Source organism: Solanum dulcamara, chromosome 12, assembly GCF_947179165.1.
Source record: "Solanum dulcamara chromosome 12, daSolDulc1.2, whole genome shotgun sequence".
In the NCBI taxonomy this organism is placed as follows: Eukaryota; Viridiplantae; Streptophyta; class Magnoliopsida; order Solanales; family Solanaceae; genus Solanum; species Solanum dulcamara.
In genome coordinates this window covers 11,212,542-11,284,372 of record NC_077248.1, presented here as the reverse complement: position 1 = coordinate 11,284,372, position 71,831 = coordinate 11,212,542, and the positions used below count along the sequence as shown (strand labels likewise).

The 71,831-nt window shown below is 34.0% G+C and overlaps 5 protein-coding genes and 1 long non-coding RNA gene across 8 annotated transcripts; 5 read left to right on the top strand and 1 right to left on the bottom strand.

Annotated features, from left to right (window-relative positions):
• The first annotated feature begins 13,762 nt into the window (after positions 1 to 13,762).
• LOC129876948 (F-box/LRR-repeat protein 3) lies at positions 13,763 to 19,793 on the top strand. Its single transcript, XM_055952426.1, has 8 exons — positions 13,763 to 14,673; positions 16,706 to 16,831; positions 17,499 to 17,603; positions 17,684 to 18,077; positions 18,163 to 18,292; positions 18,461 to 18,755; positions 18,838 to 19,089; positions 19,379 to 19,793. Exons 1-8 carry the CDS (start codon positions 13,999 to 14,001, stop codon positions 19,427 to 19,429), a joined length of 2,028 nt encoding a protein of 675 aa, XP_055808401.1. The 5' UTR covers positions 13,763 to 13,998; the 3' UTR covers positions 19,430 to 19,793.
• An 818-nt stretch (positions 19,794 to 20,611) lies between these two features.
• Positions 20,612 to 22,513, bottom strand: LOC129876526 (CASP-like protein 4B1). The gene is made up of 3 exons (XM_055951978.1): positions 22,096 to 22,513; positions 21,666 to 21,801; positions 20,612 to 21,038 (listed from the first exon to the last, which is right to left on the bottom strand). Exons 1-3 carry the CDS (start codon positions 22,359 to 22,361, stop codon positions 20,847 to 20,849), a joined length of 594 nt encoding a protein of 197 aa, XP_055807953.1. The 5' UTR covers positions 22,362 to 22,513; the 3' UTR covers positions 20,612 to 20,846.
• Positions 22,514 to 27,008: 4,495 nt separating this feature from the next.
• Positions 27,009 to 30,638, top strand: LOC129876946 (probable protein phosphatase 2C 65). Its single transcript, XM_055952425.1, has 5 exons — positions 27,009 to 27,548; positions 28,269 to 28,571; positions 28,683 to 28,800; positions 29,182 to 29,405; positions 30,011 to 30,638. Exons 1-5 carry the CDS (start codon positions 27,252 to 27,254, stop codon positions 30,422 to 30,424), a joined length of 1,356 nt encoding a protein of 451 aa, XP_055808400.1. The 5' UTR covers positions 27,009 to 27,251; the 3' UTR covers positions 30,425 to 30,638.
• A 5,149-nt stretch (positions 30,639 to 35,787) lies between these two features.
• LOC129877024 (uncharacterized) lies at positions 35,788 to 41,580 on the top strand. 2 transcript variants are annotated; one of them, XM_055952501.1, is made up of 11 exons: positions 35,788 to 35,914; positions 36,785 to 36,933; positions 37,029 to 37,210; positions 37,323 to 37,853; positions 37,943 to 38,020; positions 39,200 to 39,512; positions 39,599 to 39,798; positions 40,368 to 40,444; positions 40,749 to 40,850; positions 41,040 to 41,226; positions 41,320 to 41,580. In XM_055952501.1, exons 2-11 carry the CDS (start codon positions 36,786 to 36,788, stop codon positions 41,416 to 41,418), a joined length of 1,917 nt encoding a protein of 638 aa, XP_055808476.1. In that variant the 5' UTR covers positions 35,788 to 35,914; position 36,785; the 3' UTR covers positions 41,419 to 41,580. The 2 variants fall into 2 exon arrangements, with proteins under 2 accessions (XP_055808476.1, XP_055808477.1); XM_055952502.1 differs by lacking the exon at positions 35,788 to 35,914 and adding an exon at positions 36,497 to 36,544.
• A 1,260-nt stretch (positions 41,581 to 42,840) lies between these two features.
• Positions 42,841 to 45,191, top strand: LOC129877189 (uncharacterized). Its single transcript, XR_008763491.1, has 3 exons — positions 42,841 to 43,040; positions 43,910 to 43,960; positions 45,048 to 45,191. It is a non-coding gene; the product is annotated as an uncharacterized LOC129877189 (long non-coding RNA).
• Positions 45,192 to 65,741: 20,550 nt separating this feature from the next.
• On the top strand, positions 65,742 to 71,007 carry LOC129876572 (uncharacterized). 2 transcript variants are annotated; one of them, XM_055952038.1, is made up of 3 exons: positions 65,742 to 65,982; positions 70,202 to 70,402; positions 70,703 to 71,007. In XM_055952038.1, exons 1-3 carry the CDS (start codon positions 65,872 to 65,874, stop codon positions 70,736 to 70,738), a joined length of 348 nt encoding a protein of 115 aa, XP_055808013.1. In that variant the 5' UTR covers positions 65,742 to 65,871; the 3' UTR covers positions 70,739 to 71,007. The 2 variants fall into 2 exon arrangements, with proteins under 2 accessions (XP_055808013.1, XP_055808012.1); XM_055952037.1 differs by lacking the exon at positions 70,703 to 71,007 and adding an exon at positions 70,483 to 70,551 and having other exon boundaries at positions 65,762 to 65,982.
• The last annotated feature ends 824 nt before the right edge of the window (positions 71,008 to 71,831 follow it).

Below are 71,831 nucleotides of genomic sequence, written 5' to 3'. Positions count from 1 at the left end.
GTTCCCTTAACCTTATAATTTGAGCTAACAATCTCGTAAAAGTCATGTTACGAATTGATAATAAGCACACATGTGACCATCTTGTAGATGCATCTACCAAAATCATAAAATATTTAAATGATCCACATGAAGGGTGAATTGGCCCACATATATCACCCTATATACGTTCCAGAAATGCAAGGGATTCAATCCCAACCTTAGTTGCTGATGGTTTAATAATCTATTTTCATTGAGAACAAACAATACAAGAGAATTCTTTAGATTGAAGAATTTTTTGATTCTTCAAAGTTTGCCCATATGATTTTTCAATAATTCTGTGCATCATATTATAATTAGGACGGCCCAACCGGTCATGCTAAATGATAAAATTATTAGAATTAGTAAACTTTTTGTTTACTATGGCATGTGATTCAACCGTACCAATATTGTATGGTACAAGTACAACCCAGAAGAAACTGCAGGTAATTTTTAGTGCACAATTTTTTTTTCTGCATTTATTATAGTAATATAAAGATATTCAACTTTTCCTTCATTCACAGTTTCAATATGATAGCCATTTTGGCGATTAACTTTGAAACATAATAAGTTTCTTTGATACTTACTATAATACAATATATTATCAATTACCAATATAGTTCCTCCAAGGCCTCTCTTCCAGAGCCCTCAATCAATTTGTACTATCGGATATTGTATTGACATAGGCATTTTTCATAATCAAATGAGAGAAATATTTCTTTTCTTTTACTATCGTATGAGTTATGGCATTGTCCAGAAGGCACATATCTCCATTACTCATCTTGAATTCAACTGAAAACTGAAATTTTGTTTATCTTCATAAAATAAAAATTCATAATAAGGAGTACGAAAAATTAACAAAAGAAAAATTTAAGTACTTCAACTTTAAGTAAAACACATAAAAATAACAACATTATTTATTTTTATTTCAATGATAAATCTTCAATTTCAATCCTCAAAGAAGTCTCCAGCTTCTAGATGAGTAATATCATGGAGACCATCAAAAATATCATCTTTAAGAGTCAAATATGACTCCACCCGGGCATTAGAATTGGAGGCACCACCTCGACGATTATTATATCATTTCTTGCCCTTGTCACGCCCACGCACAATATTTTGACCCCAATTATTTTGTTTTATTTCAGACTGGCCTTGTGTGTCGACCATATTTGCTTCCGGTAAGGTAGCATTTCCAATGGAATGGATTTCATGATTTTTTATTAAAAGGACATTATGTTACTCATTGTTATGCCTTTGAAACTTATCATATTTTCATGACACACCTCAACATCAATTTGAAAGAGCAAGTGTACCACCACTTTATCTTTATTTTTTTTGATGGAGGATTTATAAATATATCAAATTATTATGTCGCATAACAACCACGGATCCAATCACCTTTCATGCCATTGTGATGAGGGAGAAGGCTGTGAAGAGAAAAACTGATTGTGTGCAGATGGTTCATGTGATGGTGAGGAAGTAGGCTGAAAAGGTGAATGCTGGTGATTTATAGATGAAGGAGGAATAGGTAAGAAGACAGGAGAAGGATTGAGAAAGGAAGAAGTGGGAGGAGAGGACTCCCCTGGACAGGATTAGCATCAAGATTAGTGAGAAGAGGTTATATAGGAATAACAGGTTTGTCTAAGAAAGGAAAGAGAGAAGAAACAGAAGACTTGACATGAAGAAATGAAAATATAAATTCTTTAAAGACAATATTTCTACGGGTAAAGAAGCTCTTGGAGTGGATATCATAGATTTTGTAACATTTATGAGTCAGGGAGTACCCCATAAAGACTCCAGGTATGGCTCTAGGTGTAAACTTATCTGAGAATCTGGTGGTGAAAGCATAACTGAGACATCCAAATACTCTGATATGAGAGAGAGAGAGAAGTATGGTGGTTAAACAGGAGTTCAAAAGGAGATTTGAAGTTTAGAAGTTTAGAAGGTGTTCTATTTAGAATGTACATAGCTGTAGTAACAAATTCACCCCAAAACCTCAGGAGAATAGCAGCTTGAAATCTAAGTGATCTGCTATTCCTAGAATAATTTTATGTTTTCTCTCTACTATTCCATTCTGTTGTGGAGTGTAAACACACGAGCTTTGATGTAGGATGCCAAAAGTGAATAGAAGGGACTGGAATTCAGTACTGAAGAACTCATAACCGTTGTATATTCTCAGCACTTTAACAAAAGTAGAAAATAAGTTTAGGATTCTTGTAAGAAAATTTCTCATTACAATAATGACTTCAGACTTACATTGTATTAGAAACACCCAAGTAAACCTAGTAAAGTCATCTACTAGTGTGACAAAGTACCTCTTATTATTGTAAGTGGGAACTCTATATGGACCCTATATATCACAATGCAACAAAGAAAATGCAAACTTAGAGTTAGAGCTACTAACAGTAAAAGGTAACTTTGTGTGTTTTGATAAGGAAATACAATGCATACATAATTTTCCAACTTCAGATATTTAAGACTTTTATGTTTCTTGATAATATCCAGAGGAGCCTGTTCTAACCTTCTATGCCAAACAATATCAGAATCAGGTACCTACTTAGCTATGTTGACACACTTAGTTATTGAACATTGTGAAGACTGACTCACAAAACTTTCCTTCAGAATGTATAGTCCATGATCCTCCCTAGCTACCAATCCCCTTCACCATGCCAGTGTAGAAATCCCGAAAGATGTAGAAGTCAGGAAAGAATCCTACTAAGCATTGTAACTCATTAGTCAATTTTGCTACTGAGAGCAAATTAAACTTAAAATCTGGTAAGTATAGGATATCAGAGATAAGGTAATTAGTGAGAACTTTGAAACTTCCTTTATAAGATACATGTACTAAACTACCTGTACGAAGATGAATTGCATTCTTATAAGATTTTGGAAGCTCATGATAGCTATGTAATAACTTAGGTCAGAAGTCATATGGTTTGTTGCACCTGAGTCCACTATCCAACTAGTACTTATAGTGTTAGTATTTAGAGTAGTCATGATACCTGTATTGGTAGCTGAACTGGAGGTCTGTTCTTCATTACCTTTGCTCAACATTAGCAAGATCTATTGATAATGTTCCCAAGTGAAGTAGGAAGGAAGTTGTGGTGAGGATTGAGATGTGCTAGCATTAGAAGTACTTTGATTGTATTGAGCAGAGTTGTCATAGTTATTAAAATGACTCATATCAGGCTCATGATCTCCTAAATTGCTGCCTGATTTGCATATTGACCTATCCCTTTTTTTTCTTAGATCTAGTCCAATCAGGAGAGTATCTAATTAGTTTGTAGCAATTCTCCTTAGTATGGCCATTGTAGCTACAGTATTCACACACTACGGAGCTTTTCTTCTGTGGTCTGAAAGTGCTGATGGATAGCATCCTATTTATATAGTTACTGTAACACCCCCCAAAATTGTTTGCTAAGATTTGAGTATTTCTTCACGTGAGTGTAGACTTGGACTGGAGGACTTGTAATTTTACACATGAGTTAGGATTAATTCCTAAGTATTTGAAGTGTATTAGATGTGTTTAGGGGTCATGAGGGATCTCTAACACCAAGTCGAATCCAAAGAACTCCAATCGATTAAGTTTTCGGATGAGTTAGTATAAGGGTCAACTTCAAACGACCATATCTCCTAGAATATAAAGAATTGGGTAGCCCACAACCTACCACATTAAAGGTATTTGAGTCTTCTTTCCAACGCCAGCTATTTTGCTATGAACTAGCACAACAGAGATTTTCAGGCCTGGGTTGCAATTGCTGGGAAAACTGGGCTTGGCGCTGCAGTGGCGCGATGCGCCACTATCGCGCCAGAAACATGCCTCAGTAGTTTGGTCCCTGGCGCGGCGCACCACTGCAAGGTGTGCAGGTTTTAGGCGTAATTGGCCTGGCGCTTCAATGGCGCGACGCGCCACTATCGCGCCAGGTGCATTTTTAGCCTATTTTCAGAACTTTTGAAGAGGGGCAATTTGGGAACTTACCCAAATTATATATATGTTACCCTTGGTCTTTTGGGAATACATTTTGCAGCCTCACCCTCTCTCTAAAAAGCCCTAGCTTCTTTCTCTTTTCTTCTTCTTCTCCATTTCCAACAAAAGGAGCCCAAGAGCTTCAAGATTTAAGTCCTCCATTGAAGACCCAACCACAAGGTTTTCTTCAAAGTCTTCAAACAAGGTATGTAAGACTAACCTAAAATATGGATTTAGTTCTTCCATATGCCCATAAATGTGTTGAATAGGAGTTGTGAAAGAGTTGAACCTTCTAAGAAGGTTTTCTTGAAAATTTTCCTAAACTATAGAGTGTTTTTTTTATTCTATTGGTTGATTGATGTTTTTAATAATTTGAGTTACTAAATAGTTATCTTTCATATTATTGATTATAAATATATCTTTGTATATAGATGTTGACGATATTATTGAGTTGAGTTTTGTTGAGAGTATGAATTCATGTTTCATTCACATGAACCCAAGATGAGATTTCTTTGGTCATAATTTATGTTGAGTTGAGGTGGATGGTTTTGTGTATATATGTAGTGATTGAAATGAAAAGGATGAATTGGATAGTTAAGAATGTCCCTTTGTTTCTATAATTTGAACATATGACTAAAATGAAGATTTGCGGAGTAGATGTTTGATAATGATGTGATGATAATAGTTGACAATAATGTGATGATAATATTTGATGGTGACGTGAATGACGATGTTTTGATGATGGTGTGAGTGATGATGTGAATAGTGATTATTTAATATGTGTAGAATGATTGATGAAGAGGTATGTTGATGAGGATGTTGTGTGATGAAGTGGATTGGAGTCTAATGTGATTTTGTGGTATATGATGTGCATAATTTGAGTTGATCGGATGTCTTAGGAATATTTTGAAAATAAACGATCCTTTGAGGATGAGCTTTAAATAAATTATTTGTGAACCTTTTGCATAAACTATTTATACATTATTTTGAGTCTAAAGAATTATTAGTTTCATCTTTGATTTAGAAAGGAGTTTAAGTATGAGTTGAGTATGATGAGCCTTTAAATGAGTTGAATATTTTTACATTAAAGTATTTATTTTGAGTTTGAGTTGAGGAGTTGAAATTATATTTTATGTACATAATATTTTCTGCAATCATTGAGTTGAGATTGTATAAATTTTTTAAAGAGAAGAGTTTGATGATTTGAGATGAGTCGATTTGAAAGAAGGTCCAATTAGACTTGTCATTATGAGTTAATTGAGTAGAAATGAGAACAGAGTTGATGAGGTGGCAATGTTCCACATGAAACTAGCCGTGAGGGCTTGTTTGAGATGATTGGAGGAGTTTTATAAGTATGGAGTCATGGGAGGAGTATCGAGCACCGAATTGGGCAAGAGTATAGTCCGTACTAAAACCCAATACTTGTGTTTCCAAATATAGGGGGGATTGAACCGTTAAGTCGGATGCTTCCCCGAGAGTTTTGTCCTGACATTATAGGACTTGGTTGGATTAGATCCATGAGTGTTTGATTCGTTCGTACCCTGGCAAGGTATGAACGGGCGCGGCAACAACGTTGTTTTGTTGTACCTTTACTGCCTCATAAGTGATGGTTGTCGGTTAAGAGAAACTCCCATTTAGGTCTTGATAGTACTCTGAGTCAGTTGAGTTGAGTGAGTTGCTATATGCTTATGAGTTAGTCCTGTCTACACTATTTCTTGTTAGACTTAAGACGCTTGAGTGAGTTATTACATATTTATTGAGTTGAGTTCTTTGAGTTGAATTTTAAAATATTACATAATTTAAATTTGCATATTTATTGAGTTAAGTCTCGCTGATTGTTGAGTTGAATGTTGAGTTGATTGTATATGGTTGGATTGGATTAGATGAATTGTGATAGGATTGAATAGAATGGTATGTGACTAGATTGGATTTGATTATTGAGTTGATTGTTGAGTTGAGTGTATATAATCGGATTGTATATGATTGAAAAGGATCGAATTGTAAATGGTTTGATTGAACTGTATTATACATAATTGAATTGGATTGTATGGTATATGATTGGTCTCTGTCTAAACTATATCCTTACTTTAGACTTATGACGCCTTATTTGAGTCCCTCTTATCTTTTATGAGTTGAGATATTTGAACCAGCGTTACTCTTCCTTGAGGTATGTTTCATTCTGCCATTTTACATACCAGTACATTCCACGTACTGACGCCATTTGGCCTGCATCGTTTCATGATGCAGAGACAGGTTTAAGAGATCGACAATAGGAGCATCACTGGGGATCTATTTGCACTCAGCGTATTGGTGAGTCCTCCCCTACATTCAGAGGACACCGTTTGTGTATTCTTGCGTCGAGTTAGCCCTTTTCATTTTGAGTTGAGGTAGCCATGAACATGTTACTGGCACCAATTAGATAATAGTGATAGAGGCTTCATAGACTAGATAGTGATGCGTCAATTGAGTATTTTCTTTCCTTCAATTATTCTTGTAAAACTATTTATAATGACAAATATTAGAGTTGATTTGTTATCCCATGGCCTTTATCCCTTGAGTTAGACTAATGTTTGAGTTGCCCACCAAAGATTCTCTTTATTCTTTTGTCTTCTGTTGATTGAATGAATGAACGGATGTGTGATCAGGCTATGTGGTTCGCTTGGGAGCCAGAAATGGTTTCTGAGTGCCGGTTACGTCTAGGGTACCCTCTCGGGGCGTGACAGTTACCTCCAAAGCTTGAGTTTCCACTTAAAGACATGTTTCCTCCATCATAGGTATTTCTAGATCCCATGACAACTCCTTTAGTAGTTGTTCCTTTGAATCCAGAGCTAGAACTTCCTTTGTGACTAAAGAATGTTGTTCTTTCTAAGGATTCAGTGACTTGACTAACAGATGAAGAGCTTCCTAAAGACCTTTGGCTCTCATGATCTATAATCATGGAATATGCTTTGTTTAGTATTGGAATTAGAGACATCATCAGGATATGGCTTCTGCATTGAGCATAGGTCTCATTGAGTCCCATTAGGAACTGCAAAATCCTTTGATACCCATGGTGTTAAGAGTAATTACGAGATTCAGGACAACTACAACTTGGACAAGGCATGATTGCATCAAACTCGTCCTACAAATTTCTTATTCTAGAAAAATAATCTGAAATAGATAGAGTTTCTTGTGTTAAAGTGACAATTTCTCTGTGTAGATAGAACACCCTAGAGCCATTTAATGTATCGAAACTCTCCTTTAAGTCAAGCCAAACTTTGTGAGCATTTGAGGCATAGATTATTCTACTCAACAATTCTTTCTTTACCACATTCATGATCCATGGCAGTACTACTGCATTCACTTTCTCCCACTAATCATGTAGGGACTCATCAAACTTGTCTTTGGTATGTCTACTATCAACAACGCCTAATTTTCTCTTTCCTAACAAACTTAAAGTCATAGACCTAAAAGTGCATAATTGTTATATTGTTATATCCAGTTAACTGAAGAGAGATGAGAGAACTAACTGGAGTGTCATTTGGTTGAAGGTGTAACAAATGATTGTGATCTATCTCAATGCTGCCTGTGCTACGAGCTGTGAATGAATTAGGAGTCGTAGTTTCTTCTTCTATCGCCATTGATAACTCTTCTTTGATCTAGTACTTTTCTTCTGTTGAATCGAAGCTCTATCTACGATTGCAACCTTCAATCAACTGTGTATTTCTGACAGAAGCTCTGATGCCATGTTAGCTTCCATAGATGAAGCTTTACTAAGAACTAAACGAAGAAGAAGAAGCTTAGAGAGAATGCCAAACAGAAAATATCTAGATTGTTTTCATCTGATTCAATTATAGAGAATTCTCATGATTGGGATATTTATACTATCAGTTAGAAATGATCTACAACTCTAACAAACTTAGTTGTCAATCTAACAACCTAACTAACTCCTAACTACTTTCTAACTGCTCGAGTTAGTTGTTAACCATAGTGAGTCATCAGCTTGTATCTTGGCTTCAATAATGTCTTTGGCCTATAAGTCATAAGTCAAAAAGTCTCAAAACATAAAAACAACATGTTCAAGGCATCAAAACATAACTCAAAGTGTAACTACTGAAAATAAGGGATTGAATTGTTACATCATCTAATAAAAATAAAATTTGGTACAATATTAATTAATTCAAGTACTTTGACCTCAATTTTAGCAAAACAAAAGAGAGAAAAAATGGAGAAATGATAAAAGAATATTCCAGTATCTAGCTTCTAGATAGAGGAATCACTATTAGAAACATGTAGATTTTTTTTCCATCGTGAATTAATTAAAAAATATATGTTATATATATCGAGCTCATTGAAAAATATATGATGGGTACAGATTTTTATTAAAATACTGGAAAACTTTCTATTTTTTTCGTGTAAAAATGCTACTATTTTTTCGTTTCTCAAATTAAAAAATTTATGAAAATTATCAACATTGAATATTTTTCAATGAAAAAATAATGATTTTTTAGCGGCTTGCTCCATTTTGAACATCCATGCATGGACTATGACCTAATAAATTCTCTTGCTTTATTAGTTGTGACATATAAAGTCAAGCCAAGATTAGTAGGGAGGAATAATAATCCTAACGTACGGAAACTAAATCATCATTTTTCTTTGAGCTTATTATTCCTATCAATTACGTGTTTATAATACTCTTTCCAGCCTTGACTATATATAGATCCCTCTCAAAAAATTAATTTTAATAATTGTTTCAATTTTTATTATGAATTAATGTCAACATGGACCAACGTAACTATAGGATGATCATCTTAATTACATGGTCAATGTAATAGAGAGCTCGTTGGTACTGCAAAAATATATTCCATTAGAGTACACTTTGTTCCACTCTATGTGACTGCCGTAAAATGTGACAATTAACTTGAGACGAAAAAAGTATTTAGTTACAAACGTGAGAGTAATAACGTTCCATAAAATAAGAATTTGTGAAATGAAAAGGAGCCTCGTTCAAGTATAAGGTAAACACAGACACAAAAAATTTAGTTAGTTGCCTGCTGGAACTCGGGGGTCATAATTGACCCTTAACACTAAGATAGGATCATATGCAAACCTTGATAATTAAATATACTTGCAGCTTTTGAATGAAATTTATCATTTCTATTAGCTCTATGTATTCACAAATAAAAGATTAAAAGGGGTCAAATTTGCTCTTTTATTATGAAAAAAGTATTAATTTTTACTCTTCATTGTATTTTCGATTCAATACTAAATCAAAATGGTGGTAGTCATGGTGGCACTAGTTGTGGAAGGATTGGAGGTGATGGTCATGGAAGAAGAAGTGGCAATGAGAAGTTAAATGGATTGGGAGGGGTATGCCACTTATGTTGGTATTAGGGATGCCAAATGAGTTGGTTGGATTCAAATAGGAAATATTAAAAGAGAAAAGAAGACTTGTAACCCCAAAAGAGAAAGTATTTATCTTTAGATGTCTCATTACTTTCATATCCTTTTTTTATTTTAAAATGACATAACTTTATTTTAAAATCCGCGCGTTGACGTCAACCCTATTTGATATCGATAGGGTATCAATATACCATCGATGGAACATCACAGAGGATTAAGTTTAGTTCTATATGATACCGATATGGTATCAATATACTGACGAAGTATCACAAAAAATATATATTTTATTAATTTAGAGTTTAATAAATAAGATTGTGACTTTAATAATTTTTCTTAATTATTTTATTTTTATTTTTTAAAAAAAGAGTCCAATCCTATATGATACTGATAGGATATCTATATACCGACGGAGTATCATAGAGAATTAAGCTCAATCCTATATGGTATCAATATACCGATAGAGTATCACAGAGGATTAATTTATAGCAGTGATGCTGATATTATGTTGGCGTCATGCGCGAAATAAGAAAGGAGAAAGCGGGGTAAGAAGGTAAATAATTTGGGTAATGGGTCCATTTTGAGAAAATAGCTTGGGTTGAGTTCAATTTGGGTAAATAGTTTCACAATTAGGTATATTTTGTGTAGTTTTTCCATATTAAAATGGGTTGAAATAAAAAGAGAAAATTACCCAAATAAGCAAACATATACTAGTTAATTAGTTAATATAACTATAGTTTAGCTAATTTACGATTCACCACTAACATTTAGCGTTAATTACAGTTCATGTCTATATAATTCACACGTTTGTATAATTCAAAATTTGTATAATATAATTTGGATAACTTTTATATAATGTAATTTTGTCTAGTATAATTTGTATAATTATTTAAAGTTCAGATGTTTGTGTTTGTATAAATTCATTATTTCAAATTTGTACAAAAATAGTTCAATTATCTGCAAATTATAGAAATCCGCGAATTATACAAACTCGCGAATTATACAAACGAGACAACTTAAATTATAGTTACAAGTCATAGATATGCAAACTATAGTTAATGAGTCTAATTAAGTTTATTGTAGTGGTTATTTGTGAATTTTCTCCAAATAAACATCTGATTGGATCATAACCCGGTCAAATTTACTTTGTGGGCTCAAATGGGTTGGTCTCTAATGGGCTAAAAATCAGGTTTGATCATGACCCTCCCAATTTGATCTGCTTAATCTCAATAATTGTAACATATTTTTATTTAGCTTTTATAACTACAATTTGAATTTCATTTCAAGAAAATTTTTAAAAAGTTATAAATAAATAGATAAATCCTAGAAGATATGAAATCAATAGTAACTCATATCTTCAATTGGGAATAAACATTACACCAATGCACATAAAAATTTTTAAAACGAATTGAAATTGGAGATTGCATTGGGTCCAATTGAAGATTTTTTAAAAATAAACTAAGGCTTGAATGAGTTGAAATTGGTTCAGTTCAAATTATCTTGAGCCCAATCCATAAAATTTTGGACGGATTGGATGAATTAGACGAATTGTCTATATTTGGGCTCATCTTGACACTCCTAGTCCGCACCATCAAAATATAAGTTGGGAAATTTTTTAGAAATAACAAACATATTAAACTTAATAATTTCTTATGTGTATAGTTTCCCTAATTACTCTCCATAGCTATATTTATATTTGATATTGTTTTTAATGTTTGTATATCTCCCTGCATTATACAAATTAGGCTTTCTAGTTTGTATACATATTAGGTTTTCAAAGAGATTGTATATATTCGCTTCCAGATTTGCTTTAGATATTTGTATATTCACTTTCATATTTGTATATTCGCTTCCAATTTTATTAAACTATAGCTAATTCGTATAATTAATTGAAACTATACCCTTATTGCATAATTATTGTAGCAATGTTTGCCAATCCGCGTAATTTTTTCATATAAGTTAGATAATAACAAAAGTATATATTTAGGTAAAAAACAAATTCGAGAAAATCTTAATAAATCAGTTGATTAGCTATCCAAAATATTATTTTATTGATGAGCATTTAATTTTTTATCTTATAATTCTCTCTCTTATTTCCCCCTAGCCACCTAATTTAAAAGGTGCGGGGAGGGGGGGGGGGGGAGGTTGTAGCCTTTTTTTTTATCATCATAAAAATAAAGGGGACTATATTGTGGATGAGTTAGAAATATCTTGTGAGGAAGGTTGTATATATGAGCTGCAAGAGATATAACCTCATTGTGTGGTGGACTATTTATTGGTCGTATCACTTTACGTATTCCATGTGGGGTACTCATTTTCTCTATCTATCATATTTCAAATTAACTTGCTAGATACAAATTACAAGGAAATTAACTTTTGTTATTGAGACTCAAACTATGTAATTTTTTTATTAATATTAAAAATATGTTTTTATATTATTAATAATATGAGAGGAATTTTAATTTAAAATATTTTTTTATTTAGTTTTTGAATATCTAAAATTAATTTAAACTATTAACTTAATCTAATTCAATTTAACTTAAAATATTAGTTAATTTAATTTTCAAAAAGCAAAATGTGTTAAAATAAAATAAATAATGACTACAATATTAAAATTTTAAAAACCTTCAAATTATTATATATGTATCGTATTGTAGATGTTCATTACAAAATATCCTACTAGATAAACTTGAACTCAAACAGACAGTTTGAAAGGAGTTTTCTGAAAAGCTTTGCACCAGATTTCTCAAACTTGCAATCAAAAGGACAGGGTGCAAATTCTTCAAATTGGTAGCTTCTGAAAAGTTTTATATCTATTTTTTTGAAAAACCTCGCATTAACTCCTTTTTCTTCCATAAATATAACATCAATCAATTTATTTGTACATCATTACAACTATTTCTTGAAAAGTTAGACTCGTATCGACTTTTTTTTTTTGTAATAAATGAGAAATCAATTTAATAATACATCAGTTTGAAATAAATAAAATATCTCTCCCCCCCTCCCTCCTTCCTCCACCCTCCACAATTTCTTTGGCTTTTTCTTTTGTTGTCATAATATTTTATTATTATTTCATGACACAAATATATTTGAGAATCCAATAAAAGTAAAAGAGATTATTATGGGTTTATACTAAATTGGATGAGTTAAGGCCTCCATGAGAAAGAACCTCCCCAAGTTCTCAACTAGTTTGGTATGAGCCCCAAACTATGAAAGCTTATCAGGGAAAGTTAGGTACGTACTTTGTTGACAATCCACCACATAAGTACGGCCATTACAAATTGCAATAAATTAAAAGTGACTACTGGTATTTCTTTAACTTCCATTTGGGTCAACACCAAATCATTATCTTTTCATCCCAAAGTGCTAGTATTTATTTCTGCCCCTTACCCACTTTTATTATTGTAAATGTAATAATATATTTATTTAAATAAAATTACAATATATATTATTATATAATTAATTAAATAAAAAAATATGTGTTTTTCTACATAAAATGTAAAGATAAATATTTTTTAGATAAGTAAATCAATCTTTTTTTTTAAAATAAAAATAATAATAGGCTCTAGATGATGATGAAAGGTTATGTCATTTTATTTTATTTTACAGAAAAATGAAAAAAGGTATCGTACCGTCCGTCTGCACTTGAATATGTCCTTCCTCACATATTTTCTCCACCGAATGAAATACTTTTCTCTTTCTTTCTATGTGTGGGACCCATTAGTGACTCTACCTAAAATGCCTTCGTCAATGCTCCCATCCTTTTTTCCTGTCCTTTCCCGTACGGCACTCACTACTACCTTATTTGACCTTTTTACCCTTTTATTTTAATATATATATATATATATATATGTATAAAATGTAAGTTTCGTTTTTGTCCTTTTTAATTTACAATAACAAATCTTCAGTAATATGTGGAGAATGAGATTAAAAAATAGTAGAGTATATGTAAATTTTGGTTCTACCACAAAGGTCAAGATGTTGATTCTGATAGACACTCGACTTCAGAAAAAATAGTCCCAAAATAATGTAATGATAGTATAAAAAATAATAAATGATGATAAAAATAACCGATAGCAACATAATCAAAATTATAATAAAACAATATGATAATTACGATATAAAAATATTAGAAAAGAATAGAAATCGAATGCCATTAAACTATAAGCACAATATACTATAACTATTTCTACTAATATAAACGGAACAATAAGACAATGCAAGTGAGAAATAGAATATTATTATTAAGTTTGGTTTAATTTTCTAGGGCAGGTATTATTATCCATGAAAGTCTCCATTCTCCAAACTAAGAGGGTACTTAGGTCTTTCAACAATTCTTTTTTTTTTTTTGGATGCTTCAAGTCTTTCTAGAAAATGGAAAATACCAACAAGGACAATAAAGTAATTGAGACATTCTTCTTCTTCTTTCTCACTTGGTTTCTTCTCAACTAGGCCAGTGTTTTTCTGTTAAACGGTTGCTTCTCAATTTTCCATCTTCTTTATGTGATCAAATTCACAAATGAACTACTAATTACATCTACCTACACCTGCAAATTTTCCCCTAAAGAATCCCACCATTACCAAGAATATCCAAATCTAAGCTGCAATTAACCATAAAGCTCCAATCTTTGTCCCAAATGATCCCTAAAGTTTCAATCTTGGGAACAATGAAGAAGCAAAAGCCCATTTCAGAATCCCATTTCAATCCCTTTGAGCTTCTCACTGAAGAAATTGTCTTTTCAGTTCTTGATTGTCTTAATGACAACCCATTTGACAAGAAATCATTTTCTCTTGTTTGCAAATCCTTTTATGCTATTGAATCTCACCATAGGAAAATCTTGAAACCCTTTAGGTCAGAATACTTGACAAAGATTCTTAGTAGATACCCACAAGTTACCCATCTGGATCTTTCCCTTTGTCCTAGAATTACAGATGGTTCACTAACAGTTATAGCTAATTTTTGCAAGGAAATGTTGAGGTCAATCAATCTTTCTAGGTCTAAATTTTTTACCCATGTGGGGTTGTCGAATTTGGTGATGAATTGTGGGAATTTGGTTGAAATTGATTTGTCAAATGCTACTGAGTTGAAGGATGTGGGTGCTGCTGCATTAGCTGAGGCAAAGAACTTGGAGAGGTTGTGGTTGGTGAGGTGTAAGTCAATAACAGATATTGGACTTGGGTGTATTGCTGTTGGCTGCAGGAAGCTGAGGTTACTTAGCCTGAGATGGTGTTTGGGTGTTGGTGATCTTGGTGTGGGTTTGATTGCTGTTAAATGCAAGGAGATTCGTAGTTTGGATCTTTCTTACTTGCCGGTAATGGAGCTTTTCCTCCCTTGTAACTTTTGTGTTGTATCTTCTTTGTGATTGTGAGTTTGCTCAGGGATGCTGTGGTTGCTATGTGGTTATGTTTCTGTTTCTGTTTATCATGGTAAGTTAGTTTGTTTGTCTAATATACTTCATTTGAACATGTTTAGACAGTATGCCTGTCGATTGGTTGGTGTTCAGTTTACTATAATGTTCAGGGTCAAATGATGTGTGTGTTCATGTTGTGAATCAATAATCACTAGATGTGGTGTGTGATTCTTTTTGAGTACTGATATTTGATTTCTCATTGTCATAATCTGCCAAGTTAGTTAGCCAATTGATGGCTTATCAGATATAGTCTTTCATGAATCCTTGCTTGTGTTAGTACAATTGAATGAGATCTCTATCTTTATAGTTACCAAAATGGTCATGGACTCGGTTTATTTTGAAATTTGATGTATCATGAATTCTAAATATGCATTGTATGATATAGAACAAATGTAGCTTGCTCATGATAATTTATGCAGCTTTGGGAGTGTTAACCAATGATTTAGTAGGTAATGTGCAGATTTAGCTGGACAAGAAAGCATCATTATAAATAAAATGCTAAGCCGTGTATAAATTTCTCCCTGATATCCTTAATGAAGTCTATGAGAATTGTGACATCCATGACGGAGGGCGCGCCGACAAGGGTGGGTCAAGACATGGATGACAGGCTTTTAGCTTGACAAGCTTCCGAAGAAGGGGTGCACATGACACCTTAAGCTAATTCACATCAGAATGGGTGAGAAGAACTTCGTGAAGATATTTGCACAAGATTATTTTCATTCTCTATCCTCCATAAGGGAGGAAAACTTCATGAGTTTGCACTGGTCAACAAATGCAGATATGTCTCAGGTTCAAAACTAGACGATTTCTTCCCATCTGTATAAGCTTTAGTAGGCAAAGCTAGTTATCTGGTACATGTGCTGGTGGGAGGTAGCAGGTGCTTGGTGGGTATACACAAGCTGGCCCGATCACCAATGTCATAAAAAGGAAAAAGCAAGTGCTGACGTGTCACTTGAACTCAATGCTTATTTTTTTGAAATTGAACGGAAAATGACATTTCACAGAACATTAAATATTTAAGATTATTAAACATTTGCTAATATTCTTACATTGTCTTAGTTAAATTTATCCCGTGTATTGTGCTTTTTCTACTTGGGAGATATACAAGTACTTAAAAAAGAGTCTGCTTATGCACTTTGCACATCTCTTGCACTTGGTATGCTTCTAGCCTTGAGTTTGTCGAAAAGAAAACATAGTGCAGAGTCCAGCTTTTGAATCCTAATGAACACCTCTGCTCTACTTCCAATGCATCTTCAGATGAATAATTGAATGCTTTCTTATTATACTCATCCTTGATGACTTTAAATTATTGGAGGTTTTATGCTGTAGAGAATCTATCCATATTCTCTCGATATCTTCGCACCGCTTAAGGATAGCGTGAGACCTAGCAAAATTTCTTTGTGCTTTTTAGTACCTTGGTGATTTGTCTGATTTCCAGGTCTTAATTACATTTCGTTTCCATCACAACATGCTCCTTTTTTCATCACTTAATATGGGAAAGTTCTTTTTCATGTGATTTCGAAGACCTTTCTTGATTTATGAAGTTACCACGACTTGGATATGAGCTTAAATGGAGGGACGTAGACAGTGAAAATTCATATAGCTGGCCCCAACTTGCTTGAGATTAAGGCGTGGTAGTAATTGTTGGTGTTGTAGTTTCTCACAGCTTTGGTTCAGAACTTAAATTCCAGATGTACCAAGTTTCCAGTGACTGGCTGTATTTATGAAGTTGTTACATGTAATTTGTTTTTGTGTTCTGTTATTACATCCCATCTCTTTTCCTTTCTTCATTTTTTTTGTTTTGTCTAGGCTTTCTTCTGTTTCTGTGTTCTGTTATTACATCCCATCTCTTTTTCTTTCTTCATTTTTTTTTGTTTTGTCTAGGCTTTCTTTAATGATCATACGATAATGTGTTGATCTTCTTATTATACAGATCACTAATGAATGCTTATCATCGATCTCGAAACTGCAATATCTTGAAGATTTGGTTCTAGAAGGCTGTTATGGAATTGATGATGACAGCCTTGCATCCCTCGAGCAAGGCTGCAAGTCACTGGAGGTATGTACTTTGGAAGACTCTGTTTAACAAACTTTGATTCTCATATTTGTCTCTCCTTGATAAAAAATGATGATATTGTCTCAAAAAATAAAAATATAAAATGGAGATGATATTGATGTATGAAATTGCCAAAAGCCCAGGGGCTTAGCTCAATTGGCAAAGGTTGAAGGACTTGTGACTTAGGTCACAAGTTCGAGCCCCGTGTCAAGTGAACTAAGTTTGATATTTAAATGGAGAAGGGCGGAGGAAGCCCATCATCCCCGCGTTTTGAAGGCTGCGGTTGGTCCTAAGGGTTGGCTCCTAATGGATTTCTCGGTCATCAAAAAGAAATTGCCCAACAAATTGTCAAATTGTCCTAGCTTCAAGCACTACTTTTAGATGTACAGATGTATGGCTTTTTTTTCCTAATTGCCTAGTCAATAATTGGTGGCCTACTGTGCCAATGCCACTATAAGTACTCTGAGATAGTTAAAGAATGAGGTAACTTTGATTTTACGTACCCAGAATTCTACCTAATTGTCAGATGTCCCAAAGAAGTGGACTATTGTGCAAGTCAAGTGTTGCCTTGCATGTATCATGCCTTTTCCTTTTTTTTTCCTCTTAAATAACTTTTTCTTTACAAGATACTATTGACTAATGTCAGCCTATGTATGTGGTCTCTTTTCAGAAACTTGATATGTCGAGCTGTCAGAATGTTAGTCATGTGGGTTTGTCATCTCTCACCAGCTGCGCTGGATGTCTGCGGCAACTTATATTATCATATGGTTCTCCTGTAAGGCTTAACGGACTTGACCATCTTTCAGTAGTATGAGTTTTAATTTGATTGTTGATATAAGATTACTGGTATTTCAGATTACACCAGCTGTCGCAGATAGCTTGCAGAAGCTTTCCAGGTTGCAGTCCGTCAAACTAGATGGTTGCCAAGTTACATGCTCTGGACTGAAGGCTATTGGAAATTGGTGTGTTTCACTTAAAGAACTGAGCTTAAGTAAATGTTTGGGAGTGACAGATGAAGGTCTCTGCTCCCTCGTAACAAAGCACAAAGACTTGAGGAAGCTTGACATTACTTGTTGCCGCAAGATAACTCATGTATCGATTTCCCATATAACGAATTCCTGTGCCTCGCTTACTTCTCTCAGGATGGAGTCTTGTACTCTAGTCCCAAGAGAAGCTTTTGTTCTAATTGGACAGCGTTGCCAGTACCTTGAAGAGCTTGACCTTACAGACAACGAAATTGATGATGAAGGTCACCCCTTTACCTTAAAGGTCTCAGGCTTCTGTTGTAATTTCAAAGTTCCACCTTTATATCTGACGATGTCCTACATATGCAGGCTTGAAGACCATTTCCAAGTGTGCCAACCTTTCCAGCTTAAAGCTGGGCATCTGTCTGAACATAACCGATCAGGGTCTTATCCACATTGGCATGTGCTGCTCAAATCTTAAGGAGCTTGACTTATATAGGTATGTATTTCACAGTTCATGGACTGTTAATTGAGATAGTGTAACTATATATCTTGTGCAGTTTTTTGACATTCTTTTCTATTTGTGATGAATTGCCTGAGCTGACTTTTAACTAAGGAGTACAAAAGAGATTGTGTGTGCTGATTACTGGGTTATTCTTCTTGACAGGTCTGCTGGAATTTCCGACTTGGGAATATTAGCAATCGCTCGTGGTTGTATTGGCCTTGAAATGATCAATATTGCCTATTGCAATCACATTACTGATGGCTCATTCATATCTATATCAAAGTGTTCAAAGTTGAACACACTTGAAAGTCGAGGTTGTCCTCTTGTCACATCTTTAGGTCTCGCAGCTGTTGCTGTGGGATGTAAGCAGCTTACGACACTAGACATCAAAAATTGCCACAACATTGATGATGCCGGAATGATTCCACTTGCTCACTTCTCGCCAAATCTCAAACAGGTAACTACAGTTTCTCTTTCATTGATATTGACGAACTGGAGCATTGACATCTAATATGAGCTGGCCATATGTAAATACACAGATCAATTTATCCTACACTTCAGTGACGGACGTGGGGCTGTTGTCTCTTGCCAGCATCAGCGGTCTACAGAACATGACAATCCTGCATCTCAAGGGTGTATCTCCTGGTGGACTAGGAGCTGCACTGTTGGCTTGTGGCGGACTTACTAAAGTTAAGCTGCAGACATCATTTAAATCGTTGCTACCACAACCTCTTCTTCAACATCTAGAAGCCCGGGGTTGTGTCTTTCAGTGGAGAGAGAAACCATTTCAGGTATCTTTCTCATATTTATTCTTACCTACTTTTTTCTAAAAATATGTGAGGTACTTCTGTGGTTGTCGAGATATACCATCGTGTGAATCAATTAGAATTGCATATTTTAGCTAAAGGTGACATAGTTATTACTTGATCTAGAGGGTCAATGCAATTTCAGAGCCTTTCTTGTTTGGCATTTAATTGAGACAATAAAATTACAGTTTTGATTTTCTTTGTTGTAATAATGAAAACATCCTTTTTGCTTGATCTAATCATTAATTATCTTACTCCTATCGGTTAAACACAGGCTGAAGTAGATCCAATATACTGGAAAATTCAGCTGGACAATTTAGAGTGAAGATTTTAGCCATTTATGCGAGTGTCCTAAAATGGATTGTCGCCCCAGAGCCTCTGGAGTCATTACTTCATCTGTTAGCACTTCATCAGGCAAGGTGCATTGTTTGTGGTATTTTTTCCTATTTAGTATCTGCAACGGTGCAACATGTTCTCTAAATACTCAGTCAATTCCAAGAACAGGGATACTCAATGTCCATTCAGCATTGGCCCTGCATCAAATCAATTCGAAAAATATGTTTATAACTTTGAGCAGTCAATAACTTGTTTTTAATGCCTATTGCTCTTTACTACTGTGATTTCGTGTATGGTTACTTCAAACTTGTGCTCGATTAAACAGTTATTTGACGCAAGTAGCTGTGATTGTACCTTGAGAATTTTTCGTCCCCTCTAACGACCAACTGTTTGAGCTTTTCAATCTTATGAATGCCACTTGATACCATTAAGATGAAATATCATGAATTTCTTCTTACCAAACCAACTTGGTTAATCCATTGATTATGAGCAAACTCAACGCAGCAAGCAAATTATATTGAATCATATCTAGATGTGATCCGTCATCCCATTTTCACTGATGTAAATTTTATATAGGGTCAGAAGCTAGTTTTTCAGACGCCTATTTAACAACTTTTTCTCATCTTTTTTTAGTTCAAAAAGTACCAGTGGTAGAGCTTAACTGAACAACTTCAAACTATTGCATGTATAATTGTAACAATTTTTGAAAATAATAATAAATCAATTTGCACTCTTAACTACATTTGCTGAAAACTGGATGGGAACAGCTATTCAATCAATTAACTTCATCAGATATAATGATGAAAAGAATTTCTGGGACATTTGGCGACTCTTAACAAATGGTCATTAGTAGTGTTGAGATTAATAATGTTAAGATTAGTTATGTTGGAATTATTTATGCTAAGATTATTTCATATCCGCAATTTGGTTTGGTGTAATAGGGGTAGTTTTGTTTTTGACCATGCTTATCCATGTATTAATAGCTCTTATATTGCTAATACCATGATTTACTATGTATTAGTTATACACCGTATAATATTTTGATTAGTTATACATAAACTGAAAATCCTTCCAAACAAAGAGTTAAATAAGACCATGACTAATACATGTATTAGATTCTCTAATACATCCTACCAAATAATCAAAAGAAACACTCCAAAACAGAGAGATCTGAAGAAACAAAGAGCACTCCTTTAATTTGATGACAATTTTCTTTACAAACAAATACAATTTGCACTCTGAATTTTAACACATAGGTTGAACTTCAACCAGAATGTGAATGTTTGTGTAGCTTTGATACATATGTACATGACCAAAACAGACAAAAAAGAATTAATAACAGATGTACATGGGCAGAATGAAGTTGATCAAAGAATTATCAGACTTGGAATATCTTAAAGATGTCATCAAATATAGGATTTATTTGAGAGCTTATGTCCAGAAATGAGAGCTGACACTGCCAGAGCAAAGAATGCCAAGAACTCCATGCTAATTGCTGCTACTGAAGAATCTGTGAATATGTTGTCATTGTTTTCTCTCATCCTATTAGTTAGTGGCACAGCAGATGATGCAGCTGATAATAACATGTATGCTACTACCTGCAATTCAACAAAAAGGTAAGAATTCCATCAATTTCATGCCTCACGAATCACAATCGGTTCAATCAAGAACACGCCTTCAAGGCTTTCGTTTCAGAGGTAAGAGAGCAATCACAAAAAGACGCTTTTCTCACTGTTTATTCAATTCAAACTTCATGCTCAGTTATGAAATGAAGCTATTAAGGCAAAAAACAGACTATGGAGTCCACTGGCATGAGAATCGAGCAAAGTAGAGACATACACAGATCCTAAGAAAAGAAGCAAGACGGACGCAAATGTGTGAGTTAACTGCATATCACGAGTTAGAATCCTATCACGGACAAAAACCTAGTATCTAAGTTGAGAAAATAGAGTGACATACACATTACTTACCAAGACCAACTGACATTTACAACAACATATTTAGTGTAATACCACAAGTAGGGTCTTGAAAGGGCGGTGTGTACACAACCTTATCCCTACCTTGTGTAGGTTGAGAGGCTATTACCGATAGATCCTCAGCTCAGTTGACATTTGTTGGTTATAAGTAATTTTAATCAAGTTCTTCCCTTTTTCACAAATCTTGTTGTCTACTCACTCACCATGTCTATTGAATTCAATTGCTCATATCAATGGAAAATGACCAACCTGATCACCAAAGAAGCCAACTAAAGCTAATGTCTGCCTGGAAAAAGATTCCTTGCCAGTTGAAAGTTCATGAATTTGTCTCAAAACTTGCAATCCTGTATATAATGAAGACAGAATTGCAATAGCCAACACATACCTGTTATGATCACATCCCAAAAATTCCAATTCAATTCTCAATACTAGAACAACATCTCCAACAAAAACAATAACAACTGCTCCTTAATCCCAAATAATACATAAAACACATACTCAAACTTGACCTCAAGTAAAGACTCAAACTTTGAGTATGCATATCTATACACCTATTTCAACTCGTCTCGACTGTGTCAGTGAACACTCCCAACTGAAAAAGTATTACTATGCATAAACAAAGCATAAACTAAAATTGGTATGACCTGTTTATATGAAATTCATGATGATGAGTGTATACCTGTATTCTTCATATTTATCAAAATCTTTCCAATCACCATGAGTATTGCTAGCCATTACAATGAAAGCAATCAATGAGAAAATCAAGGCAAGTCCATGCAAAATTAAAGAACCCCTTTTCACCAAATCTTCTCTCTTCCATCTCCTCACGATTTCGGAGACGCCGGTGCTGATTTCCGGTACCTGACTCTCTCCGTTTCCGGCTGCCGGAGGTGGAGTTGGTTCAGGCAAAGCATCAATCACCTTATGGGCATTTGCATCAGTCATTTTCTCCTCAAAATTAAGGCCTTTAATTATTGGGATGATCAACCAAATCAAGAATTATTGATAGATTTGGGAATTGGGAAGTTATAATTAGTGGAAGAAGAAAAGAATGGGAACTTTTACAGAGACAACAGACAACTAGAACTAATCTGTTTTCTTTGCTGTATTTGACAGCTCAGTTTTGTCGTCATCTTAAAAGTTATTGAAAATGAATGCTTTTTAGATACTATTAAAAAACTACTTAATTTTTTTTTTTATAGTTATAATTTTTATTATATTAATATAATAAAAAAATCGACCTTAAATTATTGATTATCGTTAATCTTATTTGGCTTTTGAAAATGAAACATGACAAGCATTCACTAAAGAAGTTCAAAATATGAAAAAAAGAAGAAGAAGGAAACACTCGAAAAACTCGAAGAAGTTCAATAACTACTATATAGACATAAAATATAACTTTAACCATATATCAATAATATAATTTTTTCATCGAAAGAAATTTAAATAAATCCTCGATCCTTTACTTACTCCGCAACAAGTACTATGAGACGATGGAGGTATATATTGCATCCAATATTTGCTTACCATCTTTCCACCTATGAGTTTATGTTTTTTCTTTTACATGAAATTGTTGTAATTGATTTTTTTTAATATACACAAAATATATGTTCATGTTAAATTTCCATAAATTAAACAGGATGATTATTATTGGCAACAAATTAAATGATAAAGGGTCCAATAGGTAGCTGTTGAAAGCTTAAATGTGGGTGTTTCTAGATAATTCGAGTTGTCTGAGTGGGGTCCTGCTGAGTTAACTTATATTCCAAGTCATTTGTTTGAAGAAGAATATTACTTGTAACTCTTTTTCTTTTATGACAATGATTTTAATCGATACACATACATTGCTGATTTGACAATTATTTTTGAACATCCAACATGATAGCAAAACCTCTATTCAAGTTGGGCGAATCATATTTTCTCGACCTACTTTTGTCATTCCTAATTATTAATGTAAAATTTTCACGGAATATCTTATTTGGACATGTTATTTAATTGGTAGTTAAATTTTTTAAAATATTTTTGTATGTTTAGTTATTTTGGAACGATTCAGATATATGGTGCATTATGTTAAACTAAGGTGTCTGAAATTCAAGAAGAGATAGTTGAACTTCAATGATATGTATATAAAAGCAAAAATAATTGAATTTAATCATATATGATGAAGTTCAGACAAAACTGATTGAATTTTAGTCATTCAAGCAAAAAAGAAACATCTGAGGCTAAAGTTGCAAAAAAGATTGAAATCAATCATATATGATTGAAGTTCAATAAAAAATGATTGAACTTCAGTCATATGAAACTTCAGACACCCATGACTAAAGTTATTTTGAAGTGATAGATCGTTGCAAATTTGTACACACTATAAGTCCACAAGTATGACTTAAAAGGTGGTTTTGAAATCAAGTATTTGTGCACTTTAGCCATTATAAATGATGCTCATGATATATTTCTTACTTCCTAGGTTTGACTTGACATAAAGTTTAATTAAGAAAATAAAGAAGATTTTTGAATGTTGTAGTCTTAAACTAAAGATATGTAGAAAGTACCAAAATATTCTTTAATCTTATGATCTTAAAGAACACATATGGAAAGTTGAAACGGAAGAATTGTCCAAAAAAAAAGAAGAAACATTCTTTTTTAAAATGAACTAAAAAAAATAAAACAAATAAATTAAAATAGAAAAAATATAATTTAAACAATGATTCTACAAAAATTTCTATGTTTTGTTTACCGATCTTTTATAAAATCACGTCAGGTTTATGTTCAGTTGAAAACTATAAAACAAATTTGCAATAGTTCAAAACTTGAGCATAAGTACTCAATTGACGTCCGTCCATCAATTTTTAATAAAAATAATTATAAAAATGAGATAGCAAAATGCACGTCATCAATTTTCTTAATCGAAAAAATCGACCGTCCATTTATCGTCTATTTTCAGTGGTGACTCTCAAGGTCTAATTTTTAGAACTACAAATATGTTTGGAAGATTAATTACGACACGAATCTTATAGAAACTAAGGTCTCATTTATCTTTACTTATTAATGATGATCCAAATCTTAATCATTCTGATCTCAGTCATTAAGTACGTTTATTTTTTAGGTTTAAATTTAAGTTAGAGCTAGTTTCAAATATATACAATAAAGTAATTGGTTTACAACAAATATAATCATGTTTTATTTACATAAAAAATAGTCAAAAATCATAAGAAGTATATATTGATTATACAATATAGCTTGCCAAAAGTTATAGAAAATATACACTGATTATATAATATAGTTTACCTATACATGAGCTATACACTGATTATACATTATGATACACTTAATAAGTTGAATATGACATAACTATACATTGACTATTCAATCTCAATCAACTCAAAATCACCTCTAAATAGTCTCAAATTTTAGATTGAAAATCTCTCGATATTTTGAGTCTTTTGATATATAATTCGCTTAAAACGATTCATGTTTGCAGTACGTCGAATTTTAAAGAAAAAATAGAAGCAACGAAGAAGCAGAAGAAGAAAACACATAAGAAGAAGAAGAAGAACATAGAACACAGAACAAAAAGAAAAAGAGGCAGATGGCCGCAAAGGGATCGGACTTTGCACTTTGGATGCATTAAAGAAGGCCAAGTGGCCTTTTTTTTTTTTGGAAAAATTACTAAAGTACACACCTTATATTACCATATTTGCTAAAAGTCTCAACCGTTTTAAAATATTATCAAAATCCCTACTTTTCTTTCTCTGTCTTCATTAACCTGATACATAACCCAAAAACCATCTTCTTCATTCAAATCCCTTATTTCTCGCCTTTCTCTCACATTTTTTACGGATTCACAAATCAAAAAGGAACCATTATTCCATTTTCGAGTTTCAGTTGCGTTCTCCCAAAGAGGTGGAAATATTTCGTCATCAATTTTTTTTTTCAATTGAGTAGTTTAATGTTAATTTTTTTGCTTCAAATTCATCCAAAATATACTGATGTATATGGAAATCGGTTCATCTTTAGTATTGGACTCACTCAATTAATTTCTCAAAATCGAATTTTAATACCTAGTGTTTCTGATGTTATTGATTGTGGGTTCCACGAAAATAGGTCTAATCAAGATAAAAATTCATTAGTCACCAAGAATCTCCAAATGACGAAGAGTAAGAAGGATGAATGTTCCAGTTTTGAGTCCGACGCTGAGGAAACTTCTAAAAATCTTCAAAACAAAGGGAAATTTTTTTTCTCATGTATCTACTTATTTTCGATTTTAATTACAACGTATCATGAACAATAGTTGTAATTTGTAGTTTCCAATTTTATTCAAATGTATCAATATCAATCAAATGTATCAGTATCAATCTTGTTTGTATCGATATCAAAATAATGTATCAATGTTAATCATTGATATCAATCTACTAAATAATGTATCAGTGATATTAATTTGTATCAATCTAAAGTTAATTTATCATTCTTACTCTATTGTAGTAGATTTCATTTTAATTATTACATGTATCATTCATCATGTATCATAGTATGAGATGTATCAACAACTTTATTCAAATAGTAAGAATATGTATATTGAGACTGATACATTTAATTAAAATTTTCTACTGATACATTTGATTAAAGTTGGGCTAAAAAGATGGTAAGCAAAATTTATGGGCTGACGCTTTGCGCAATTTGTCCTTTAATTCTTCAATTTCAATTATTATGTACATTTTTTTTCTTCTATGACCACTTAGCACGCATAAATATGTTTGAATGATTAAAATTTATAACAAAGGTTCCAAAGAAACGGTCCAACAAATTTTTTTGATCAAAGTAAGTCATTATTTAAACCAATTCTTCAAAATAGTACGTTTTTTTAAAAAAAAATTCAAAACTAGAATAAATGTATTTAACAATAACGTATTAGACATTAGTTTATTTATAAAATCCAACGGAAAAAACTCACATCAGAAAAATTTAACGAACCATAAAATATTACTGTCATTAATGTATTATAAGTAATTCATTACCACGTTGTCTGCAACTGAATTCTAAAGACTCATTAATGTAAGTAATGTATTAACCTTACTCCGAGTAACGACTTTAAATATCAGATATTCCAAGCTGGTTCACCAGTGTTATATAAAACATTATTAGTGGTAACTACTTATAAAACGTTATTAACATTAATATTTTATGATTATGAAATATGTTTATTCAAGCTTCAATTTTTTTTTCTTGAAAAATGTATTATGTCGATAAATTAATTTAAATAATGACTTATTTTGATCAAAAATTCCTATCCAACAGCCAAGATGACAAACTCAAATAGTAATGTACAACTTTAGTTTCCAGTATTACTACCTAATTGGGTCCTTCTTACTCCATATTTATTAATTTTGTAAAAGAAAAGAAAATCAAGGGCTGAAATGGCATGATGTGAATAAGAGTCAAATTAATGGTCATATTATGTTACAAAAAATAATAGAGTTATGACCTTAGCATGGGTTAATTAGATGAGGTCTAATTTTTAAGCTAATTATTATATTCTCTCTATACTAGTACATGTTCCACTTTTTCCCCACAAATCATGAATGTTATCTCATGAGACAACATTCATGATTTGCCCATCACCTTCTTCCTCTTCTTTTTTTCTGATTTCCCTATAAGGAATCAGACATACTCTATATCCAAATTCTGTCACATTATAATTAAGAAGAGGAACATAATTAAGTTACTAAATCAGTTTTTTTTTGAAGAATTAATTACATGTAATTATGGGTTTGATCTCCCAATCTCAAGACAAGATTTAATTGCAAGGGGTGCCTGCATATTTTTTTTAAAAGGCAAGAGATGGGTGCATGTTATACCTGTCAAAGGGGACAAAAATTGGAAGGCAAGAATCTTCATCATAATCATAGTCATAATCATCATCATAATCATCATCATAATCATAATCATCATCATAATCATCATAGTTATTTTGAGGAGAATAATAATAATAAAGAGGGTGAAGATGATTATCAAAGCATAGTAGAAAGAGGAGATTTGGATGCTAATGTCAGGTTATGTGGATTTTCTAAATTTGTATCAATGTATAGTCAACAAGGTAAAAAGGGGATCAATCAAGATGCCATGACTGTTTGGGAGGTATTTTTCTTTCCCATTACTTTACATTAAATTATGAAGGTGCCCTTTTTTTCCATCATCCTATATTACATTCAAAATAATATCCTAGGATAGGCCTGTGCACGGAGCATCCGGTGTTCATAGAGGGTCGAGGTAACAGAAGGGGTTAATATCTCTTATCCCTCTTTATCAATGTTACCCTTCCCGTACACGAAGTATCTAGTGTTCACAAAGGATTAGGAGTAGGACCGCACCCTAAGGGGTTAAAATCTCTTAGATCCCTTTCTATATTCCATTCAATAATGTTACCCTAATAGATGCAACTTATTTAAAATATTTTGGTTGTTTCTTCTTCTAAGTCATTTTTGTGATAAAATTTGGACATACCCTACAGTTGTTCTTGCATTCAGTGGCGGAGATACATTGGCCCAAGGCAAGTTTTTTTATCGTAGTGGCAAAGGGGTTCAAAAAGTATTTTAGGTCATGGGCTCGACTCTGAGCTCTGACATTTTAGCAGTTCTTGAATCCCCTTGACTCCACCCCCGGTCGCATTCATCTTGAATTTCTCATGACATTCAACTTACATAGAGGTAGTAGTTTTATGTTTTCTGTTCTAGATGATCACTCATTGCCTCATTGGACATTGAAAATTAGCTATGTTGAGCATAAATTGTGATTTATTGTGTGAAAATGGAGGCAGAGGATTGATTTTATAATAACACACTATATATTATTGTACAGAACTTTGGTAGACAGAAAGGTATGTTCTTCTGTGGTGTCTTTGATGGACATGGACCATCCGGACACAAGGTGGCACGTTATGTTAGAGACTCATTACCTTCTAAACTTTCATCATCCAATGTGATCAGTACCAACGACATTAGATGGGATGCCGAAAAGGATGATGAATCTGACAACCCAATCTTCGATGCATGGAAAGATAAATTTCTCCAGTCTTTTAAAGAAATGGATGAAGAACTTGAAGGTGATGGTTCTATTGAAAGCTATTGCAGTGGTACAACTGCAGTGACTTTAGTTAAACAGGTAAAAACATACTTGAAAGTTGAAAGAACCTAAATATTTTAAACAGAACGATGGTTTCTACTCTGTCTTTTTGTTTATAATCTAAGGTGGCTATAATTGCGGAAATTTCAGGGAGAACATTTGATAGTTGGAAATTTAGGAGATTCTCGAGCTATTATTTGCACCAGGGATGACCAAAATGAGCTTGTTGCTAAACAACTCACGGAAGATTTGAAGCCTAACCTCCCAGGTAGGTGCTTTATTACGCTATCAGTGTATTGTAATCGGTTATAGCAGGTTAGTTACCAAACGGATCCAGGATTTGGATTTTGTGGGTTCTGGATTCTAGGACAACAACCTTAAGTGTTAGTAAATCGGTTCTTTAATTTAATTTTTGTACATATTTAGTAAATTTCTTAATACACATATGATATGTAGGATTTGGATCAAAGCTACTGAGTTCTACCGAACCTGTATTATATAAACGTAGATCCACCACTAATTCGCTGTTGTTACAAGTCATCTTAACCTGATGGTGTAATATATCTTTAGGTTGTGAAACCGTTTACAAAAGTTGCGTGAATTAGATTGGTTTCGTTTTTCTAATCTATTTGTGCAATCATTTCATCAGCTGAATATGAAAGAATCAAAAGTTGTGAAGGAAGAGTAATGGCGATGGAGGAAGAACCAAATATATACAGAGTGTGGATGCCTGATCAAGATTGCCCTGGCCTTGCAATGGCTAGAGCTTTTGGAGATTTTTGTTTGAAAGACTTCGGTCTCATCTCGGTCCCTGAAGTATATTATAGAAAGCTCACTGAAAAAGATGAATTCATTGTCTTGGCATCGGACGGGGTAAGCTATATCAGAATTCAAACTTCTTGCGTATTACCCTGAATCCTAGTTTGTTTGTTTTTTGGCTAGAACTTGCAGAAAATACAACGCAGTCTTGCTATGTTACATTTCTAAATTTGTGAGGCTAACATGGCTTTGTGTAGCTTTGTTCATTAGATTGTTACTACATTGTTCATTTTAAATTGAGCTTAAATGAATAGTCATGGTTAGTGATGATTCATATAGCCGATTTCAACTTGCTTGAGATTGTAGCTATAGTAGTATTACTACATTGTTCATCTAAGATGAGCTTAAATGGAGCAGTCTGGTCAGTGATGATTTATATAGCCGATGAGGTTGTAGTTATAGACTTATAGTGTATTGCTAAATTGCTTCCTCATATGCCAAAATTGGAATTGGACATCAAGGTCTCACGAGGAAGCTCCACACGACACATTTTAACAAAAATAGAGGACTAGAGGTGGATTCATAATTTAGAGTCAGTGGTTCAGAGAAGTTGCAATCTAATATTTAAAACGTATCATTTCTTTTGCATAATGCATATAATTCGAGTAAAAGGACTTAATAAAGCAGCGAATGCATATTGTCTTGTTTTTGGTGTACAGTTGTGGGATGTTTTAAGCAATGATGAAGTGATCCGGATAGTAGCTTCAGCAAGGAAGCGATCTATTGCAGCAAGACTGGTGGTACATCATGCAGTTCGAGCCTGGAAATACAAGTATCCATGTGCCAAGGTAGATGATTGTGCTGTTGTATGCTTGTTCTTGAAACGCCGGAAGCCTCTGCTAACGAAATCATTGTCAGAAGTAACCGAGCTGAGCTTAAATTATACAGAGATAGCAACCAGCCAAAGTCACACACCTAACTCTAAGATAGATGATGGTCTTGATACACTGCTAAATTATCAACTCAAGGAAGAAAATGATCCAAATGTTGCAACTGGACTTAATGAAGACCATAAAAAGAGTTCGAGACACGCTCGTTACCTTATCAGAAGAAAATCTGCAATGAATTTTTGAGTCCATTATAATCAAGCAGTAATGTGTGAAATTGAAAAGAAAAAAGTAAGCTACAAATTTAAATGAAATACTTGTATGCATTTTGATTTGTATAGTAGTACTAGTCAAATATCCCAAGGCAAAAGAGAATGGTGGATAAATTATGGTGTATTTGGCATAAAAATGATGAAAAAAATCAGGATTGACACCTTGGAGAGTTGAAAATGGTGTTGCTACTTGCTATATAACCTAGCTAATTAACTAGAAAGGAACTTGACATTGTCATGAATCAAGATTCATGATACAGCTCGGGTTGAAGTCCTGGGGAAGTTTAAAAGATGAGGAAACCTAGAAGCTTCCGGTCAGGGTGGGGATAAGTTTTTGCTTAACAAATTTATCCCCACAAATCTGACCTTGTAAGGTTAGTGCTTGGCGTTCGTTTATTCCATCATGTTCCATTTCAGATAGCTGACTAATATTAAAATAACAAGTGAAATAGTTACCGTCTGACTAAATATTCATCTCATACACTAATTTGCCCTCCTCCCCTATTTTGTCTCGTCCTAAATAAAATGAGTGTCCTTGTTAGGTAAGTACCAATGACACCATTATTCGTTTTCTCCGTCTTCGTTGCACAATAAGCTAAGTTTACTTATATTGAAGTTTAATACACTTTCTAAAAGTTTTGAACACGAGTATACTATGCTAGAGTTTTTCCGTGTTTTAGTTAGGGGTAATTTTATTCAAATTTTATTTTCGCCATAAAAACATCTAGAAGTTGAATAGTTGTTTTTGTTGATACAATAATCTAAGAGTCTCATAATCAAATGTTAATTAGTAGTCCCAAAAGTGGCTATTTGCTTATTTCTTCTCCATGAATGTAGGGCAGTTTTTCATCCATCTAAAAGAAAATACACCAAAGTTGCGTTCTTATATAGATTTCTTTTGTCCCATTTTTTTTTGTGGTATTTGAATAAACAGTAAATTTTGAATTATTTTTTTTGGTAACTAACTTTTCCATTAATCACCAATGTAGAACATTACAAAGCCATAGCAATATTAACACAGATTGCTATCTCAAGTAAATAAAACTCAGTTTAAGCAGCTAAGGGATCTAGAAAGGAACTAAAACATGAGCAGCTGAATTTTTGTTTTGATCCTTATCGTGGCTCTCACATTACAAGTGTAGGCAATCTCCTTTGCAAGTTCTTCGCATCATCTTCTCTTGTCTTCAAAGATTCTTCTATTTCTTTCAATTCATATCATGTACACAAGCTCCGCATAGACCATTTTGAATATTTGAGCATTTAACGATCTCCTTTTCGAATGGAATACAGCCCAGGCTAGGTGAGCATCCCAAGTTGTTGCAGCATTCCATTGTCATGATTCTACTCCACACCCTTTGGGTAAAGGAAAAATGAAAAAATAGATGATCCCTTGATTTCAAATGTTGCTGACAGAGTTTGCAATTTTGATCTACAACTATTCCCCAAGCATGTAGTCTATCAGTGGTTTGTAACATGTCCTGTAGTTGAAGCTAGTAGTAAATCTTGCCTTTGATCTAGCATTTTTGCCAAATAACAAGCAATTCTAGGCCACTCTCGGATTGTCTCCCAACAACTTTTGATAGATAGCTTTAATATTGATTATGCCTTGGTGCATTGTTTGAGTTTGTTCCAATGTACTTCGAGCTGCCATAATTTTCCTTATCATCCATGAGTCTTGCAAGGGTGTAGGAGCAAAGGATACTGTGTTGACCTTGCTATATTATGTATGGATCCACCTGATTCATAGTTTATCTTGTTTATGAGCGAAGTCCTAATTAGTTTTTGCAATAGCAGCTTTGTTCCACATACAAATGTGGGTAAGATTCAATCCTCCTATGGATTTTGGGGTACAAATCTTTTCCTAGTCAGTTAAGGATTTCAATTTTGAATTATTACTAATAATGAAAGAAAATATTGATGTAATAGTTGAGAAGTTAATTTGAAAAGAAGTATTACATTACATTTTCTTCTATTGCTTTTAAGCACCTAGTATATTGAATGAAGAGTTATGAACTAATTTGAACTTTTTTTTTTATAATAACTGTGAAATATTATTATACCAATCAAATAAAATTGATACATCCACAATTATAACCACCTTCTAGAAAGGGGCGTCAGAGCTAGAAATTAAAAAAGCGCAATCTTAGCTAGAAATATTATACGGTGATGTATGCATTTCCCTGGCCATCCTCGTGAGTAGGGCTGTACAGGACAAACCGATAAACCGCACCAAACCGGAAAAAAAACTCGACTAGTGGTTTGGTTTGACTTGGTTTGGTGTTTGAAAAAAAAATCCGACCATTATAGGGTTGGTTTGGTTTTAACTAAAAAAAGTCAAACCGAACCCAAACCGACCCGATTATAGATATACTACTTTTAAATTATGCTATACATAAAAATATTTATTAAAATGTAATTTATAAATATTTTTTAAAATTTTTTCATAATTTTTGTTTTCTTTCTTACATTTAGATTTGGACTTGAGTAGCTCATCTAAATAATATACAAAAAAACTTATCTTATAAAGTTATATTATAAAGTTAAAACTTCAAACAGTGTTGTGCCTCCATCTTATATGTTGATATTTTGTACTAGAACTCTTTTTAAGAAGCACTGCTCTGTGTTTTTTATTAGATACTATGAGAAACCCCAAAAAATCCGAAAAAACCCAAAAAACCCGAGAAATCCGAAAAACCCGAAAAAACCCGAAAAACCCGAGAAAAATTGATATCGAAAAACCCGACTTTTATTGGTTTGGTTTGGTTTATAGATTTAATAACCCGACACAAATGGTTTGGTTTGGTTTGTAAAAAATCCGAACCAACCCGGTCCATGTACACCCCTACTCGTGAGTCGTGAGCTCCAAATCAATTAATCAAATTGTACACTTATAAGAACATTTCTCATGCCCTATATTTTACAAAAATATATCAACAAAATTACATTTTTTATCCTCTTATGTTTTTTTGATTTTTGAGATTATTCTTATAGTTGTCAAAAAACAACTAAAGCTAGAAGCAAATTATATGATTAAAGAGAGACATCAAAAAGGAAAAAAATAAAAGAATTTTTTAATTATCGTCGTTAAGACAATGCACTTTTCACTAGCTAGCCAAGTTGGCTAACCTATAGTGGGTACTTGCAATTTTCAAAAGTAATTTTGTTTATGGTATATTGTAACGTTTTACCATATGGTGAAATAGATATTTTACACATGAAAAAATAAGATAAATTTCATATAAATACAATGCTTACCTCTCACATTAGGGTTAATATAATTTTTGATCCCTCAGTTATTAATAAATTTTGATTTTAGTCCATGTAGTATTTCACTAACCACATTTGAACCTTCAATGTATAATTGAATTGTGCAATTTCGATCCCTTTACTTATGAATATTCATAAATATACTATAATTATTCATTGTCCCGCCACTTAGTACTCATGTATTATGTTAAGTTTATATATATGGTTACACCATATTTAACAGGAATATAGTTTATATATAGTCAAATATAACATTTTCTACCTTAAAAAAATCAAACTCACACATTTTAATTGATTAAAGAATAAATATATTAAGTCATATATCACAAGGACCAAAAGGAGAATTTATCAATTACTTCAGGATCAAAAGAGTTATTATCCCCTCACATTATGTAGGTTTGGATGGTTTATTATTTTAAAAGGAAAATATTTATCTACATTTTCTCATGGGCCGTGAGCCGAATTTTGTCAGTAAATGAATTAGGTTAGAAATGTTGAGACTTCCGTCAAGAATGTTCTACTGAAAAGTCTTTCGTCGACCGCCAACCTCTTTCCATTGATAGATTAGAGGATCCTCAAATAAATTCATAAAGGTTAGATTACTATTTACTTTTATAGAAAAATACATCAAGTTATATCAATTTATTATGATTAAATCTAAGGTAACTTGTTCTAATGTAGGCACAAAATCTAAATGTAGTTTTGTTAGATTGTCAATTTGTGATAATGCTCCTAGTTAATAAACATACATTTCATAGATTTAGGGAAAGAAGAATGGCATTTGTAAAACTAGTGGTTAAGAACAAATAAAAATTGACAAGTAGAACAAATATCAATTGATTAATAAGTTATTTTTAAAAACTTATAAACATAGCCTTTAAATTGTATCTTCATCAATTCCATAAATGATTGAAAAACTGGGGAAAGGTCAAAATGGTTCTTAATATGTAACTTCTACCCTCTATTAGATCAAATTTATCTTTTTATTTATTGGATCAAATTTATCCTTCTATTTATTGGATCAAATTTATCTTTGACATTATTTTTATGCTTAAAATTGATCCTCCATTAACAATATATTTATATGACATTTAATTATATTTTAATTAAATATTTGACCTTTATTTGTTGGTTGCATAGACTCGACCCATCCATCACTAAGGGTGGACATAAATCAACTAAAATTAGGGGTGGACATAGTTTGAGTCAACTCGAAATTCAAACTTTTTAGGTTTTGATTTGAATGTTTGGATTATGGATTGAACTTTGAATTTTTTTGGATCGGATATCAAATTTAGTACTACGAATATTTGGATATCTAAATAAACAAAATTCTTATGTCTTATATTCAGCCATATCCATATCTCTTATGTGTCCAATGCTAATAAGTTCAATTTTCAAATATCCAATAGATTAGTACTCTAAGGCCCTACTCATTATATTATTAAATTCAATATGAAATTACATGACATGGAGAATATATTTGTCTCGGTCCTTGTTAACTGTAAAAATTATACAATATTCTATGAAGTAAACTATTAGGTGAATTGAAGTTGTTAATTGTTATGACTTTTGTCTTAAAGGCTCAAAAGTCAAAATCAAAAATCAAAATGTTTAAATCGACTAATCCAAAATTTAACGTAAAAAAAGTATAATTCAGTCCGAGATTATTGAATTGAATTTGTATTATAATTTCTTCAATCAAAAAATGAAATATCTAAACAGAAATTTTCATATCCAAATTGAATGGGCCTAGCGCCCAACTCCCACTCCTACCTAAGATTGAATTAGCTGATTGAATTGGGATTTACCACATCGTAATTTGATTTATTGTGTTGGATCAAACTTTGAAAGTCAGGTATTTGATATATAGTTTAATTATCAAAATTGAACTTTAGAAATATCGAATCGAATATCTAATGCCTAACCTGATCTCAAATTCTTAAAGTAAATTCCATACAATATCAAAATGTGAAATATACATTCCTGGAATATTTTAGAACATTTTCAAAATAATTAAAATATAACATAAGAAAGTAAAAAAAAAAAGTACAGTTGGTCAGTTGGGTGTGTTGGTTTGTTTCATCTTGGGAGTGCAATTTGGCGCCTCTTTTCGTATAACAGTTTTCTTCATCCATTTAAAAGTGAAAATTCTCTCAATTTCTCAAAATTGTCTCAACTCTCAGAGTTATCTCAGGTAATTTTCCCTTTCCTTTCTCCAGTTGTCAATGTAAATTCGCCTTCGATACAATGGAACTTCGATTTTATAGATATATATTTGGTTCAGATGACCGTCTGATCATCGATTTGGTAGCTAAATTACTTTCTTGTTGAGCAAGAAAATGGTTCATTACGTCGATTTTTGCTACTGTGAGCGTCTCGGGATGTTATATATCCTTGTCTTTACGGAGTTGTAAATTAATCAAGCATTTGATGGTGATTCCTCTGTACTTTTGCAGAGCGATTTTGGTCTCTGTGAAAGTTTCCCTAGTTTGATTTTAGTGTTTAAGTCGTCGGATATTCATTCATCTTGAGCTGTATCAAATGCATTTAGCTGTTGATGTGAATTTTGACATGATTTGTTGGATTTTTGAAGTACTATATGTTTAGAAACTGACTGAATAAGTACTGTAGATCAATGGAGTTAATTTTTCTTTATTTAGTTTTCTGGCTAGTGTTGATGAACAGGAAACTAAAAACTCTCTATTTAAGATGTTTTCATCAATTCTTTGGTTAGTACTGTATGATGTTTTCATGGCTAAAGGTGTCAAATGAGCTGGTTGGGCTAATTTCTATGGGTTAAATGGGCGGGTCATGATATAACAACGTATTTTTCTACTTTTCCTTTTGTGTTCTTGGCATTTTCGAAAAATAGGAAGAGATGATTGTGCATTGAGTCATATAGTGCCATACTTGAGGTCTTAAGTAGACATTTGATTCTCCTTCAGATGAATAAAGTACACCGTTCCTACTTATTATACTGCATGTTTAATTCCTGTGCTTTGTCTAGCTCTGTTTTCCTTTTACAGTTCATCATGATTTAGTTTTGTCCATAAGGATTTTTCAGGATGTGGGAAAGGAAACAAACACATACATTCACCATACCAGGCAAATATGCTCCAAATTTTAGAAATCTGCCAAGAGATCAACTAGGCGGTGTTATATTTGGCTGCACAAATGATACAATTAGAGAGTGTCTCGAGCAGCAACTAGTAGGTCAGTTATTCGGCCCTAATATATTGTCCTTTGATTTAAAAAAATTAGGATGATGGTTTGTTGTTACTTAATATACATTTTAAATTTTTTGACAGGTTTGCCTGGCCAACACATTGTGTATGTGAAAAATGTAAATCCTGGTTTGCCAGTGTTCTTGTTCAACTACACCGATAAGAAGCTCCACGGAATCTTTGAGGCTGCAAGCTCTGGTCAAATGCAAATCAATCCATATGCTTGGTCACCAGATGGTTCTGAAAAAACAAAATATCCTGCACAGGTTTTATATCATTGTTTTCTTTTTGGCTTTATCTGCTTGTGTTGATGCACGCGCACCGGTGTTATATTCTAGGAAGGATTATTCTACTGAAACTTCACATTTTCTTTTGAAGGTTATGATACGTGTCCGTCTGCATTGTGAACCACTGCCAAAAGATAAATTTAGACCAATAATTGCGAATAACTATTATAAGAAGAATCTTTTCTGGTTTGAGCTAGATCATGCTCAATCTAATAAATTGATCTCCCGACTCTCATCTCATGCATATGCTCCGAGTAGCACACCACATTATCCTGCACCCCGGAGAAGTATAATCCAAGGTTCACCTGCAAATAACAAGATAGCAGAAAATAGATCTTTTGTACCACAAGACTTGGAAAATAAGTCATCCAGTTCCATTGATTCACAAGCTGCATTGGATGAGAAGAATTTTATATACATGAAACTTAAGGAAATAGCTCTTGATCGTGAATGGCCAACGCTCTCCAGAAATGGGCATCCAGAGGAAAGCACCAATGCAGGGATAAGTTATAATGATGTAAGCATTGGTCAAGCAGGTTTTATGGAACCACAGCCTCCTGGAGAAGAGAAGACTGAAGATGGCGATTGTGACTTGGCTGATTATCCTCCTTTTATAGCTCAGGTTCTTCATCTTCTTGTAATATGTGCCGATTTTCATTAGCCATGCCAATTTTCGTTAACCATGATAGCTGATTATCTCTGTTATTGCAGCTGCTTACAGAAGTGAAAGAACTGAAAGCTTTTAAGGAACAGCACATCCAAGAAATGAGTGGTGTGGAGAAGAAGCTGGTAAACCTTATCTCTGTATAATCTTGGTCCTTGGAAGAATGGCAATTTTTTAAAAAGATTTTCCTCTTCTATATATTTATGTCGGAAGGAGGAGTGAGGATGGTAGAGGGAGCGTGTTGGAATAAGAGCTGCAACGAAACAAAATCGTTTATTACCAAGAGATCAATAGGTGATAAAAAGAAATTTTGTAACAAAATCAGGACTACCAGAGCTTATTAGTAGGTAGTCATCCGAACAAGATAAACAAATTCAGAAATGAGTTTGTGATTTTGTTTCTTCTTTTAAAGTAGATGAAATCATGATAATAATCCATAGAATTTGGTGACTTCAAGATTCAATATACAAAAGAAATGCTGACAGGGAAAAGTATTATTGAACAACAGTGCATTCTTGACTGTTTTAGAGGGTATATTGGCAGAGCTTGAATAGTCTAATTCAAGAGTTTGTTAGTGAAAACAGGGATGGAAGGAAAAGGTTACATGAGTATTATAATCAGAAATGTATGGCGGTTCATCAATTTTAAATTCTTAAAGAGGACACTATAGTTTTTACACAACAAACTAATAGAAACTAATATTTATAGGAGAGATTATCCGCTTTATCTGGGGGAGAGGCCTGATCTGAGTGTAGGTGGATTTTCTAAACATTCTCCATAGAGATCCATGTTTAAAAGACTCTTATTGGTGTTGGGGAAATGGAATGCTCCCAAGAAGTCTGAGCAATCTGTTCATTTTATTTTCGGAGACTCTTCAGGGTTGGGTATAAGTTTGCTTATGCAAATATTGTTTCCTACTTGGTAGAAGTCTCTGCAGCCTATACATACCTTCCATGAATCAGAAAATTCCCTGGAGAGGTTTTATAAATCCAATTGCACAACCTAGGGAAAGAACTTAGGTTCTTGGTCCGTAAGGCTTTATCCAAATTGAAAAGGATGTATGTATCAGTGATAGTGGATGATTGTATTCTTAGAGGAAAACTTAACTACTAAAAATCCTTTCTCCAATTTCAAGGATTTCAATAATTATCCAATTTGATGCTTCATATTGTGTCTATTCTCCAACTTAATGATTTAATGATTTTTGTTTTCTCCATACCTACCTGAATACATGCTGTGTCTGCAGAAGTGAAAATTTGATGTTTTTGCCCTTTGTTTTTTCCTTGTCTTCACATGGAATTCAGGCTAATGCACAAGAAGAAATCAAATTGTTAAAAGGTAGATGTTTGATGTTGGATTCCCCAAATCCTTCTCGTACACTTGATAGTGAAAATGTGGTTGAGTCAGATGATATAGTGTATGATGAGTCAATCATCCTAGCTGGAGGATATGATGGTAATAAGTGGCTACCGGCCTTGGACTTGTACTCACCATTGAATGATGCTTTAAAGTCACTTAAGCCAATGAGTTCATTTCGATCTTATTTCGCAATTGCAAATCTGAGTAGAGAACTTTATATATTTGGTGGCAAATTTGGAAGAGTACAGTACAACACAGGTAATGCCAGCAGTCCCTCCCTTCACATACCCTCCTCCCCCTTGCTATTAAGTTGCTGATACTGATGCCACTCTATTCTTGTGAAGTTGAATCATATAACCCAGCTGATGATAAGTGGACTATGCATCCTGGTTTGAATAAGAGAAATAGTAACTTATCTGGAGCTACGTTGAAGGACAAGATCTTTGCAATGGGCGGTGGAAATGGGATTGAATGCTTTTCAGAAGTTGAAATGTATGATCCTCAAGTAGGTCGATGGATTCCTTCACGATCCATGTGGCAGAAGGTTAATTCTATTCCTTGCTTACATTTCGATGATGATATTTTGAAGTTGAAAGGGACAAAAAGCATGTGAGAAAAGAAGAAGCTGAAATTGGTGCTCAGTTTTGCCACAGTAAAAGTATATTGCAATGAGTTAGCTCTTTTCGGTTCAAAATCTTTGTTCTGAAAAGAAGGCTCATGTGCATTACCCTTGGATGTTGTTTTCATCCACTAAATTTTTGTATTAAGTCTTTTATGGGGTCGTTTATCTTCATGTTTTCCATGGAGTTTCTGTTGTCTCTCCTTTGTTCAATCCTTTAGTAGCAGTCAGATAACATGAAGAAATAAACAAGGGAGAAGACCTTGAAGTGTTGAGGGAAATAATTAGTTAGAATTGCAAAATGAAATGATGTTTGTTTAGCAATAATTTACTACAGCGGCCAAGTGAATTCATCTCATTACTAACTAACAAAACACAGTCCAGGCTTCAATTTGCTTCCATTGTTTTAGACTCTGTGTCTGAAGTATAATCTATTCATTTGTTCCAAGTGCTAATATAATCTCCTCTGACGTGATTGTCTACCATTCATGCAGCGATTTTCTCTTGCAGCAGCAGAACTCAATGGTGCATTATATGCTGTTGGTGGATTTGATGGAGGCAATTATTTGGCGTAAGTTATTTCTGAATTGCTGTTTTCTTTTTTCTTTATAATGTATGCACCAAAGGAGCTTGACATTTGGCCTTTATTTTCTCCAATTATAATTCTCTATGATCTTTCCTGAGAAATGAGAGTTGCTTGTAGTTTTTCAGACCGTGGTCCTTTTTATTGCTAAAGTTGTTCTGATAGAAAACTGCAAATTCTTTTATTTCATTGAATAGGAAGATTATCTCCATATGTGAAAGCAGTTGAGTCTTGCTTTTCAGTTTTCTGCTGTGTTCTCCTGTAGCATCTTTCTTATTAGCTATCACCTCAGGACTGCTGAAAGATTTGACCCCAGAGAACATGCTTGGACAAAAATTGAGAGTATGAGCACAAAAAGAGCATCTCATGCGTTGGTTCCTTTAGGGGGAAAGCTGTATGTTGACCTCTTCTCGCTTCTTTGGATTCTTTATCTTTCATCCCATATTATGTCTTCGAGAGTTTGGAGATGTGTTTTGTCTGAAGGATCACTAGGGGGAGGGAGGGGGGGGGAGGGGACAATGGTCCATGACCTTTCCCATTTTTCGTCTTGTTATTCACTTTTAACTTCACGGTTGCTCTTTAGATATGCACTTGGTGGCTTTGATGGGTCTCAAATGATGCCAAGCATTGAGATATATGATCCCCGCCGTGGAACATGGATAATTGGTGAACCAATGAACTACTCAAGGGGTTTTTCAACTGCTGCTGTTCTAAAGGAGTCCATTTATGTAATTGGAGGGGCTCAATCTGATAATGAAACAGTTGACACGGTACATAAGATTATTTATTTGATTGTTTTGCTACACGTAGCTTCCATTACATTATGTAGTTCTGTTAATCAATACTCCTTTTCGTGATTGCAGATTGAACGATACAACGAAGGTCAAGGTTGGGAAACAACCAGCTTGAGGGCTCTCGGAAAAAGGTGTTTTTCCTCTGCTATAGTTTTGGAGGAAGTTTGAACACTGCATTCTTAAGTACTCAAGCTCTCTCTTCTTGTGGGCACCCTTTGTTCAACAAGGTCAATATCTGATATTTTGCTATAATGAATAGACGTAATGCTTGAAAGCATCTTTAAACATTCCTGGACTTTTTCATCCGTATAAGAAAACAGAAATGGTCAAGCTTATAGCCAATGTATGGTTATAGCTTTGTAGTAGTATGGTTGTATTACAGACAGTTCTCTGCAGCTTTTTTCTAAGGCAAAACTTGAGTTTTAGAATGGTTATGATCAAATACTTGGTCATTTCTATATGCTTATAACCACATAACATTAAACCAAAAAATCAATAATGTCCAAAACGTTGAAAGAATTGGGAACCAGGGGTTTCCTTTTGTGTGGATTACCAGTATATCACTGCTGGTTTGAGAAAATCAGAGTTTGCATGAGTCATTGTGGTATCATGTACCTTGAGAAAAGATCTAAAATTGTGTCTCTCTTCAATACATTGTTGGGAAAAAGCACCAACTAATTTTCATCCCTTCCGGATCACCTCCAAGCAGAAAATAATAACAGAGAAATTTAAAGAGAATAACAACAACACAAGATTTAACGTGGAAACCCAATGCGGGAAAAACCACGGACCACCCAGAAAAATATCTACTATATGAAAAATTGTTATAACCATATAATACACAATATTTCTCTCTCACACCCCAATTCCTAAAATACTATTCTCAAGGAGATCTTCAAGAGAATTATCTCTAAACATCTCCTCTAGTATACAAAGAATTGAATATTTTTGGTGATATTGTGTTCATGGTGGAAATGCCTATTTATAAGCAATTTAGAGGTATGATTGATACTTATTAACACATTTATGCCACCATATTTGACAAAATGTGTGAAAACAATTAGCCTTCTTTCTTGACTTCCACCAACCAAATTGTTATATCCCATATTTTTTTAATTTTCACAATAGGACATTTTTGGAATAACGGTAACAAGTCAAGGGCAAGGCCATGTTTGATTTTGTTGGATACATAATTCTTATGACTAAATTAGGATGTGAAAATATTGGAAAAGTTTAAGGGTAAAATTGGAATTTCACATGTGGAAATACTATAAAAGATTAAGGACAAAATTGGAATTTCACATGTGGAAATACCATAAAAGATTAAGGACAAAATTGGAATTTCACATGTGGAAATACCATAAAAGGTTAAGGACAAAATTGGAATTTCACATGTGGAAATACTATAAAAGACTAAGGGCAAAATTGGAATTTCAACTTAAAAATATTAGAAAAGGTTAAGGGCAAATTGGAATTTCAACTTGGAAATATTAGAAAAGGTTAGGGGCAAAATTGAAATTTCTCATGAGGGGCTTTAAATCATAAATGTCTAGAATTCTCTACACAATTTGAGAAAGGAGAAGAGCAAAGGAAAGAAGAGAAATCAAAGAGAGAAAATCGGCTATGGAGGGAGTAATTTTACTCCTTGAAATTTCATCCAAGAATTATTTTCTCCTAGTATTCCTACTAATTCAAGGATCCTCTACAACATGATGAAGTTATTTTGGAAGATAGGAGCATTGTTTGGTTGATTTGAAGCTTTGGTAAAGTGAATGAGTTGGAAGGAAAAGGTAAGAATTAATCTAATTTCTTTGTGTTATGAAGTTTGTTGATGTTGTAGTATGTAGAGATGTGTAGAATTTATGGAAATATGGAAGTTTGCGTGGTGGGTTTTACATATGTATAAATCCATGTATATGAAGATTTTGGAGGCAAGATGAATTAAATTTTTGTGTAGTATTTTAGTACTAGTTATGGAGTAGTAGTTATGGTAAACATTTTATGTTGAAATTGAAAGTTGAATGAATTTATTGAAGTTGGAAATATGGGTTAGGTGATGAAATGGAAAAAAATAAGTTTGTATAATTTGTTAGTTGTTGTTATGATTTTTGGGATATAAATAAAGTTTATATGGTGTAAGTTGGTATTAAAATGGGTTGTAGGAATTATGTAATTTTAGTATGATATTATAAGAACACGGAGGTAAGTTATTAAAAGTATGGATTGTTGTTGTTGATTATGAAGTTGAAAGAAGAAAATGAATTGTAATAGTTTTGTTGCATTTATGGATTTTTTTGGGTGAAATATGGAATTGATGAATATTGGATAGTTTACTTGGAATATTTTTTACTTATGTTGGAATGAATTGAAATTAATTATGAACATGAAATATTCATAGTTATTTGGAAATGCAAAGTTGGGTTGAAAGTTATTGCATTAGTTGGAAAATAAATCAATTTATGTTATGGTGCATTTTAAATTGATTGTTGATGGTATCGGTGTTGTTGTTGGCTTGGTTGTTGATATGGTGGCCTAGTTGTAATCTCGGGGTTGTCATATATATAAGGGAGATGCTGCCGAAATTTTTGTAGACAAATATTAGTAGAATTGAATTCTTAAAGTCTTGTGAATAGTAATTGGTAAATGTGATCAATTATAGATTTTGGAGGAAACGGGAGTTGAATTTGGACAAACGTAAAAAGCCGATAAGGTATGTAAAGCTTTACCTTTTTCTTCTCTTGGCATGTCCTAGATGTAATAGGAGTGAATACGAACCTCGGGGATCACTCTACTCGTCGGAATCGACGCTCGAAAATTTCCCTTTTCTATTCAATAGAATTGAATTAGGTAATTATGAATAATTTTGGAAAAATTGTCTAAACTTCTAGATTTTGCACAAATGAATTCTGAATACCTTGAAACTCTTCTAAACAATGTTATGAAGTCTAACGCACGTGATTTGTATACGCCACTTCATTTGACCGAGGTAGGCCCCACTATTCCGAATTTTTCTTTGTTATTTCGTTTGAATTACGGTAGGTAGAATTTGAAAGAAACTCTTTGTTATGCTTCCTAATATTATATGAATAATTATTCCGTTAATTCCCATAATATATTTGGAAGTACGGAGATGATTCGGAAAATACTATTTTTACATAGACTATTGTGATATTGGAAGTACTTATACTATTATTATTATTCAAGTTTCCTTTTATGATTTATTATCGAAATTATGCCATCGAGTCTGTATAAATATTTTGTAATTTAAATTGCATTTAGTTTCTCACTACTCCACTCGTGGATGCCTCAATGCTTCTTTCACTGAGCTTGGGCCAGGATATGTTTTCGTGCGTATTTCTCTGCATTGTTCGCCGTGTTCCGACATGAGGGGGCAGGTATGACATGTACATGGGGTGGTAAATGTTATGCCATGGAGTTATGCTGTGCCATGTACATATATGTTTGTGATATGATATGATTTGATATGGCCATCTGATATGATATGATTTGTTACGGAGATATTCCCTACTCTGGTGTTATGCTGTGCCGTGGTGCCGATGATGGGAGGGCAACCACACTTTGTTCACCGAGTCCATAATGGGGTCGGATATGGCATATGTCTGTGCATATATGGTTTGAGATTTTGATAAGTATTTTGAAATTCTAAACGTCGATTTCATGTTTTGCATATACTATTCAGATTATGATTTTATATATTACAGTGCATGCTTTACATATTCGGTACATTTTCCGTACTGACCCCCTTTCTTCGGGGGGGCTGCGTTACATGCCCGCAGGTATCGAAGTTCGATTTGCTGATCCATCCGTTTAGGATATTTGCTGCATCGTTGACAGTGCTCCCTTGTTCGGAGCTTGTATTTTGGTACTGACTTTATCTCTGTATATTTAGATATGTTGGTCAGGGGTACGACGGGGCCCTGTCCTGTCGTATGACTATGCTATCATCTGTAGAGGTCTGTAGACATATTTATGTTGTGGGTTTTGTATATATAGTTTGGGTTTTGTGTGTTTTGTGATTGCTTATCAGCCCTCGTGCCTATATCTACTTTTATGATTTGTTTAGCAATTTTTTTCTAATCACTACCTTTGTTTATTCGGTTAAAAGGCTAATTTGGGATAAGGGTACGTTTGGGTGCTCAATTCGGGCACCAGTCACGGCCTACGGGGTTGGGTCGTGACACAAATGCCCATAATTTTGACATTTTTCTTCTTTATTCAAACAAATACAACAAATCTTCACCTTTGAAAAAGAAGAAAAATATAACTCGTTATCTTTTGCAGTTGTCCAACTACACATAACAGAATTAGTTTTTCACCTGATTCTAAACTCGGCCAACTATGTACAACTGCAACCTTCACATTATCTGCTACCGACAATCATAATTCTAATATCAAGAATTATCATACTCCCACCATAAAGAGTATATCCACTAAGATTGAAAAAATAATCCAAGAATTTTTATTTGAAATCACTTCACAATTTCAAGAATTTCAATTTTGGCTCATGTCGAAAAACTTGCTAATAACTTATAGTGCAATTCTCTTGTTGATTTCTTGAGAGTTCATTAGTCATCGACATCATTTCCACCACACACCTTGCATCACCTATCAACCAATGTCCATGTGCAAACTTGTGGACCAACTACCAATTAAACATTCTCTTCCATGGAAATTCTAAAAATAACATTCATGTCATGAGGATATTCATCTTTCTTACGAAAGAATATCATCCCCCTCTTCTAGGGAGAAAACATTGGCAGCATTTCCTTCGGAGCTTCTAGTCGAACTAGCTCCATTATTTGGACATTTACTCTTAATATGTCCCGATTGACCACAATCCCAGCAAACGACCTTCTTCTTGAAGCTTTTATTTTTCTTTCATTTTCCTTTAACAATAAGAAGTGAATTTTCTTGAGATTTTTCATCTCCATTCTTTAGTCTTTTTTCCTCAAAAATTAATTTGCTCGTCACTTCTGAGAAAATCATAATTTCCTTCCCGTACATTAAAATGGGTTGCATGTGCTTATAGAAAGATGTAAGAGAGCAGATGAGTCGAAGTGCCTTGTCGTCATCATCAATTTTCACTCCAATAGATTCCAATTCAGAAACAATCACATTCAAGACACTCAGATGATCAGAAATAGTTGTACCTTCGTCCATTTGCAATTTATGAAATTAATCCGTCAAATATAGCCTATTTGAAATACTTCTAGTTTGGTACAATTCTTCAAGTTTCTTCCACAACTCCTTTGTTGTAGACAATCCAATCACATTAGCAAGAACATTTTTAGTTAAACACAAGTGAATCTGACTTGTCACTTTCAGATCTAGCTCTTCCCATTCTTCATCACTAATTTTGGATTTTTCAGAGTCTCCATTGCTCTCAGATTTTTCTGAGCCCTTGTCATCTTTTCCACCGGTTGGTCTCCCTTTCAACGCCTTGTGTAATCCAGATTGGATTAACACATCCTTGACTTGCACTTGCCACATGCCAAAATTAATTCTCCCATCATATTTCTCAATCTCAAACTTTGTTTCCATCTTGCTTATTAGTACTAATAAATAGACAATAGCAATGAAAAGTACCACTAAATTAGTTCCCAAGAAAGAGAGGTAGATCACAATGGATACACTTAAGTACCAAGTCTTTCATTAACCAGAACATCTTTAGATTCTACTTATTCTCACTATTATCAAATATACAAGTACCCCAAAGCAGCTTAAACCAGAATAGCAAACTCCACCAAAATTAGATTCCACTTGTTATTCCACCAGGACGAAACTTTTGCTTGAAAACAATAATTCTAATTCAGAAATTATTTCTGATGTGGAAGATCAGACAAAGCTGCAACCACAGAGCATATTAAAATTTCAAAAGAATTATTTCCACACCTAAGGTTCTGATACCACTTGTTGGAAAAAAGCACCAACTAATTCCAGTCCCTTCTGGACCACCTTTAAGAAAAAAATAATAACAAAAACATTTAAAGAGAATAACAACAACACAAGATTTAACATGGAAACTCAATGCGGGAAAACCCACGAACCATCCAGAAAAATATTTTACTATATGAAAAATTGTTACAACCATATAATACACAACATTTTTCTCACACACCCCAATTACTAAAATACTATTCCCAAGGAGATCATCAAGAGATTTTATCTAACCTCTCATCTACTATACAAAGAATTAAAAAATAAATTGGTGATATTGTGTTCATGGTGGAGATGCCTATTTATTGGCAATTTAAAGGCATAATTAGTGCTTATAAACACATTTATGCCACCATATTTGATAAAACTAGACTTTCTTCACGTGCACGCGTATTTAACTTTCAAGTAACCTTTTCTATTTTTAAGGATCTTCAATGGACATGTTATGTTTGTCCACTTGTCTTAAAATTCAGATGTCAGCGATAATTAATTAGGTGCTTATTTATCATTATTTTTTTTTCCTTCTTAAAAGGTTTATGACTAAATAGTTAAATTTTATTATAAAAAACAATAAAATATACAAGGGTGAGACAAGAATCCTCTTTACATTAATATATAAAATAAGGAATAAATTATCTGACAAAAAGAAAACTATTAGGAAGGAGCAAGTGGATGTTCCACTTTATAACTTTTCTTCCCACTTGTTTTTTCTCCTTTTCTTTTCACTACCCATTGTCCCCATACGTTTTTTCCTTTTTCTTTGCTATAAATTTCTTTGTTTTGGCAATTTAAAGAAACACACAGATACATACGAAATACACTGCAATTTTTTCTTTTTCTCTCTTTCCCTCACTAACTCTCTCTTTTTTAATTTGCCAAGTCAGTTTATTTTATAACACGTTATCAGCACAAGACTTTAATTTTTTCCAGAAAATTTAACTTCTATATCAGGTATATCTACTGAAGAAATTTAATTTTAGTTATTTTTGTTATTTCTAAATTAATTTCTATCTCAGTTTTCATTATTTCAAACTTGTCAAAATTGGAGTTTGTGACACTTGATATTTCTGACAAACGTTATTTGTCATGGGTACTTGATGCTGAAATTCACCTTACCGCTAATGATCTTGGTGATGCTATAATCGAAGAAAATAAAGCATCAAGTCAGGATAAAGTGAAGGCTATGATTTTCCTTCATCATCATCTAGATGGAAGCCTGAAGGTTGAATACTTGACAGTAAAAGATCCACTTGAATTGTGAAAAGATTTAAAATAGAGGTATGACCATCTCAGGACAACAGTATTGCCAAGGGCTCGTTATGAGTGGATGCACTTACGGTTTCAAAATTTTAAAATTGTAATTGAGTATAATTATGTTGTATTTAGAATAACTTCTCAATTAAAATTATGTGGAGAAACTATAAATGATGACGACATGTTGAAAAAGACACTAACTACTTTACATGTCTCTAATGTGATATTACAGCAGCAATATCGTGAAAAAGGTTTTCAGAAATACTCTGAATTGATCTCATGCCTTCTAGTGGCTGAGCAACATAATGCTCTTTTAATGAAAAATCATGAAGTCTGACCCATTGGAACTGCTCCGTTATCGAAAGTAAATGTGGTAGAAGCACATGGCCAGCCTAAAAGAAGATAAAATAAGAATCAAGGCCACAATAATATGCGTGAATGTGACAATGGAAGAAGATGATATAATAATCGTCGTGGTGGTGGTCAACATAAAAGAGAGAACAATATGAGTCTCAAAGTGGCCCTTTAAGAAGTAATTGTCATCGTTGTGGCATGAAAGGCCACTGGAAAAATGAATGTCGGACGCCTGAACATTTTGTAAGGCTTTATCAAAATTTCTTCAAAAGAAGGAAAATAGAGGTGGTGCATCTTCTTCTAATGCTTAGATAGAGTCACACTTGGCGTTTGAAAATAATGTTGAGGCAAGACCTTCGCATAATGATAATATTGAAGCAAATTTAGCTTTGAAGGATGACGATTTTAATGACTTCAATGATATTACTCATTTGGAGGTTGAAGACTTCTTAGGGATTGTAATTAATGTTTAATTTCATTGTATGATTTACAATATGTTGTCATTTTTTTATGTACTTTTGATTATCATATTTTTATGTTTATCTATTTAAAAGAAAAAAAAAGAGGACTTACGTTTTCTAGCAATATTATTACTTATTTTATCTCTTATAATGTATTTTTATTTTATGAAGATAAATAAATTTCTCAGTTTTCAATTGGATCCACGATGAGTAATGGAGATATGTGTATTTTGGATAGTGCTACAACACACACTATATTAAGAAAAAAGAAATATTTCTCTCATTTGGTTATGAAAGGGGTCAATGTTAATAAAATATCCGATAGTACAAAAATAATTGAGGGCTATGGAAGAGCAACCTTATCACTACCTGAGGAACAATATTAGCTATTAATAATGTTTTGTATTGTAGTAAGTCTCAAAGAAACTTATTAAGTTTCAAGGTTATTCGCCAAAATGACTATCATATTGAGACTCCTAATGAAGGAAATGTTGAGTATCTTTATATTACTACAATAAAATTAGGAAAAAGATTTGTGCATAAAAAATTACATGCATCTTCTTCTGGGTTATATCGCACAAGTATTGATGTGGTTGAAGCATGATCGGTTGGGTCATCCCGGTTATAATATGATGCGCAGAATTATTGAGAATTCACCTGGGCACACTTTGAAGAATCAAAAAATTCTTCAATCTAAGAAATTCTCTTGTGTTGCTTGTTCCCAAGGAAAATTGATTATTAAACCATCAACAACTAAGGTTGGGATTGAATCTCCTACATTTCTAGAATGTATACAGGGTGATATATGTAGGTCAATTCACCCTTCATGTGGATCATTTAAATATTATATGATCTTGATAAATGCATCTACAAGATGGTCACATGTGTACTTATTATCAACTCGCAACATGACTTTTGCGAGATTGTTAGCTCAAATTATAAGGTTAAGAGTACAATTTTCAGATTATGCAATAAAGACAATTCGTCTTGATAATACTGGTAAATTTAAATCTCAATCCATTAATGATTATTATATGTCGATTGAAATAAAAATTGAGCATTCGGTCGCTCATGTTCATACTCAAAATAGTCTAGCAAAATCATTGATTAAATGCCTCCAATTAATAGTTCGACCATTGCTAATGAGGACAAAACTTCCTCTTTTGGTATGGGGGCATACTATTTTACATACAGCAGCACTTGTGCGTATAAGGCTAACAAATTTTCATGAATTTTCTCCATTACAGTTGGATTTTGGAAGGGAGACAAATATATTCCATCTTAGAATATTTGGGTGTGCGGTATATGTCTCAATTGCTCCACCGCACCGCACAAAAATGGGTCCCCAAAGAAGATTGAAATATATGTTGGATATGAATTTCCTTCTATTATAAAATATTTAGAACCTATGACTGGAGATTTATTTACGGCAAGATTCATTGATTGTCATTTTGATGAATCAGTATACCCAACATTAGGGGGAGAATATAAGCAATTGGAAAATGAGATAGATTGAAATTCATTATCACTATCTAATTTAGATCCTCGAACAAATCAATGTGAGCAAGAAGTTCAAAATATGATTTATTTACAGAATATTATAAATTAATTACCGGATGCATTTACTAACCTTTCACGGATTACTAAATCGCATATCCCAACTACTAATGTTCAAGTTCGAGTTGATGTCCCGGTAGGACAACTTGTTCAGGCAAATGAGTCTAGGCCACGCTTAAAACGTGGAAAACCAATTGGTTTCAAAGATAAAAATTTTCAAAAAAGGAAAGAAATAAATGATCAAGATGATCATAATTTGGAGGCAATTGTTCAAGAAGAGCCTAGAGACACAACAAATGGTGATATCATCGAGGAGGTCCAAGTACCTAAAAATAATGAGAATAAAGAAATCTCAATAAGTTATGTCTTGACAGGAAAATGGTGGAATCGAAATGATATTGTGGTCGATAATATTTTTGCTTATAATGTTGCCATTGAAATAATGCAACAAGATAAAGATCTTGAACCAAAATCAGTCGATAAATGTAGACAGATAAATGATTGTCCAAAATAGAATGATACAATTCAAGCAGAGTTAACTTCACTTGAAAAACATGAATTTTCGGATCAATAATCCGAACATCTGAAGGTGTCAAGCCAGTAGGGTACAAATGGGTTTTGTGTGTAAACAAAAATGAAAAAGGTGAAGTCGTAAGATATATATCAAGATTTGTAGCCTAAGATTTTTCGCAAAAGTCTGGCATTGACTATATGGAAACATATTTCCTTGTGGTGAATACAATTACCTTCAGGTGTCTAATGAATTTGGCAGCTCATGAAAATCTTGAAATGCATCCAATGAACGTGGTCACTACCTATTTATATGATTCATTGGACCACGATATTTTTTATGAAAATTCTCAAAGGATTCAAAGTGACTGAAACATACAAGGAATCTCGAGAAACTTGCTCAATAAAGCTTTAGAAATCTTTATACGGGTTGAAACAATCAGGGCGCATGTGGTGCAATTGTCTTAGCGAATATTTGCTAAAAGAAGGATATAAAAATGATTCAATTTGCCCTTGTATCTTTATGAAAAGGTCTGAATCTGAATTTGTCATAATAACAGTATATGTTGATGATTTGAATATTATTCGAACTTTAAAAGAACTTTCAAAGGCAGTAAAATATCTAAAAAATGAGTTTGAAATGAAAAACCTTGGAAAGACAAAATTTTGTCTTGGTCTAAAAATTAAACATTTTGCAAATGAGATATTTGTCCATCAGTTAACATATATTGAAAATATTTTAAAGAGATTTTATATGGATAAAACACATCCATTGAGTAACCCAATGGTTGTGAGATCTCTTAATATTAATAAAGATCCGTTTTGATCTCATGAAAATGATGAAGAGCTTATTGGTGCTGAAATATCATAGCTTAGTGCAATTGGTGCATTAATGTATCTTGCCAACAATTCTAGATCAGATATAGCTTTCTCTCTAAGCTTGTTATCAAGATTTAGTTCTTCTCCAACATGAAGACACTGGAATGGAATTAAGCATATATACAGATACCTCCGAGCTATCATTGATATGAGATTATTTTACTCAAATGAATCCATGTCACAATTGATTGGTTACGCAAATACGGGATATTTTTTTGATCTCTATAAAGGTCGATCGCAGACAGACTATTTATTTACATATGGCAGTAGAGCTATATCATGGCGTTCAATAAAGCAAACTATGGTTGCCACTTCCTCAAATCATGTAGAGATAATAGTCATTCATGAAGCAAGTCGAGAATGCATTTGGTTAAGATCAATAACTCAACACATCCAAGAAACATGTAACCTTTTTTTGAAAAGAGACGTTCCAACAATAGTGTATGAAGATAATTTTGCATGTATAGCTCAACTGAAGGGAGAATACATCAAAGAAGACAGAACAAAACATATTTCACCAAAATTCTTTTTTACTCATGATCTTCAAAAGAAGGGTGAAATAGATGTCCAACAAGTTCGTTTAAGTGACAATTTAACAGATATGTTTACCAAGACATTACCGACTTCAACCTTTGAGAAAATGAGATACAAAATTGGAATGTGTCATCTTCGAGATATTAAGTGATGTTTTCATCGGGGAGTAAAATACGCGTTGTACTCTTTTTCCATTAGCCAAGGTTTTGTCCCACTGGATTTTTCTAATAAGGTTTTTAATAATGCAGAACTCAAGACGTATTACCAGATGTGTGTACTCTTTTTCCTTTACTAGGTTTTTTCCCATTGAATTTTTCCTAGTAAGGTTTTAACGAGGCACAACATCTATGGATGTTCAGAATAACTGTGTATATTATTTCTTATAAAGTATTTTTTAATAAGGCACATTACACGTGGACATCCAAGAGGAGTATTAGGAAGGAGCAAGTGGATATTCCACTTTATAACTTTTCTTCCCACTTGTTTTTTCCCTTTTTCTTCCCAGTCCCATTGTCCCATTTTTCTTTGTTATAAATTGCCTTATTTTGGCAACTTAAAGGAACGCACAGATACATACGAAATACACTGCAATTTCCTCTATTTCTCTCTTTCCCTCATAACCCTCTCCTTTTTAATTTGCCAAGTTAGTCTATTTTATAACAAAAACATCATATGTCAAGAAATTCTATCTATATTAATGGTATGTGTTAGAACAATAGTAAATTTATTATCATAATAATATGTCATTGTATTAAGCATAGCGACTCGAAGCTTTCATTTACATTTGGGGATTCTCAGTTTTGATCATTTTCCAAACAGAGGGAAATCAGTTCTTCACAAAGGCTCATACAAGTGTTGACCACATCCTCGGAAAAGAAACCAGCACCACAGCTGGTTTTCAGCTGCAAGAGTTTTCGTCTCAAGTCCCATCCAAACTTAAGATTAAGAATATTTCCTCTATCACTGTACTCCTTTTTGTATCTTTTTTTAGTAATTTCAGCGGCCAACAGTAAGTTTTTCTCTGCGATTTTAGTGGCATACCTTCTCAGATCAGCCCTCGCACTCAAGATCCTCAAGATCTGTATAGATCTAGATCTAAATATCAAATTCCGGTGAAACTCCAATTTTTTCGGCAAAGATTTTTTTTTCAGGTGTACAAATCTGCATTTCCTGTGATGAACAACCGCTACAACTCAACTCCTAACACTGACGTGAACAGTATTTTCTGGCAGCAACCAGGTTCATTTCTACCGGAGTTGGTACCTCCGGTTTTTATATCTTTATATATCTATCCTTTATTCATATACTTGTAGTTATATTTTGTCGACTTTAGACCTCCGAATAATTTATTAGTTCATATGCATTTTCGTGGCTTTGGATAGTGATGGTAGACTAGGGTCATGTTCTCGCTCATGGATGGGGACGAGGGTAAGTAGGGGTAAGTGGGCTAAAGGAGTGTCTAGACTGAGAATAGGTTCTTGGAATATTGGAAAGCTAACGGGTAAATCCATAGAACTGGTTAAGATTCTAAAGAAAAGGAAGATTAATATAGCATGTGTCCAGGAGACAAAATGGGTAGGCTCTAAAGCTAAAGAGGTAGATAGGTATAAGCTTTGGTTTTCTGGTAAATCGAAGTATAGAAATGGGGTAGGCATTTTAATAGACAGTGATTTAAGAGATCAGGTGGTGGAGGTTAGGAGAGTCAATGATAGGATGATGTCGATTAAAATGATCGTTCAAGGGATCACGTTGAACATTATTAGTGCTTATGCGTCGCAAGTGGGCTTACGCGAGGAGGATAAGAGGCGCTTTTGGGAGGATTTGGATGAGTTAGTAGGAGGCATACCACCTACTGAGAAGCTTTTCGTGGGAGGGGATTTCAATGGGCACATCGGGTCTATTTTAGGAGGGTATGATGATGTGCATGGGGGCTTTGGCTTCGGGGACAGAAATGGAGGAGGAATCTCACTTTTGGATTTCGCAAGAGCTTTCGGGTTGGTGATAGCCAACTCGAGTTTCTCAAAGGAGGACCACTTGATAACCTTCCGTAGTTCAGTGGCTAAAACTCAGATAGACTTTTTACTCCTTAGGAAGGATGATAAAGGTTTGTGCAAAGACTGTAAGGTCATTCCGATCGATAATCTTACAACTCGACATAAGCTCTTAGTGATGGATTTAAAGATCAAGATGACGAGGATGAGGAGGGTCGGGGAAGAACGACCTAGGATCAGATATGGGAGTTTGACAACGGTTAGTGCCCTAGAGATGGGAGAGAAATTGAAGGATATGGGGGCCTAGGATAGTAGTGGGGATGCGAACGGTATGTGGGATAAGACAGCTAGTTGTATTAGGGTTGTAGCAAGGGAAGTGTTAGGAGTCTCGACAGGTACTCGTAGTCGACATCGAGGGGATTGGTGGTGGAATGGAGAAGTACAAGGGAAAGTAGAATCAAAGAAGGTGGCGTATGCTAAGTTGATGGAGAGCAAGGATGAGGTGGATAAGTGGACGAATGGGGAACTTTATAAGATAGCAAGGAAGGAGGCGAAGTCAGCGGTTACAACGGCAAAAACGGCAGCTTTTGAACGCCTTTATGCTGAACTGGAACAGAAAGGCGGGGACATAAAATTATTCAAGCTAGCCAGGGCCCGGGAGAGAAGGGCACGCGATGTGGATCAAGTAAAGTGCATTAAAGACAAACACGGAAAAGTATTGGTAGAGGAGACACTTATCAAACAAAGATGGCAGTCATACTTTCATAAACTTTTGAATGACAAAGGGGACAGAGAAATTGTGTTGGGAGATTTGGAACATACATGAAGTAGTCATAATATTGGGGGTTGTAGGAGTATTACGGCCGATGAGGGTAAATATACCGTTCGTAGGATGCGCTGGAGAAGAGCGACCGGACCTGACGAGATCCTTGGAGAATTTTGGAAGAGTGCGGGCTCGGTAGGTTTGGAATGGCTAACTAGGTTATTTAATGTCATATTTACGATGGCAACGATGCCCATAGAATGGAGGTCGAGCATCATGATCCCTCTATACAAAAACAAGGGGGATAGCCAGAGTTGCGACAATTATAGAGGTATCAAGCTTCTAAGCCATACTATGAAAGTGTGGGAAAGAGTGGTGGAGATGAGGGTGAGGAGAGGTGTGTCTATTTCAGAGAACCAGTTCGGATTTATGCTGGGATGCTCGACTATGGAAGCCATCCATCTTATGAGGAGACTAATTGAGCAATATAGGGAGAGGAAGAGAGACTTATATATGGTATTCATCGACTTAGAAAAGGCCTACGATAAAGTCCCACGAGAGATATTATGGAGATGTTTGGAGGCTAAAGGTGTACCTGTAGCATACATAAGGGTGATCAAGGACATGTACGAGGGTGCCCAAACTAGGGTAAGGACAGTAGGAGGGGATTCAGAACACTTTCCAGTTGTGATGGGGTTGCATCAAGGATCAGCTCTTAGTCCGTTTCTATTTGCCTTGGTGATGGATATATTGACGCGACCAATTCAAGGTGAGGTGTCATGGTGTATGCTTTTTGTGGACGACATAGTCCTCATCGATGAGACTCATAGCGGAGTTAACGCTAAGCTGGAAGATTGGAGACGCACCTTGGAGTCTAAAGGGTTTAAGTTGAGTAGGACCAAGACAGAATACCTAAACTGTCAGTTCAGTGAAACTTCTCAAGAGGTTGGCGCGGAAGTTAGGCTCAGGGATCAAGCCATCCAAAAGAGAAGTAGTTTTAAGTACCTTGGTTCTATAATGCAAGGCAGCGGGGAGATCGACGAGGATGTCACACATCGTATTGGGGCAGGATGGATGAAATGGAGGCTCGCCTCTGGTGTGTTATGTGACAAGAAGGTGCCACCAAGACTTAAGGGAAAGTTCTACAAAGTGGTGGTTAGACCAGCTATGTTATATGGGGCGGAGTGTTGACCAATTAAGGTCTCACACGTGCAAAAGATGAAAGTTGCCAAGATGAGAATGTTGAGATGGATGTGTGGGCATACCAGGAGCGACATAATTAGAAATGAGGTTATTCGATACAAGGTAGGAGTGGCCCCCGGTGGAAGACAAAATGCGTGAAATGCGATTGAGATGGTTTGGGCATGTGAAGAGTAGAGTCCCAGAGGCACCAGTGCAGAGATGTGAGAGGTTGACCATGGATGGTTTCAGAAGAGGTAGGGGTGGGCCAAAGAGATATTGGGGAGAGGTGATCAGACAGGACATGGCGCATTTACGACTTACCGAGGACATGACCTTAGATAGGAGGGTGTGGAGGACACATATCAGGGTAGAAGGCTAGTACATAGTGGCAGTATCCCCCCTTATCCGTAGGCGTATTAACGCACTATGATTTCTTGTACTCTGATTTATATTATTTATGATATGTATGTTATGTTATCTTATGTTATTTATGATATTTATGCTATTATTTGATGATATCTACTGTTTTTGGATGTTTTGACTATACTATTGTTTGCAACTCTTCCATTATCTACTCTCCTACTATTAATATTCTTGTTTGACCTTTTTTTCCTATGCTTCTATTGAGCCAAGGGTCTTTCGGAAACAGCCGTCCTACATTGGTAGGAGTCAGGTCTGCGTACACTTTACCCTCCCCAGACCCCACGATGTGGGATTTCACTGGGTTGTTGTTGTTTGTTGTTGTTGTTAGAACAATAGTAGGAAGTTACGACCTTTAAGTCCCTTTTAGTACTACCTCCATCCCATATTAAATGAATATTTTACTAAAAATATTTATTTATATTACTTGATCACTTACTAAATAAAGATATAATTAATTAAATTCTTTTAATTTTACCCCTACAATTAATAGTCTTTGAAAGCTTAAACAAATTTTGAAAATCTAAAAAATTTCTTTTTTCAAGAGGCTAATTAATATGAATAAAGGGCAAAGTAGTAAAGTTGATCAATATGTTAATGATTTCTTAATTATCGTGTAAGATAAAAAGTGTTCATCTAATATGAGACGGAAGGAGTAATAATTTGTCTTGTAAATATTTCTTTTGTTGTCTGGAATTAAGGAAGTGGTGCCAAACACTCCTCCTAAAACTTTTTTGTATTTATGTTTTATCCAATATTTGATACTTACATTGAAATACGATTAAATCTGAATTCACAACGAAAAACTCCACATTGAGAGGTGAATCACTCCCTAATGACATCTCTATACCCAATGGGATGTTCATTTAACAATATTATATTTTTTATTCTTAATTTATATTGATCCTTTTTATTGCATTACATGGCTTATAAAAATATCAAAAATAAGCTAACCGATCAATATTGAAAAACCATCGAGTTGATTGGAACGATTAAAATTTTAAATTTTAATTATATATAGTAAAGTAACAAAAAAATTTATATTGATATAAATCTTTTTAGATAGTCAGGCAAACCGAACCATTTACACCCCTAAATGTCATATTAAATCATCAAGAAAATTATAACAATGTACCATTTTTCCTTGATGTAATTGTGGATTTTTTCGTCAAGAAGGGAGTAATAGTGATTTGAGTAGGAAATAAATTCTTTAACACATTCATTATTCAAAATGAAAAGTATGCTTACTGAATAAAATTCTGAACCGTTAGGCATCACAATTTTGCAGAAAAAGAAAGTCAAGAAAGGGAGGAAGTGCAGAAAAAGAAAAATAAAAAAAGAAATGAAAAGAAAGTCAAAAATGGACAAAAGGTAGGTAGGCATAACACCTTTTTTTTACCACTTTTTTTATGCCAGCAATCTTCTGTCTTTACACGTTTTGAAAATGCGTATACACATTTTTTTTCTCCTATAAATAGAGGGTCTCTTGCCCTCATTTAGATCATCCCAAAAAAAAGAGTGTAAGAATACAAAGAGAGTTATACACCAAGATAAATATTGTAGTCTTGAGTATCCTTTTTAGTAGTTGTTCCTTTTACAAGAGAGAAGTGTTAATTGTTGTTTTCTCCTTGTATTTGAGAGCAATATACTCCATATTTTAATAATGAGATACTTCTACCTGTGGTTTTTCCCCTCTATCAGTTAGAGAGGTTTTCACATAAAATTCTCATGTCCAATTTATTTTCATATTAATTGTCATATCAAGCTTTAGTTGTGGTGCTTCCTTCCCCCCAACAGTGATATCAGAGCCCTTGGTTATTCTGTCTATTTTATGCAAAGGTACTATCTGTGAATAGTAAAATTCGGTAAAAAGTACTATTCACGTGAATAGTAAATTTCAATGACGGTACATTTTATCACGATTGTTCACAAAAATATTCAGAAATGATCTAGAAAGGTGTGAAGCAAATAACAATGTCGAGTACAACAAAGTTTGACGTTGAAAAATTTAATAGGACTAATTTTTCACTGTGGAAAATGAAAATAAAAGTGATATTGAGAAAAGACAATTGCTTAGCTGCAATTGAAGGCAGACCCACAGAATTTAGTGATGAAAACAAGTGGAATGACATAGACAGCAATGCAATTGCTGATCTACACTTGACACTAGTTGATCAAGTGTTGTCTAGTGTGGCTGAAAAACGAACGACGAAGGAAATATAGGATACTCTTACGAGATTGTATGAGGCCAAAATTTTGCATAATAAAATTTTCTTAAAAAGAAGAATGTATACTCTTCGAATGACAGAGTCCATGTCAGTTACTGAGCACACCAATACTTTGAATACTCTGTTTTCACAACTTACAACAATGGGTTGCAAAATAGAGGGGACTAAACGTGCAGAGCTTCTACTTCAAAGTCTGCCTGACTCGTATTATCAACTCATCATCAACCTGACGAATAATACAGACAGTCTAGTTTTTGATGAAATTGCAGCTGCTGTCATAGAAGAAGAAAATCGGCACAAAAATAAGGAAGACAAACAAGCAAGTTCGCAGCAAGCTGAAGCTTTGATGATGGTGAGAGGAAGACCAACAAAACGTGGCCCCAGTGGGAGTTACAATCATGGTAGATCTCAATCAAGAAGTAAGAAGAATATCAAGTATTACAACTGTGGCAAGAAAGGGCACTTCAAGAAAGATTGTCCATTCAAGAAGAAGAGTGAATACCCTGAGCCATCAAATGCTCAAGGAAATGTTGCAAGTACTTTGGATGATGGAGATATTTTATGTAGTGAAGCAATATCAAATAATGAAGGTAGAAAATATTTCACGGATGTCTGGATCATGGACACAGGAGCAACGTGGCACATGACTTCCCGAAGAGAATAGTTCCATCAATATAATCCTATATCAGGAGGGTCTGTGTTCATGGGAGACAATCATGCTTTGGATGTTATTAGTATTGGGTCCATCAAAATAAAAATGTATGATGGCACGATACGCACCATCCAGGAGGTACGACATGTAAAAGACTTGAGGAAGAATCTATTGTCTTTGGGACAATTAGATGATAATGGATGTTCATATAAGACTCATGGTGGAGTCATGAAAATATCTAAAGGAGCGCTTGTAGTGATGAAAGCGGAAAAACTTGCTGCAAATCTATATGTGCTTAAAAGTGAAACACACTAAGAAGGAGAAGCATCAACCGCGTCGGCAAGTTCATTTGAAGAATCAACAATGATATGGCATCGTAAACTTGACCATATGTCAGAATGAGGTTTGAAGATTCTTGCTGAGCAAAAGCTTTTTCCAGGGCTCAAAAAGGTTTCATTACCCTTTTGTGAGCATTGTGTTACCAGTAAGCAAAATAGACTGAAGTTTAGCAGTCTCTCTGCTAAAAGCAAGGAAATATTAGATCTGGTCCACTCTGATGTCTAGCAAGCACTGGTGGAGTCCCTAGGAAGAGCAAAATATTTTGTGTCATTTATCGATAATTACTCTAGGAGAAGTTCGGTGTATCCAATCAAGAGAAAGACAAATGTTTTTCCAGTTTTCAAACAGTTCAAAGCGCGGGTGGAACTTGAATCTGAGAAAAAAATCAAGTGTTTGAGGACAGATAATGAAGGAGAATACACTGGTGATGAATTTGATAACTTCTGTAAATAAGAAGGTATTAAACGGTAGTTCACGATGGCATATACCCCACAACAAAATGGAGTAGCAGAGCGGATGAACAGAACCTTATTGGAATGAACAAGAGCTATGTTGGCAATTGCAGGGTTGAAAAACTATTTTGGACAAAAGTAGTCAAAACCGCTTGTTATGTGATCAATCGGTCACCATCAATCGCAATTGATCTGAAAACTCCAATGGAGATGTGGACAAGAAAACTAACTGATTATTCTCGCTTACATATATTCAGAAGTTCTTCTTATGTTATGTACAACACCCAAGAAAAATCGAAGTTGGATCCAAAATCTAGGGAATGCATTTTCTTAGGGTATGCTAATGGAGTCAAGGGGTATCGCTTGTGGGATCCCATAACCCGCAAGGTGGTAATCAGCACGGATGTTGTATTTGTTGAAACAAAATATAAGCAAAATAAGGTAGCATTTCAAAAGAAAAATCAGAGACTACTATAGTTGAAGTTGAAGAAATAGAAGAAGTCCCAATTTCTTCTGAAGCAGCACCAGAGCACGAAGAACAAGAGCAAGCTGAGATCGAAACTTCACAAGTTCAACGATCAACTAGAGAGAGAAGAGAACCAGCTTGGCACTCAGATTATTCTTCGAAAAGTAATATTGCATACTGTCTATTAACAGAAAATGGAGAGCCTTCAACTTTTTACGAGGCTATGAAAGGCCAAGAATCATCTCTGTGGGTGGCAGCAATGCAAGAAGAAATTGAAGGTCTTCATAAAAATAAAATATGGGATCTTGTTCAATTACCACAAGGAAGAAAGGCCACTGGAAACAAATGGGTCTACAAGATCAAATGCAATGGTAATGATCAAGTGGAGAAGTGTCGTGTAAGATTGGTGGTGAAAGGATTAGCTCAGAAAGAAGGTATAAACTTCAATGAGATATTTTCTCCGATGGTTCGACTCACAATAATTCAAGTGGTACTGGAAATGTGTGCTACATTTGACTTGTACTTGGAGCAGTTAGATGTCAAAACTGCATTTCTTCATGGAGAACTTGAAGAAGAAATTTACATGCTCCAACTAGAAGGTTTTGAAGAACAGGAAAAGAGAACTTGGTTTGCAGGTTGAACAAATCTCTGTATGGTCTCAAACAGGCGCCGAGGTGTTGGTATAAGAGATTTGATTCCTTCATTATAGGCCTTGGATACAACAGACATAGTTCAGATCCTTGTGTTTATTACAAGATATTTGGTGATGACGATTTTATTATTTTGCTGTTGTATGTTGATGACATGTTGGCAGCAGGCCCCAACAAAGATCGTCTCACCAATTTAAAGGCACAGTTGGCTAGGAAGTTTGAAATAAAGGACTTGGGACCAGCAAACAAGATTCTAGGGATGCAAATTCACTGAGATAGAAATAATAGAAAGATTTGTCTTTCTCAAAAGAACTACTTGAAATTTTTTTTGAGATGCTTCAAGATGCAAGATTGTAAGTCAATTTCTACCCCACTTCCTATTAATTTCAAGTTATCCTTAAGTATGAGTCCTAACAATGAAGCAGAGAGGATAGAGATGTCTCGAGTACCGTATGCATCAGTAGTGGGAAGTTTAATGTTCGCCATTGTATGTACAAGACCTGATATTGCACAAGCAGTGGGAGTGATCAGTCGATACATGGCTAATCCTGGTAGAGAGCATTGGAATACTGTTAAGAGGATTCTGAGATATATCAAGGGTACCTCAGATGTTGCAATGTGTAATAGAGGATCAAACTTTATTATTAAAGGTTATGTTGATTTAGATTATGCAGGCGATCTTGATAAAAGCAAGTCCACCATAGGTTATGTGTTTACTCTTATTGGAGGAGTTGTAAGCTGAGTTTTAAAACTGCAATTTATCTTGGCTACATCTACGATGGAAGCAGAATATGTAGCAGCTACACAAGCTAGCAAAGAGGCAATATGGATGCAGATGTTATTGGAGGAGCTCGGGCACAAACAATAGAAGCTTGCTCTGTTTTGTGACAGTCAGAGCGTTTTGCATCTTGCAAAGAATCCGACATTTCATTGAAGGAAAAAACACATACGAGTTCAGTATTACTTTGTTCGTGAGAAGGTGGAAGAAGGCAGTGTGGATAATCAGAAAATTCACACCAATGACAACCTGACAGATATGTTTACGAAGCCGATCAACAATAACAAGTTTATATGATGCCGATCTTCTATTGGCCTAGCAGAAACGTAACATTGCAGTAATTGAGTAGAAAGGATAGTGTGAAGACTTAATTGATTCTCAATTAAATCTTCAAGTGAGAGAATGCAGAAAAAGAAAGTCAAAAAGGGAGGAAGTGCAGAAAAAGAAAAATCAAAAAGGAAATGAAAAGAAAGTCAAAAATGGAGAAAAGGTAGGTAGGCATAACACCTTTTTTACCACCTTTTTTTATGCCAGCAACCTTCTGTCTTTACACGTTTTGAAAATGCGTATACACATTTTTTTTCTCCTATAAATAGAGGGTCTCTTGCCCTCATTTAGATCATCCCAAAAAAAAAGAGTGTAAGAATACAAAGAGAGTTATACACCAAGATAAATATTGTAGTCTTGAGTATCCTTTTTAGTAGTTGTTCCTTTTACAAGAGAGAAGTGTTAATTGTTGTTTTCTCCTTGTATTTGAGAGCAATATACTCCATATTTTAATAATGAGATACTTCTACCCCGTGGTTTTTCCCCTCTATCAGTTAGAGGAGTTTTCACATAAAATTCTCATGTCCAATTTATTTTCATATTAATTATCATATCAAGCTTTAGTTGTGGTGTTTCCCCCCTCAAATAAATTCTTCGGCAAAGTATGTCTGAAGCAGTGTTTTTCAAATCTATGTAGCCATTTCAAATAATGAGAATGGCCATCCAAAAGTATGCGTAAATTTTTTGTCAAGAGAGTAAAATAGATTCTATAAAAATAATTATTACTCAAAATAAAAAGTATGCTTACTGAATGCAATTCTTAACTATGAGGAGAAGTATGTCCGAAGCAGTGCTCTTCAAAAGTGCCTTTTGAAGTTTTTTTAAAATTAAATAAAATGTCTAAATAAATAAAAAGGGTATTTAGATAATTTAACATTCCAGTTTGAAAGGTTATGCTTTTAAAGTAATAGAGATGTGCGAAAATATTTAGTCTTTCTTCCTTAACTTCCACCAACCAATACCCACAATTTTGATATTTTTCTTCTTTATTCAAACAAATACAACATACACAATACACAAATAGAAGACATCATTTTAAACTCTGAATAGAATGTGTAGTAGTAAAATACAGTAATGCAATGTGCACGTATCTTTTCAACTCCAAAAACAAACACCAGAGTCTTATGTATGTTTTTGTTTTACTGATTGGGAAGGAGAAGCAGATAGGAAAAAAAAGAAGCTAAAACGGAAACTTTAGCAAGGTGTTTACTGGATTCGTAGAGTAATGTCAACTACATTCAGATTCACATTTGTATAAATATATTTCAGGTGCAAGGCATAATTTCCTCAAATACATAATATGCATAATTTATGTTGCCGCATTAACTTTTGTCCATACCGTACTGCAGTTCAACTAATTTAGATATGTGGCAAACCAAAAAAAAAAATTGGGCAAATTAGGCAGAATGGTCATTCCTCATTTGCATTACCAAAAAATTAGCTAAATTTTCAAAATTATTGTAATTGACCAAAACCACCTTCTTCTTCTTCCATCTAGCCATTAATGGCTTCTAACCTTCTTCTTCTTTCTTTCCATTTCGCCATGGTTTCTTGTCCTTCTTCTTCTTCCTCCTTTTTCTTCTTCTTTTTCTGCATCGTCGTCTTCTTCTTATTCCTTTTTTTTTTATCTTTAAAATTTGACAAATGTGAATCGTTTTGAAGGAAATTATATATTAAAAGACTCAAAATATCAAAAGGATTTCATATACTTTTATATATAGTCAATATATAGTTAAATTATATTAAGCTTTTTGAGCATATCATAATGTATAGTCAATGTATAATTCATGTATAAGTTAGATATATTGTATATTCATGTATACTTTCCATGATTTTTGACAAATTATAGTGTATATTCAATTATTTATGGCTATTTTTTATGTAGATAAAAATATGACTATATTTATTGTAAACTAATTAATTTATTGTATAGATTTAAAATTATCACATTTGTATCTCCAATAACTTAAATAATATTACTCCCTCCGTTTCAAAAAGAGTGATTTAATTTGACCTGACATAGAGTTTAAAAAAATAAAAAAAGATTTTTCAATTTTGTGGTTCTAAATTAAAATTATGTCAAATGTACTAAAATGTTTTCTAATCTTATGACTTTAAACATGACATATGAAATGCTGAATTTAAATTTTGCCAAAAAAAAAAAATAATCATTTTTTTCGAAACAAAACGAGTAAGAGCCTGTTTGGATGGGCTTAAAAAAAGTAACTTTTATGTATGAAGTGCTTTTAGAACTTTAAAGTGCTGAAAGTTATTTTTATAAATAAGCAGTTGAGTGTTTGGATAAAAGTGCTTAAATGAGAAAAATTATGTGAATTTTAGGGTTAAAAGAATAAAAAGGGTAGTTTGGGAATTTAGTTAAAATATAAGGGATATAAAAGTAATTTCCATGGTCAAAGAAAATGACTTTAAGCACTTAGAAAAAAAAAGTTAGGAATCCTAACTTTTTATTTTTGACTAACTTTAAGAACTTTCTGGCTTAAAGTTAACATTAGGCAAACACGTCCAAAAGCTGAAAAGGACTTTAAGTTGGTTTTGACCAACTTAAAGCCAATCCAAACGGGCTCTAAATTGTTTATACTAGTCGTTGTATGCGAGCACTGGTGGTATAAAAAGAGAAACTAAAGAAGTTAGGGGTTTTATTTAGTAAAAGAAACAAAATCAATGCAGCAAAGTGCAAATTCTCAATACTTTAGGGTGTAAAACACAAAGCAAACTCAACTTGTATGGAAAGCCCAATCTTCTTTTTATTTGGTGGAGAAAACAGAAAGGAATTTGTATTGTGGGAGATTCCAAGTTTTTGAGGGTTTTGTACAGCGAGTACTGAAGAAGAAGAAAGAAGAAGAAAATGCCGTGCCTAAACATATCTACGAACGTGAACTTGGAAGGAGTGGAGACTTCCTCCGTCCTTTCTGAAGCTACCTCTACTGTTGCCAAACTCATCGGCAAACCAGAAGCTGTATGTTATACTTCTCCCTTCTTGTTTCTATAGTTAATTTTCACTTAAACAGGTAGAAAATGTTTAAATTGTTTGTATTCTCTTCTTGGGTTGAGCCTTATAGTGTTTGGACAGTCACCCAAATGTTCAATTATGTTTGTAAGTCTTTGTGGGTCTAGTGCTTTAGGGATTTTGATATTGCCGAGAGAATAAGGTGGGTAAGGTCTGCGTATACTCTACACTCCCCAGACTACACTGGTGGGACTTCATTGGGTATGTTGTTTTTTTCATCTATGCTATTGGGAGTACATAGGTTTTGATCTTTTTTCTGTTCAATTGGAAAGTGACAAAATAAAACTCGGAAAATAATGCAGCAAAAGATTGACTAAGCTTTTATGGTACCAGTGGATCAGTATATGGGGTTTTCAGTCTGAATTCTGATGTTGATTTCTTAAAATGATGTTTTTGTATAGTTTATACAAGTATTTTACCAAACAGTAGGGATTTTGATTTTGCCGGGTCTATCGAAAACAGGCTCTCTACCAGCCAAGGTAGTGATATGGTCTTCGTACACTCTATCCTCCCCAGATCCTACTTGTACGACTACTAGGTATGTTGTTGTTTTCATCTATGCTATTGGGGTACATAGGATTTGATCTTTTTCTGTTCAATTGGAAAGTGACAAAATAAAACTCGGAAAATAATGCAACAAAAGATTGACTAGGTTTTTATAGTACCAGTGGATCAGTACATCGGGTTTTGAGTCTGAATTCTGATGTTGATTTCTTAAAATGATCTTCAACACTAAAATATGGTACTCTTCAAATTACACACAATCTTCTATATAAGCAGGGATTTATTTGCACAGCAAAAACCAACTGAGAACAAAGGTTATTCTTCAAGTGTTCGCAGGCATTTTCTATCCCTTCAAAAGCTCTCCTTTATAGTATCTTCTTCTACATGACACACATTATGACTAAGGGGAGGGGTGGGGGGGACAATCCAATGTCCTATGTATTCTCTTCTTTCTTCTACAAGCACAAGCTATGGGACACATCCTTTACTGATCCTGTTATTGTGCGCTGCATGCGGAACTAATTTAATACTACCCATCACCGTCATGTAGTCAAACAATATGAGGTGATCCACATCCTTGCATGTTCTTTTACTCAAAGAACTGGCTAATATATGTGATCCTCCTTAGAATAGTCTCCTTTGTTGCCAACCAAGCTAGAGATACATCTTTTGAGCGCCCTAGGGAGCCAGACTTCCCTCACCAACAGCTTGTAGTAGTGTGTCTTCACTGAGAGAACTCCATCTTTGCTCGGCCTCCATCTCCACAGTGCTGACTATTGAGTTAAAAAATATTTATAGTTAGAAGTATCTTAAAGATGTTTGGAAAAATCACAAATAAAAGAAAAATCCTATTGACTGTAGTAGAAAATTTACGTGCTTAAATTTGACCTAAATAGTACTCCCTCTGCTTCATGTTATACGACATTCTTCCCTTGTTAGTCTGCCAAAAGAATGAGAACATTTTATATTTGAAAGCTTTTTAACTTTAAACTTTCCGTTTTACCCTTGGTGAGGTTTTATAGTCATAGAAATGTCATGTCATGTTTAAGACTTCAAGTTCGAAGGGTACTTTTAGTATGCGCAAATAATCTTTCTTTCTCAAACTTCGTTGGCAGGTGAACATCGACACCATACAGATTGAAACAGAGGGAGTATTATAAATCACAATATTTCTGGTTAAAAATAATTTTAAAATGTTTGGAAAAAAATAATCGTAGTAATGAAAAATGCATTTGACTTTCCTTCTCAAAAATCATTTGATTTTCAAATCATTTTTTCAAGATATCTTGAGTGGAAAGGATTATAATCAAGTTCATGAGGAAAATGAAGTATGAAGTGGCTCTCATTTTTCCTATGAACTTGCAAGTGTTTTATTTTTAAATTCATCACAAACGAGAAGTTTGAGAATGTTTTCTTTTTGTAGTGGTTGCAAGGAAATAGGTAAGATAAAGACTTCTTGATGAGTCATAACATGGTGGAGTAAGCAATGCTCGTTGCTTGAGCTGAGACTGTGCATCATGTTGTAGTGAAGCTATGGAAGAGGGAAATGTGTTCATACTCATGATTTTTTGTGTTTTAGTGGTTAAGGAATGGGATGTGTCTAGTTTTCGAACTTTCAAATTTCTAAATGTTGGTAGTGAGCAATTCCTCTCTTTCAATTTGGCTGTTGTAGTAAAGCTATGGAAGAGTGAAATGTGTTCATACTCATGAAATTTTGTGTTTAAGTGATTAAGAAATAGGATTTGTCTAGTTTCCGAACTATAAAACTTTTAAATGTTGGTAATGAGTAATTGCTCTCTTTCAGTTTGGGATAATGAAGTTTTTCTTTAACTTCAGGTCTCACCCTCTTTCTTAACAACACTTTGGGTCTTAATGTATTCACCTTAATGAACCTAGAGGAGCTGTATCTTGTATGGCTAATTGCTCCTTACTCTGATTTAGACCTCATGTTTTGACACAATGCATTTTTAGTAGTTGCTTGAGATCATTTACCAACATTGACTCCAGTTTCATGATTCTTACTCCTGCTAACCTGTGACATTTTGTTCACTTTCACATCTGTCTTATAGAATGAAAATCAGGATCACAAAGGGAGACCTCAAGTCAAGAATGAGAAAAATACGTATCCACCGAATTTTGACCTGTGTGCCAACTTGCCCTCAGGGATATATCTGCTTAAGAAAAAGAACAAGTAAATGTTTACAGTATGCTAAATGCTCCTATCCTTGGATCATCCATCATTTGGGATAGAAAGGAAAAGATAGAACAGAAACATGAGTAGCATAGAATAGTTTGACTTTAACATGCACATTTCTCTCTTGAAGTTTATTGTCATCAATATCATTATTTTGTTGATCGGTTCGACGGAATAATATGTAAAAGAAAGAATAGAAGAAAGGCACCCAAGGGTGTGGCCTAGTGGCCAATAAAGTGGGTTGAGAACCATGAGGTCTCAAGTTCAAATCCCAACAGAGACAAAATACACTAGGTGATTTTTCCCATCTGTCCTAGCATTGGTGGACAGAGTTAATTGGTGGTTTCTCAAAATAAATGAAATGAACATTTCTTTCTTCTCTATTACCTTCATTTCTGTATTGTTCCATTGAACCGATTAACCCAATAATGACATTGACTAACAATAAACTTCAAGTGCCCCAAAAAACAGAATATCGAGATAAGAAGAGATGATTTTACTGGAAACAGGCCAGCAAATTTTTAGTCTAGAGGTGAGCCCAAGGACAAGGATTGGAATATGAGCTATTGAACAAGGAGGAAAAAGTGTTGGTTTGCTGCTGTCAGTCAAGCCTGTATAAGTTTTCTTTGAATGGAGAGGTTTTTCTAGGGTTGCTGGTTGCTTTAGGTGGCAGGAGAGGTTTTAGAGTTATTTTGTTTTTTAAAAAAAAGAGTAAGAAAGAAATGGTAAGGGGGGGTGGCCAATGGTGGAGAAGAGGAACTGATGTTGGCCACAATCGATCCCAAGTAATCAAAGTTGTCTTTTAGTTCTTTTAACCCTTCAAATTTGTGATAACACTGATGATAAGCTGACCTCTTTCGGTCTTCCCACCTTGATTGTCTACGTCTTGTTGAACTTGAGGTCTTTTGACTTGTAAAGACAATTTTCCTCATAAAATAAGCAGTTTAACTTATGTGGACTAAAAGATCTATAATGTGCTTTGTTCAAAATCTCGTTGTTAATTGTCAGTTTTTGGAGCTCAGTGATTTTCTGAAAGAGTACATTGTATTTATGTGTTGTATGCATGCAGCTGAAATGATAATGGATTTTAGTTGGATTTAGGACAACAGTGAATTACCTTTATTTTAGTAAGTTTTGAGAAGGCCAATTATGTTTTTAAGGTAATCCTTCCCCTGTAGAATTGGCTCTGGAAATTCTACACGGGGTCAGATTTTTGCAGTTAAGATTCTGAAAGCTATTAGCTTTACATGATAATTAGTCTCTGGCTTTTGATGACTTCATAAGTCTCACCAAGTAGAAAGTAATTGCCTATTTGTAGAAAATGCTTTAGCTGATGAACATTTTGGCCAGTAGGTTCACTCAACAGGTTTTGCCTTTAGTCTATCTTGAGAAGCTCAATTGACATGTTTTATCGTCCTTTTTAGTTGTTTGGTTTCTGTCTAGTACATTAAGATTGCTTTCGTTGTGCAGTATGTCATGATTGTGTTGAAGGGGTCTGTTCCCATGTCTTTTGGGGGTACAGAACAACCCGCTGCCTATGGTGAGTTGGTGTCCATTGGGGGCTTAAATGCTGATGTTAATAAGAAACTCAGTGCTGCAATTGCTGACATACTTGAGACCAAATTGTCTATCCCCAAATCTCGATTTTTCCTGAAATTCTATGACACTAAGGTATGTGCCTGGCTTCTTAATCTATCAAAGATGAGTAAATTCCCTGCATATCTCTCATTGCATTCTTCCTGTTTGTTTAGGCCAATCAAAGTCAAGAATATGCACAATGTCTGCATGCTTTACACCAGTACTAGATCATGTAAATAAACTTTCACTGTCTAAGAACACTAGAAGTTCTTGTACTTCTTGGATTCCTCAAGTATTTGTGAACATAATGTTCTACTTTAGGAGTGTCGTCCATATAAGTATTTTGTCCTCTTAAATCTGATGAAACTGATGAGTGCTGCTCTATTTTTGCAGGGTTCCTTCTTTGGCTGGAATGGATCTACCTTCTGAATTTCTATTTCATTTCACAATTGGCTATCTTTGAGCCACTTATGAACTGTATGTATGTGGTTGGATCTGTATCAGCCAAGTAACTTCTTACTATATCTTTCTTAGTAATACTCGTGTCTCGGAATGATGAATGTCTGGTACTTGTGAATGTTGGAATTATCCTGCTTCTAAGCCCTTGATGTGATCATCGAAACGTTGTCTTGAATAGGAGGTCTGAGCTATCAACACTCTTTCGTGTTCATGTTGTAGTTTCATCCATATTTTCTTTATCTCGCTGCTCCATATTTGTTGCATGCCTATATGCTTATTAATTTTATCAATGGAGTTAATAGTCAACCAAGGGTTTTTATAGTGGAGAAAAAAAAAAGACAGTCCGGTGCACTAAAGCTTTTGCTATGCACAGAATTCGGAGAAGGGCCCGATTATGAGGGCCTATTGTAGACAACCTTATCTTCCATTAACATCATCTAGATGTTTTTCAATTATAAAAAAGTACATATATTTTATGATATTTCAAGGGAATTAAGTGATCAAATGATAATATGAGTACATGTGAACTAAAAAATCCAAAGAGTTCATTCTCGTGCTTGCTATGGTTTCTGTCGCCTTTTATTGCAAGCATTTTCTTCAATTAATTTTTATATGCTCGTACAAGTATTTTTTTTATAAGGTTATTTTAATTATAGCTTTATGTTTTAAAAAATAATACTAATGATAAAAACTTATTTATCTTAATGGATTTCTTAGTTGACATGTCATGTCATAATGAGGTTTTAGGACTACTGATAACTAATTATTTATTTCAAAAAGACATAATTTTATTTTTGATAATTTTATTCAAGCATCTTATAATAGATGAATTACTTGATCTGTAGGGATATAAAGAACTTTTATTTTCTATACTCAAATTAATTAGTAATTGCATCAGAATTAGTCTAGGTTTTATCCCATATGATATGAAAAATAAGAAATTAATATGACATAGTATGCCAACTACAATATCTATTGAGATAAAAATATTTTTCTCTTTCTAGAATATAAAATAATAGTTAAATAACTTTATAAGAAATTTTTAAAACTAAAATAACGTAAG

Bases quoted from the DNA above. Each gene is read 5' to 3' on its own strand.
- LOC129877024 (XM_055952501.1), top strand. From the start codon at position 36,786: ATGTGGGAAAGGAAACAAACACATACATTCACCATACCAGGCAAATAT. The intron at 39,799-40,367 runs GTTAATTCTATT...CCATTCATGCAG, and splicing joins CACGATCCATGTGGCAGAAG to CGATTTTCTCTTGCAGCAGC. The intron at 40,851-41,039 runs GTATGTTGACCT...GTTGCTCTTTAG, and splicing joins GTTCCTTTAGGGGGAAAGCT to ATATGCACTTGGTGGCTTTG.
- LOC129876572 (XM_055952037.1), top strand. From the start codon at position 65,872: ATGCCGTGCCTAAACATATCTACGAACGTGAACTTGGAAGGAGTGGAG. The intron at 65,983-70,201 runs GTATGTTATACT...TTCGTTGTGCAG, and splicing joins TCATCGGCAAACCAGAAGCT to TATGTCATGATTGTGTTGAA. The intron at 70,403-70,482 runs GTATGTGCCTGG...CTGTTTGTTTAG, and splicing joins TGAAATTCTATGACACTAAG to GCCAATCAAAGTCAAGAATA.
- LOC129876526 (XM_055951978.1), bottom strand. From the start codon at position 22,361: ATGACTGATGCAAATGCCCATAAGGTGATTGATGCTTTGCCTGAACCA. The intron at 21,802-22,095 runs GTATACACTCAT...TGATCATAACAG, and splicing joins GATAAATATGAAGAATACAG to GTATGTGTTGGCTATTGCAA. The intron at 21,039-21,665 runs GTTGGTCATTTT...GTTGAATTGCAG, and splicing joins TTGGCTTCTTTGGTGATCAG to GTAGTAGCATACATGTTATT.
- LOC129876946 (XM_055952425.1), top strand. From the start codon at position 27,252: ATGGGTGCATGTTATACCTGTCAAAGGGGACAAAAATTGGAAGGCAAG. The intron at 27,549-28,268 runs GTATTTTTCTTT...ATTATTGTACAG, and splicing joins ATGCCATGACTGTTTGGGAG to AACTTTGGTAGACAGAAAGG. The intron at 28,572-28,682 runs GTAAAAACATAC...CGGAAATTTCAG, and splicing joins CAGTGACTTTAGTTAAACAG to GGAGAACATTTGATAGTTGG.
- LOC129876948 (XM_055952426.1), top strand. From the start codon at position 13,999: ATGATCCCTAAAGTTTCAATCTTGGGAACAATGAAGAAGCAAAAGCCC. The intron at 18,756-18,837 runs GTAACTACAGTT...GTAAATACACAG, and splicing joins TCTCGCCAAATCTCAAACAG to ATCAATTTATCCTACACTTC. The intron at 19,090-19,378 runs GTATCTTTCTCA...GGTTAAACACAG, and splicing joins GGAGAGAGAAACCATTTCAG to GCTGAAGTAGATCCAATATA.